This window comes from Diadema antillarum, unplaced genomic scaffold (genome assembly GCF_040938485.1).
Source record: "Diadema antillarum isolate AM-2024a unplaced genomic scaffold, OU_Dant_1.0 seq00001184_RagTag, whole genome shotgun sequence".
Taxonomy (NCBI): domain Eukaryota; kingdom Metazoa; phylum Echinodermata; class Echinoidea; order Diadematoida; family Diadematidae; genus Diadema; species Diadema antillarum.
In genome coordinates this window covers 390794-462882 of record NW_027271984.1, presented here as the reverse complement: position 1 = coordinate 462882, position 72089 = coordinate 390794, and the positions used below count along the sequence as shown (strand labels likewise).

Genomic DNA, 72089 nt, shown 5'->3' with positions numbered 1-72089 from the left:
TACGGATTCTTTCTTCTTCTTTCTTTCTTTATTTCTCCGCAAAAGTTGTGCAGAGGTTAGCTCAGAAAGTCCGCTGCCTATCAATTTCAAAATTATACCATGTATGCATCATGTCCCAAAGACGACAAATCTAATGTATCATTGTGATCAGTGGACCGTGACGTCACTATGACGTCATTATATGAAAACACATTCTCAATCATATCTCATTAATGGAATGAAATTTTTCAATGAAATTTACGTCACATATATTTCAAATTATGCGCATTCTACTCATGTTCTCAAAATTCATATTTTCTCTTAAAACGTGCGCGTACGCGCGCGTTGAAATATTTGTATGCTCCAATCGAGCTCAAAATTTTTTTGCACACGTTTCAGACCATTTGGAGCATTTTTTGAAAAATTGAAAAAATCGGACGGACGCGTACGCGCGCGCGCATATACGCACGCACAGCTCATGTGCAATTGAAATTTCCAGTTTTTTCACTTTGATCGGATGTCTGAAATGTTAAGGAATATTTATACCAAGTTTCAAGTCAATCCGACTCAATATGACGTCATACGGGCCCGTCAAAGTTGAAATTCCGCGCGCGCGTCAATGGCGATATACAGTGCAACTATGCCAAAAAACTGCCAATTTTAAATCCGATTTTACTCGTCAGGATGGACGGTGACCCCCCATTTTCTGTACATATTTTGAAAGCTGATGAGTTGTACATGTCATTTCATGGGGTGGCAATGCTGACAAAATGATTAAAAGATATCAAATTTCTTAATAAAGTAAAAAAAGTAAATTTTCAAAATGACGTCATCAAATTTTAAGTTCATTCGAGCATATCTCACTAGTCCTTTGTCAATTTTCACCCAGATTTCAGTATGATGTAGCTTATTTCATGTTCTTTCAAACATAAAATTACAATATTTTGATTGGATAACGGTATCACCTCGTAAAAATGGATTGAAAGTAATCTTGTCAAATTTGACCAGTTTACGTGTTATCTCTATGGGAGTGCAGTTTTTCTGGAAATGAAAATTGACATGACTATCTTTATCGAGCACTAGCTCACTTAAGCTTCGGTAAATTTCTCCCAGATTTTAATATGTTGTAGCTGAGACTTTACGCTACCGTAAGTGTGCCCTTTGTTTTTTCATACGATGTCAGAATCACGTCAAAAAATTGGGTTGAAATTCAGGCTTATCTTCGATGTATTGAGATATTTCTTTCTTTCTGCAACTTTCTTTGCAATAACTCAAGAAAAACGGCCTCTATCACTTCTATATTTTGCACATGTTTAGTTCATGTCACGTGAATTATTTCATAAAAAAACAATTACTTGATCGGACACCATCTTGGGTATGTAAATTAGGGTCAAAGGTCATAAGTGTTTCACCCTGTATCTTAGTGAATACATGTCCTATCTTTCCCATATTTTGCATACGCAAAGACCATGTTACAAGAATCATTTCACAAAATAACCACTTTTTACTCAGATGCCATCTTGTCTGTACAAATTGAGGTCAAAGGTCATATGTACTTCTTTTTGTATCTTCGTTATGACGTGTTATCTCTATGGGAGGGAATTTTCTTTAATGTGAAAATTGACATGATTGTCTTTATCGAGCACTAGCTCACTTACCCTTCGGTGAATTTCTCCCAGATTTTAATATGTTGTAGCTGAGACTTTGCGCTATCGTTTAGTTTCCTTTGTTTTTTCATACGATGTCGGGATGACGATAAAAAATTGGTTGAAATTAAAGCTTATCTTCTATGTATTGAGATATTTCTTTCTTTCTGCAACTTTCTTTGCAATAACTCAAGAAAAACACGCCCTATCACCCCCATATTTTGCACATGTTTAGTTCATGTCTCGTACATTATTTCATAAAATAACAACTACTAGATCGGACATCTTGGGAATGTAAATTAGGGTCAAAGGTCATAAATGTTTCATCTTGTATCTTAGTGAATACCTGTCCTATCTTTCCCATATTTTTCACACGTATAGACGATGTCGCGAGAATCATTTCACAAAATAACCACTATTTCATCAGATGCAATCTTGGGAGTGCAAAGGTGGGTCAAAGGTCATATGTATTCATTGCTGTATCTTCGTTATTCAGTGTATACAGAATTTGGTACCAAAGATGGCAGATATGACTCCCTTTTCTAAATGAGAATGCAAACATCACACGGCCAATGTCTCTAAACAGAGATGGAACTTGTATGGTCATGCCTATTGCGATCAGGACTCGAATCATTGATAAAAAAAATCGGATCACCTTAATTTGTCAGTGATGACAAATTACAATCTCTAGTTAGGTGATCCGAGTATCCTCTCGGATCACCTTCTGTATCTGTACGGATTCTTTGTTAGGTGATCCGAGTATCCTCTCGGATCACCTATTGTATCTGTACGGATTCTTTCTTCTTCTTCTTCTTCTTCTTTATTTCTTTCTCCTCAAATCTTGTGCAGCGGTTAACTCAAAAAGTCCCCAACCTATCACTTTCAAACTTATACCATGTATGTATCATGTCCTAAGGACGACAGATCTAGTGTATCAATGTGATCAGTTGACCGTGACGTCATTATGACGTCATTATCTGAAATCACGTTTACATCAATATCTCATTAATGGAACGGAATTTTTGAATGAAATTAAGATATCATATGGTTCAAGTCAAGGTCTATTGATATATTTCATAAAATTTGGTCACGTTCATAGTAAACGAGCGCGTACGCGCGCGTTGAAATTTAAACATGCTCTAATCAACCTCAAAATTGTTTTGCACACGTTTCAGGTCATTTACAGCATTTCAAAAAAAATCGACGGACGCGTACGCGCGCGCGCATATACGCACGCACAGCTCATATGCAATAGAAATTTCCCGTCTTATCGCACGGATCGAATGTCTGAAATGTCAAGGAATATTTCTACCAAGTTTCAAGTCGATCCGACTCAATATGACGTCATACGGGCCAATCAAAGTTTAAATTCCGCGCGCGCGTCAATGGCGATATACAGTGCAACTATGCCAAAAAACCGCCAATTTTAAATCCAATTTTACTCGTCAGGATGGACGGTGACCCCCCATTTTCTTTACATATTTTGAAAGCTGATGAGTTGTACATGTCATTTCATGGGGTGGTAATGCTGACAAAATGATCAAAAGATATCAAATTTCTTAATAAAGTAAAAAAAGTGAATTTTCAAAATGACGTCATCAAATTTCAAGTTTATTCGAGCATATCTCACTAGTCTTTTGTCAATTTTCACCCAGATTTCAGTATATTGTAGCTTATTTAATGTTCTTACAAACACAAAATTACAAAGTTTTGATTGGATAACGGTATCACCTCGTAAAAATGGATTGAAAGTAATCTTGTCAAATTTGACCAGTTTACGTGTTATCTCTACGGGAGTGCAGTTTTTCTGGAAATGAAAATTGACATGACTATTTTTATCGAGCACTAGCTCACTTACCCTTCGGTAAATTTCTCCCAGATTTTAATATGTTGTAGCTGAGACTTAACGCTACCGTAAGTGTGCCCTTCATTTTTTCATACGCTGTCGAGATCACGTCAAAGATTTTGGTTGAAATTCAAGCTTATCTTCGATGTATTGAGATATTTCTTTCTTTCTGCAACTTTCTTTGCAATAACTCAAGAAAAACGGCCTCTATCACTTCCATATTTTGCACATGTTAAGTTCATGTCACGTAAATTATTTCATAAAATAACAACTACTTGATCAGACACCATCTTGGGTATGTAAATTAGGGTCAAAGGTCATAAGTGTTTCATCCTGTATCTTAGTGAATACCTGTACTATCTTTCCCATATTTTGCACACGCAAAGACCATGTTACAAGGATCATTTCACAAAATAACTACTTTTTACTCAGATGCCATCTTGTCTGTGCAAATTGAGGTCAAAGGTCATACGTACTTCTTTTTGTATCTTCGTTATGACGTGTTATCTCTATGGGAGGGAATTTTTTTAAATGTGAAAATTGACATGATTGTCTTTATCGAGCACTAGCTCACACGGCCAATGTCTCTAAACACAGATGGAACTTGTATGGTCATGCCTATTGCAATCAGGACTCTAATCATTGATAAAAAAAATCGGATCACCTTAATTTGTCAGTGATGACAAATTACAATCTCTAGTTCTTCTTTTTCTTCTTCTTCTTTATTTCTCCTCAAAAGTTGTGCAGAGGTTAGCTCAGAAAGTGCATTGCCTCTCAATGTCAGACTTATACCATATATGTATCATGTCGCAAAGACGACAGCGCAAGTAAAATCATAGTGATCAGTCGACCGTGACGTCACTATGACGTCATTATATGAAAACACATTTTCATGCATATCTCATTAATGGAATGGAATATTTCAATGAAATTTACGTCACATATATTTCAAGTCAAGTGGATTCTACTCATATTCTCAAAATTCATTTTTATCTCAAAACGCGCGCGTACGCGCGCGTTGAAATATTTGTATGCTCAAATCCAGCTCAAACTTTTTTTGCACACGTTTCAGACCATTTGGAGCATTTTTTGAAAAATTGAAAAAATTGGACGGACGCGTACGCGCGCGCACATATACGCACGCACAGCTAATATGAAATAGAAATTTTCAATTTTTTCACACGGATCGGATGTCCGAAATTTCAAGGAATATTTCTACCAAGTTTCAAGTCGATCCGACTCAATATGACGTCATACGGGCCCGTCAAATTCAAAATTCCGTGCGTGCGTCAATGGGGATACACAGTGCAACTATGCCAAAAAACCGCCAATTTTAAATCGGATTTTACTCGTCAGGATGGACGGTGACCCCCCAGTTTCTTTACATATTCTGAAAGGTGATGAGTTGTACATGTCATTTCATGGGGTGGCTATGCTGATAAAATGATTAAAAAATATCAAATTTCTTAATAAAGTAAAAAAAGTAAATTTTCAAAATGACGTCATCAAATTTCAAGTTTACTCGAGCGTATCTCACTAATCCTTTGCCAATTTTCACCCAAATTTCAATATGTTGTAGCTTATGAAATGCTCTTTCATAAATGTAATAAAACAATTTTGATTTGATGACGACATCACCTCGAAAAAATGGATTGAAGGTGACCTTGTCAAATTTGACCAGTTTACGTGTAATCTCTATGGGAGTGCAATTTTTATGGAAATGAAAATTGACATGACTATCTTTATCGAGCACTAGCTCACTTATGCTTCGGTGAATTTGTCTAAGATTTTAATATGTTGTAGCTGAGATGTAGGGCTATCGTAAGTGTGCCCTTCGTTCTTTCATACGTTGTCGGGATCACGTGGAAAAACTTGGTTGAAATTAAAGTTTATCTTCGATGTATTGAAATATTTCTTTCTTTTTGCAACTTTCTTTGCAATAACTCAAGAAAAAAAGCCCCTATCACCTTCATATTTTGCACATGTTTAGTTCATGTCACGAAAATTATTTCATAAAATTACAACTACTTGATCAGACGCCATCTTGGGTATGTAAATTAGGGTCAAAGGTCATAGATGTTTCATCCTGTGTCTTGGTGAATACATGTCCTATCTTTCCCATATTTTGCACACGTAAAGACCATGTTACAGGAATCATTTCATAAAATAACCACTTTTTGCTCAGATGCCATCTTGTCTGTGCAAAGTGGGGTCAAAGGTCATATGTACTTCTTTTTCTATCTTTGCTATGACGTGTTATCTCTATGGGAGGGAATTTTTTAGATGTGAAAATTGACATGACTCTCTTTATCGAGATCTATCTTACTTATGCTTCGGTGAATTTCTCTCAGATTTTAATATGTTGTAGCTGAGACTTTGCAGTATCAGGACTCGAATCATTGATTAAAAAAAAGATCGGATCACCTTAATTTGTCAGTGATGACAAATTACAATCTCTAGTGTTAAACTTCCCGTTGTCACAAAAAAGTTCTTTCTCCTCAAATGTTGTGTAGAGGTTAGCTCAGAAAGTCCTCATCCTATCAATGTCAAAATTATACCATATATGTATCATGTCCCAAAGACGACAGATCTAATAAAATCATAGTGATCAGTCGAAAGTGACGTCACCATGACGTCATTATATGAAAACACATTCTCATTCATATCTCATTAATGGAATGGAATTTTTCTATGAAATTTACCTCACATATAGTTCGAATCAAGTTGATTCTACTCATGTTCTCAAAATTCATCTGTACTCTTCAAACGTGCGCGTACGCGCGCGTTGAAATATTTTAATGCTCCAATCGAGCTCAAAATTTTTTTGGACACGTTTCAGACCATTTGGAGCATTTTTTGAAAAATTGAAAAAATCGGACGGACGCGTACGCGTGCGCGCATATACGCACGCACAGCTAATATGCAATAGAAATTTCCCGTTTTTTCACTCAGATCGGATATCTGAAATGTCAAGGAATATTTCGACAAAGTTTCAAATCAATCCAACTCAATATGACGTCATGCGGGCCCGTCAAAGTTGAAATTCCGCGCGCGCGTCAATGGCGATATACAGTGCAACTATGCCAAAAAACCGCCAATTTTAAACCCGATTTTACTCGTCAGGATGGACGGTGACCCCCTATTTTCTTTAAATATTTCGAAAGCTGATGAGATGTACATGTCATTTCATGGGGTGGCAATGCTGAAAAAATGATTAAAAGATATCAAATTTCTTAATGAAATAAAAAGAGTAAATTTTCAAAATGACGTCATCAAATTTCAAGGTCACTCGAGCGTATCTCACTTATCCTTTGCCGATTTTGGTCCAGATTTCAGTATGTTGTAGCTTATTAAATAGTCTTTCATTAACGTACTAATACAATTAAGCTTGGATGACGTTATCACCTCTTAAAAATGGATTGAACGTAACCTTGTCAAATTTGGCCAGTTTACGTGTTATCTCTATGGGAGTGCAGTTTTTCTGGAAATGAAAATTGACATGACTATCTTTATCAATCACTAGCTCACTTATGCTTCGGTGAATTTCTCCTAGATTTTATTATGTTGTAGCTGAGACTTTGGGCTATCGGTAATGATCCTTCGTTTTTTCATACGATGTCGGGATCACGTCAAAAAACTTGGTTGAAATTAAAGCTTATCTTCGATGCATTAAAATATTTCTTTCTTTCTGCAACTTTCTTTGCAAAAACTCAGGAAAAAGATACCCTATCACCACCATATTTTGCACATATTTAGTTCATGTCACGTACATTATTTCATAAAATAACAACTACTTGATCAGACGCCATCTTGGGAATGTAAATTAGGGTCAAAGGTCATAAATGTTTCATGATGTATCTTGGTGAATACATGTCCTATCTTTCCCATATTTTGCACACGCAAAGACCATATTGTGAGAATCATTTCACAAAATAACCACTTTTTCTTCAGATGCCATCTTGGGAGTGTAAAGGTGGGTCAAAGGTCATATGTATTTGTTGCTGTATCTTCGTTATCTAGTGTATACAGAATTAGTACCAAAGATGGCAGACATGACTCCCTTTTCTAAATGAGAATCCAAACATGACACGGCCAATGTCTCTAAACACATGCAGATGAAACCTGTATGGTCTTACCTATTGCGATCATGATTCGAATCATTGATTAAAAAAAAATCGGATCACCTTAATTTGTCAGTAATGACAAATTACAATCTCTAGTTACATTTAGAAGAGAACAAAAAAATCGGCATGTCGCAGAACCCCGTCCCTGGCCTGCTGCAGGTAAGCATGCACACTCACCGTACCGCTCTGCACGCATGTCGAATACATACACATGTATACTAGTACATGTTTACACACAGCACATCGATCCATATACCCGGTACTTTATCCATACACACAGCACATCCATACTTTATCCATGTCAAGCCAGAACTCCTTGGTCAACCAATCGCTGCTTTAATATTTTAGTGACAGGCCAAGTGGGCGGAGCTTGTTTGTGCGTGCCTGGCTGGCTGTATAGTTTTGTTCAATGGAGGTGGGATGGGCCTGGGAGAGTGTTTGTCTCAGGGTAGGGTGACAGAGATCAGGGAGGTGAGACAAACCTCCCTGCAGAGATGTTGCACCATAGACATAGCACATCGGCACATTGCCACATTACAGCGCAGACATTCTCAGAACTACGTTTAACTACTAGTATTGATACAAATTCCATGTTCAATTTAGAACAAAAAAAAAAAAACATTATCTTCAAGAACAGACAAATTTGAATGCAAACACACATACGCACGCACACACACACACACACACACACACACATATGCATGCAAATGTACTATAATACATGTACATAACTGTGAGTCGAAAAAAAATCGACTCTCGCGAGAGTCGAATTTCACTTAAGTCGACGCATTTTCGTCAGTCCCGAGAGCTTCGACTCATGCGAGGTTTACTGTACAACCAACATAGAATACACAATCACAAACATACTCATAAGAACAAGAAAAACTATGTACCAGGGAAAGACTTGTTTTTGTGCAGTTTACAACTTAATGCATTTAATGCAATCAAGAAAAATACAAAGCACAATTCAAAAAGAAAAAATCAGAGATCATTGCATTAATATTGTTTACATTGTACAATATTTGTTTTGTTCAACAGCTAGGTAATCATCTTTAACTAATACCTGAAATGCTACTTTTGTCACTTTGAGCACTTTTGGTAATCTGTCAATCTTTTACTTTCATATCTCTTAGGACCAACAAAAGAGCGTTCAATCACGTACATGCAATACAACAGCATTTGACTTTTTGTTGATACACATAGTTGGAAACATGGGAGTTTAATAATGTATGCACATTTCTTGAACACCCTGTGAGTGAATGTTTTTTCCCTAGTTATCAAAAAGCTCACTACCTAGCAACAACCAACAATCACAAATGGGATTTGACTCGGGTTTACAATTGTCACCAAAGATTCACAAATAACGTATTACTTAGATTTGCAGGGCCCTCTGGTAGCGCGGTGGCAACATTGAAGAGGTTACCATGGATAAAAAAGACCTTGTTTTCATTATTGATCACTTAAAGAAGCATCCATAAGTTCCAGGAACTTGAATACCGATACATTTCAAGACTTCCCTATTTCATTTGAAGCATGGTAAGAATTCCAAGGAGCTTTCACCCCGGCCAGCTGGTCAAACTGGTAGTGGAGAAGTTGACCTATGCCAGAATGGATACACTTGAACAATACGTATACAAAATTCCCATAATAGCTGAAATTCTTGTTGAATATTTATGTTTCTCCTGCATAGCCAGGTACATACACACAAAATTAGACCCCATTTACAGTGCAGGGCCGAGCTGAGGCCGAGCCCAGCCTCAATTGCAGTACTGTACTCTGCCCCGCAATTTTGTCTGTTTACAGTGGAGGGCTCGGCCCGGGCTTTTAATTCAAACCTTTCAATATTTTGTCATAGTGGCTCTCTGCTTGTAAACAAACGACTATTATTGGGAGGTCGCCGGTCGCAATTTGGTACATTTGGCCCAGTCTGCGTTTACAGTAAGAAAAGGCCAGGCTCGGCCAGAGACTACCTCCAGAGCTAGGCCAAATGCGCAGTCGATTTTGGTACAGCATTTGGCCTTTTGCGCGTTTACAGTGAAATGAAAGCCGCGGCCTTTTCACTCACTGTAAGCGGGGTCTTAGATTAATGCACATAAAGGGGTCCATTTCAGAATTGTTATTAACGTCTAACACACAATAAATGCAGAATGTTTGGGAACATGGGGAATATTACCCAAAGTCCAACATGTAGATTGTGATTGGTGTGAATGTAACTGAATACGAATATGTTTGTTAATTTCATTTTTAACACTTATTTATTTAACTTTGCTACATTCAGATATTTCTCTGTAAATGGCTTGTTGTATGTTTTCATGCCATTGGTGTTTGCATGTATACATAACTACAATTGAACAAGGTACATGTCGCTCAGTCTAAAATTCAGTGGCAATCAGCAACCAAACATCTTTAGATGTGTGATCCCTAAATCATGAACATGTACTCCTATGCATCACTGAAACCAAATGGGTATCAATGCTATACTCACGCATTCTGCGTGAGACTCAAGCATTTAGGGTCTGTCTCACGATCTCACGCATGGCACCCATTTTTCTCACGCATCGGGTGAAGTCTGCAACTTGGGTCAAGAATAAGGAGCATAGCTCAAAGGATTCAAGTGATAGTTGCAATTGAAGGTGTGTTTCCCTTTTGTCTTTCAAAATAAGTAAATAATAGTCACTAAGTATGCACCCGATCGCATCATTAAGAACTAATGATTAAAAAAAGCTCCCTACCATGGGAGGGGGGACACTCCCTCGTTTGCGCGCGCATGCCGAGAGGCCGAGTCATGAAAATCTCACTCATAAAAATTTCTTGAACTTGGCATCTCTGTATACTTAGCAGAAATGTGGGGGTGTAATGTGAAGAAAATGACTACATGTATCTGATGGCTAAATAAGATGATGCAATTATTGCCCTAAAACACAAACAAAGCATTCAACAGAAGTTGGAAGAGTATGCATCCCTTATAATGCAGCAGGACATTGGACACTTTTAGACATGATTTATTTGTACAGTCTTGTTGAAAGTTTCATTCGATGATATATCTTTTTGGCATATTAACTTGTAAAAGACTACAAGCAAGATATCTTCTTGAGGTACATGTTTAATGAATATGCAAGAAGAACATTACACAGTTGTTAGAGGAGCCCCCATACAGCTGTTACTGTCAAGCATTGATATATGGATGACATTTGGCTTTCACATGAAAATTTGTGCATTTTATTTCTATGATAACAAAGGATTAACAATTTATTCCAATTTAATTTCATTCTTTTATAGGTGACAAAGTTACTCCTCTATGTACATCTAATCATGCATTCAACAGACTTTTACATTGATCTTTTTATTTCAGTGTAAAACACAAATGCAATTTTGCTGTTCGTTAAAAGTACCCTGCCTTAGTTGTATTCTCAGACAATCTTATCAACAACCCCCCCCCCCCAAAAAAAAATAAATAAAAAGAGAAAAAGATGATGTATTCTGTCTAGAAACAAACAGGAGTTCATAGATATCAAACATGTGAATGCCTCGCCTGCAACATTGAAACCCACAAGCAGCTGAAAGACACATGCTCTACAATTTACCCATTACACATCATTCATTAACCCATTGAAGATGAGTCCCCAGTATACTTAGGCAGGTGTCTTTGGGAAATGCCTGTTGTAGCAATATCAGCCCATCCTCAACAGGTTAAAGGGGAAAATCCAGCGCAAATATAAGTTGGTCTGAGAAGAAAGAGTAAAATATTACGAGTTCAACTGTATGAATTTGATCGAAATCAGATGAAAAATGAGGAAGTTACGACATTTTGAAATTTTGCTTTTTGGGGGAAAAAGTTTCCTGAACAGTCAATATGAATATGCAAATGGCAAAGTGAGTATGTCATTCCCTCAAAACTTACCATATGTGACAGTGCACCTCAAAACGAACATAAAGTCGCACACACTGATTTTGCGTGAGGACTGAAAATAAGTGAAATGGGTCAACCTAGCCGAACTTGACTTTTTCATATTTTCTGAAAGAGCGGGTCTTCTTTTATATTATGCTAAAATTTGGTATCATAAAACGGGCAGGAAAGTGTGTTTTTTAGCAGTTTATCTCGAACATTTTTGGTAGAATAGTGTGATTAGATGTGTCTTTAGAATCCCTTTTTCATTTCTGAAAAACCTTGTCCACACTCTTCACTTTCAACTCTAATAACTTTTGAAAGGATAGCGCTACTGCTTTGAAAGTTGGCATTAATTATGGACAGAATGTGTTACTGAGGCATGCCTAATTTCAATTTAATCTGATAATCCCTTCATTGTTGTTACTCTGGTGGTTTACTTCCTGTTTTTTGTCCCATTCATCGCACAGCCAGCACGGTTTGGTAAAGATTAAGCGCTTGAATAGACACTGTACTTCAGAGCCTCTTTTCTCAGTTCACACTTTTCCTGAGTTTGTGCTTTCTTTCCAATATTTAGATAGGTTAGGAGAGTCCATTTGATTTGAGTTATACATCATTTTAAAGCTTAAAGTCTGCTCTTTCAAAATATGGTCTTAACTAAAAATTCATGTCTGGCGACTTTTTGTTTGTTTTGAGGTGCAGGGTCACATATAGTTTGTACCTAAAATGTTGAAATTTTCAATTTTTCATTCAAACGCAATTATGCCCGAGGCTCAAATCCTCATATACAATGTATCTAACTGATCACTATTCTGAAGTTATTCAACCTGGAATAACGTCATGTTTCATGACAGAAATATCAAATTTTCGTCACTTTTTTGTACACTATCAATGGAAAATTGTGAGGGTATGACATGGTTAGCTCACTCATTTGCATATTCATACCCACTGCACAAGAACTGGAGAAATTATCAAAACTTTAAATTTCATCCGATTTCAGTCAAATCTTTACCGTTGAACTCGTAAAGTTTTACTCTTTTTTTTATCAGACTAACTTACATTTGGACTGGATTTCCTCTTTAACACTAGTTTAGAAGCATCTAGCTTGAAACAATCAGGTTTGTAGTTTATTGAGTTTGGTTTGTGTCAGACTCCATGACCCGACCTCCCCCCCCCCCCCCCTCCCCCAGGCACACACACATACATTTTTTTCTCTCTGTATGCCTATTTTTACCTACACTGTACCATGATCAACCTTTTATCACAAATTTACTATTACTCATTCATGACAAGGTTTTAGAAGTTTTTTCAATAGAACAAAACATCTGTTAGTGATGGATGAAAAGATGACACTGTTGCACATATGACATTCTTTGCACTAGTGACCTTCTTGCACAGATAGACATACAGTGTACATGTACACTTCTTCTACTGAAGAATGGGTTACAAAGGCAATCTTTGAAGAAAATTGTATGTCCAGCCCCAGCATCTACCTAGAAAGGGGGGGGGGGGGGGGTGTCACTTTATGAACCTCTTGGATCTCCTCTGGGGTACGATGTCAAGGCAGCATTTTCTGTGCTTTTTATGTGATTATCTACAGAGGTGGATCTCAGCCTGTCAGAAGCAGAAGGAAGCTAATGACATTAGCGCGTATCTACACAGGTGATTCTCAGTGTGTGAAAAGCAGAAGGACGCTAATGACATCAGCGCTGCCTGATACTCATCTTCTCCTGCTCTTTACGCGATGCTAGAATGGCACTCATTTGTCGTGCGAACCTGAATGCCTCCACGCTGCAATCTACGACTCTCTATAGAATCATGCATTGTATAGGAAAGGGGAGAGGTTGGTCTAACATTATAACATTACAAAAGAGCGCCACGCAGTGCTGGATGTGGAATAGATATCTGTCCACAGACCAGTAAGGCAGCTCAGCACAAGAATGTCTGTTCTTTGCATAAATCTGACCCCATTGGGGCACAACAGAAAGTATCTCAAAACATTGGACGACATCAACAATGGAACGTTAAATCCTCTTGTAGACATAGAGGTAGCCAAGGTCCCTAGGCGGATTCTCAGACTGTGCCACTTTCTCATCGTTGAAAATCACCCACCTGCATGAATGATATGAAAATGATAGGATAGCACACTAATGAAGACAACTGCACTAACTCCTGGCATTACACAGATAGTGAACCGCCACAACAAAAGGATCCTAAAGTCGCTGATGGCTGAGCCGAGAAAACCAAGTTTTAAGGGCGTGGACAGTTCTGGTCGAGGTGAGGATTTAGCTTTTAACATTTTGCGAGATATTCAGAAACCACTCTATGAGATGTCTAACAGTATGCAATTCTAAGGGGGAATCAAAAGTTTATTTGATGGAAATTGGTATTGAAATGACTGAGATATCCCAAAACAAGGTGAAACAAAGATATCCTAATAAAGTTGTGGCCTGTCGCCTTTTATTATTATCATTTTTTTTTGATATCTCAGCCATTTGAAAACCAATTTTCATCAAATAAACGTTGAATCCTTCTTAGAATTACATGCTCTTTCACATTTCATAAGAGGTTTCTCATTATCTCACTTTTTTTAGAATGTTCAAAACATGAATCCCCACCTCAGCCAGTACTGTACAGTCCCTTTAAAGTTATATCATCAAAATCAGTCAAAACAATTGGATTTCTGTTTTGGGCATCACTTTGTAGTCTAATGTATCGTCTATCATCTGCTGTATTTCTCAGATAAATGATCAAAGGAAAGGCAAAAAATCAGCGTTTTTCTGGGCCATGATTTTCCGACTTTCAATGGAACAGAAATGTGTCTCAAGATTTGGATTTAGCACTGCAGCTAGACTCTGCCCCTAGCAAGGAGGGAGTGATCGTATTGGTCAGTGTGTGGTATCCTGTTTACTGATTGGTCATGCATAGACCGCTAGTGCTAAGCTTGAATGAATGTTGCTCGGAACATACCTCCTATTGTCAAGAGGTGGAAACTGTCTCGAAGGAAAACACTGAAGGCGGTTTTCTCGAAATGCTGATTTCCTACACCACTCGACATGTGTTAATAAAATCATCGATATCTCTGCAACCGAATACTTTTGAAAGAGTGAAAGAGTAAGGGAATAATATCATGACATTTTTAGAAAATTGTACTCCCCTGACTTTTGGATCCTTTTGTTGTAGCGGGTCACATTTTCATCTCTTAACAGTAAGTCCATCATCTGTCCTAGAAGTCATTTGACAAAGCACCTAAAATATCTCTTTCAGATCTAAATAATCTATAGTTGCCAACTTTAGAAAACTCTGTAAATATTTCAGATGTGTAATAATTCAAACATAATCATTTTCAGCGTTCCTTGATGTTTTGTGAGTTTTCCCATCATATAAGGGTTATGATGAGTGATACAATTGTAGTAGGATCAAACATAAATTTCAGTGAAAAGGCTTTTTTCCAAGATGCTCCATAATATGTTTTATTTTTTTCTTTCTCTCTCTCTCTCTCTCTCTTAAAAGAGAAAGAAAAAGTACCAGAAAATGTCATACTGTAAAAAGTACAGAATGACTCACCTTCCATCCTTTTTGATATGGCACACATAGTGACCACATGATGTGGATGTTCCCATGTGGCTGATGAACCCGTACAGCTCATACTCTGTAAAAACAAAAATAAAAGAAACAGAATAATGAGATAAAGTTCCACATCATCACAGTGATGCAAGATCCAAGGATACGCACTGCAAATCAGAAATTCACAGAGAGTCACTAGGGAACCGACCAGTACACGGCAATTTTGAATTTTCTTAATCGGCTTGAACGATAAACCTCAAAAAACCTTAACCACATTTTTCTGGTGCCATCCATTAGAGAAGATGGGTGGATAGCCCATATTCAGCTGCAATAGCGGGTCTTCCATGGGGTCCAGTTGGATGTAAGGGGGGACTACTTCACCGGGTTAAAAACCCTGCTCTTTGCGATGAATAAATGAAGAAGGATCTTTTATGTGCATGAGTTGTGACTCTCTCACACACGGGACCTCCATTTTATGTCCTATCCGAGGGACAGAGTGTTTTGACTCTTACTAGAGGGGATGGTATGATTACACACAACATTGCTCAGTGGGACCCAGGAATCGAATCGGGGTCCTTTGGATTGTGAGGCAGACACGCTACCAACTGAGCTAACTCATGGTCCTGGAGACATATACCGTACACTCTTGATTTGTCTGCTCATGGCATCTTGGGTTCCTGTACTCTATACTCTAGTAATCGTCTCCACATCAACCCAAGTATAGTTTGTTAAAAAAATGGAACATGAAACTAATTCTGTATAAGACGAACAGGTCCAGCCATCACATCAGCGTAATTTGTTGGCTTACTTCCACAGCCGTCACGGCATTTTGGCTCTCCCGTCTGAGCTCCATCCCCTGGCCCCGTATCCATGGGGGATTCCAGCTCCTCTGGATGGCTGAATAACCACTCTGCTGCCCTCTCTAGATTAGAGTTCTGTCAAGCAAAGATTGACGAGGACAAAAACACTAGTAACACACAAGGCAAGTGCCAAAATGTGTCTCACCCATTGGCGTAGAAGAAATTAATGTTTATCTAACTCCCAGAAGTTCATTGGCCCTGCCTATGATCTTTGACCTTGTGGTGACCTTCAACTCCCCAGGGGACATTTACCATCCAATTTTGGTCACAAACGGACATAGGGATCAAAAGTTACGAGCCATAATCGAAACGCGCCGTAAAAACTTTAACATTGGGCCCTAAAAATTTGTCGACCCGTCTGTGACCTTTAAATTTGTAATGACCTTCAACTCCCCAAGGGACATCTACCATCCAAGTTTGGTCACAAACAGATATATACATCAAAAGTTACGAGCCATAATCAAAATGTGCCATAAAAACTGAACATTGAGCCCTCAAGTTCATTGACCCCTGTCTGTGACCTTTGACCTTGAGGTGACCTTCATGTTTGATAAAATGTGTAACTTTGTATAGATACTCTTCCCTCCACGTTTGACTAAATTGAAATCCTCAGTAGAGAGTTATTCAAGTTTTTGTAGCGTTACGGACAGACAGACGGACGACGGACAGACAGACGCCACAGGCGATCCCTTAGTCTCCCCTCACCTCCAGTGGGCTCGACAAAAATTGACATCGAGATTGGATTAATACACAAATATTATTATACCAAGTATTATCAGAAATATCATTATTGCTAAAATTATCAATACTATTGATATCATAGATATCATTTTTATCATTATCATTATCTTTATAATCATTACTACCATCATCACAAATACTATTATCTTTACTCGATTCTCTACCAGTGCCATCATTTTAATTTTCTTTATATTGATGTTGATATTGATCTTTAGCTAAACCCTAAGGAAGACACAAATTGTCATTCATGTACAATCAATTACAGGCACACCAATTGTCTCAGCGACGCTCTGAAATAATCATTACTGTGGAAACAAGATATCTCCTACACAGTAGAGCAACATGTGACCGCCTAAACCTACACCTAGCTAAAACTGACAGCCATCCACCACCCTCGTCTTTCATGGCAGAGATGTTCATAGCTACTGCCAAAGAAAATATAAAACAACTGCAGGCATGGTCACACTAGCCTTCACACCGGTAAAAGATCAAAAAGTTTGGTGGGGTGGGGGAAATATCCCTGGGTTGAGCGGGAACTTTGCAGTCACACTGGCAAAAGATCGTGATCTTAGATACTTCTGTATCATATTTCTCCATTGTTTGCTGCAAATATTTTTCTGTATCAACGCCTTAGAGCTCCTTGATATAAACACTGCAAATATTTTTCTGTATATGCAAATATTTTTCTGTATCAACGCCTTAGAGCTCCTTGATATAAACACTGTATATATATATTTTTTTCTTCTTCTTCTTTCTTTCGAAACAATGATACAGTTATAGTAATTTTATCTATTTTGTAAAAAACATATCATTGTGTGTGTGCTCTATTTAAATACTGTACATTATTTTGGGTTGAACCATGATATGGGTGTGTCTGTGCGTGGTTGGAGGTGTGTGTATGTGGTTGAGTGTGTGCACGTGGATGAGTTAGTGTGCGGTACACGCGCGCGTGTATTGTGTAGTTATTTGAGTTTGTCTGAAGAATATGAGGTATTCATCAATATCATATGAGCTCCCTCGTGGAGACGTAATGAGCTCCTTTATGGAGACAATATGAGCTCCCTCGTGGAGACTTTATGAGCTCCTTTGTGGAGACAATATGAGCTCCCTCGTGGAGACGATATGAGCTCCCTCGAGGAGACTTGGTATGCATGTAATATTCTTGTTTATATCTCTTTAAGATCTATAATGTTTGTTTTATGTTATAAGTGCTGTCTGGGGCAAATTGTTTGTATAGGGCCCCATTTCTCTCTCTCTCTCTTCTTTCGATCTTTAAAATAACAACAACAACTTAGAACTTCTTGATCTTTTGCCAGTGTGACCACGGCTAATGACTTTAATACTAGATATGAATTTGTAGCAGCTGCGACTGGTAAGGTCCAATGCCAGCCCTCAACCTACCGTTTCCCTGAGTGCACGAAGGGCCTGGTCCCTGGTGAATCCCATCGCTGTGATCATGGCGACACTCTCCTCGTTCACCGGCTGGTCTGCCTTCTGCTTCTGGCCAAACTGGAGTGGCGCGGCAAAGTCTGTTTCACCAAGCAGATAAAGATTTCACAGGAACTCAACATTACTAAACGTACAAGCTTGTAAGATGAACTGGATTTAAATGGTAATGGTATTTTTATTCAGAGATGTTCTTCTGAGTAAAATACAAATTTTTAACTCTAACGGGGGGGGGGGGGGGGGGGGGAAGAGGGGGAGGTAATACAGGGTGACTCTGAATGCACTGACAGGAGGCTTACATATCGAAGAGTGAATCATGCTCATGTGGAACTTTGGACAGGCTAATTGTACATTGCACTCCATTACACAATATTTCCAATCGTATCAGGGCAATTACCCCGGGAGGACAAGTATCCCCCGGCTAAATACTGGTTTAATGATAAGATTAGAGTTAAGGTTAGGGTTTGGTTTAGGGTTAGAGTTGGGGTTAGGGTTAGGATTAGGTTCAGGATTAGGATAAGGGTTAGGGTCAGGGGAAGAGTCTGGGGTAATTGCCCAGGGGGTAATCACCCTAGACCCTTTCCAACTCATAAATTTGGACATATTCCCGCAGGTGTCCTTACCGGGATCGTTAGAATGTTCAAAGATCCAGTTCATGGCAGCTTCTGCCCCCGAGTTGTTGGTCTTGTAGACTGCTCTCCTGCACGCCTCCAGGGGAAAACCCATGTCAAGGAGCATGCTCACTATTTGTTCATCTATGAAAGGCTCTGTTGAAGTAAAGAGAGACATTTGACAGAATGATAGATACGTAGATAAATAACATGTGACAGTGCATCACAAAACGAAGTCCTACACAATGATTTTGTGTGAGGACTGAAAAGAGGTGAAATGGGTCAACCTAGCTAATCTTAACTTTTTCATATTTTCTGAAAGAGCAAGTCTTCTTCCACATTATCCTAAAATTTGGGATCATAAAACGAACAGGAAAGTGTGTTTTTTAGCAGTTTATCATGAACCCTTTTTTAAAAATAGTGTGATTAGGTGTGTCTTAGAGTCCCCTTTTCATTTCTGAAAAACCCGGTACACACTCTTCACTTTCAACTCTAATAACTTTTGAAAGGATGATGCTCACTGCTTTGAAAGTTGGCATTAATCATGGACAGAATGTGGAGATAAAGCATGTTCAATTTCAGCTTAATCTGATAATCCCTTCATTGTTGTTACTCCAGAGGTTTATATCCTGTTTTTGTCCAATTCAACGCACAGCTAGCACGGCTTGGTAAAGATTAAGCGCTTGAATAGACCCTGTGCTTCAGAGCCTCTTTTCTCAGTTCACACTTTTCCTGAGTGTGTACTTTCTTTCCAATATTTAGATAGGTTAGGAGAGTCCAGTTTATTTGAGTTATACATCATTTTAAAGCTTAGAGTCTGCTCTTAACTAAAAATCCATGTCCGTTGACTTTTTGTTGGTTTTGTGATGCAGGGTCACATATAGACAGATGGATGGACAGATGGACAGATGGACAAACAGATTGAAAGAGAGACAGTTAAATCAATTGGATTTGAAATGAGTTCTAGCAGCCTGTTACTAAACATCAGTAGAATTTTAGAATTATTTGTCAGGAAATATATAACATTCACTCATGACAAAACTTGTACATGGTACTTAATAATTTTGTTCTTTGATTTTGTTTCTAATCACCTGAATCTCATATATATGTATTGTGATCTTGTTTGATTTCCCAAGAAAAACACACAAACTTGCAAGGATATTATTGTTCACTTGCTAGGAACATTGTCAGAAATAAAAGTTGTTCCTTTTCTTTTCTTTATTTCTTTTCATTTTTGTGTGTGTCACAATGCCAATGGTATAAAAAGACAAAGCCAAGGCAAACAAATAATGTGTCCTCTTATCTAATGGAATAAATAAAAAGCATCAAAAAGTATACAATAACCCCCCTTCCCAAAAACAGCAACTCAAACATCTTCATTCAACATCAGGTGGACATATCAGAGGATGATTCATCGGGAGCTAGAAGTTGAGTCAGATAGATGAAGGTAATGTTCCATGACTAAAATGTCTCCACTTCCCACTGGTCTGGGTACACCCCATTAGCACTAACATTCAAAAGTATTGCTACTTTTTCTGTTTTAGACATAATCATCTCATTTTTTTTCTCTGAGAAGTACCTGGTTCTGAAGCGGCTGCTTCCTCCGGTAGTTCTTTCTCGTTGGGTTGCAGTCCTGACCCCCGGTACCCTGTCAGATCTAGTACGTCAGGCATGTCAACCGATACATCTACACAACCCGGAAGCAGGGGTCAACAGACAATAACACATGATGCCAATCAATGTCATACAGGCAGTAATGACTGAACTAAGACAGAACGCCAACAAGATCTTGGAAGAAATACACTATTAAATTTGATTTTAAAAATTTGATTGATAATTTGATTTAAAGAATTAATTGAAATTATTTCACAATTCTTTCCTTTGGTTGCATACACCACTTAGGAGACACAAAAGGTGCACTTTAGCAGAAGCTCACAGACAGTTGGAATGAACTTGATTATGATATTATAAAAGAAATTTACACAATATCATGAATATCACAATAAAAGCTACATGCAGTACACAATTATAAAGTAGGGTTCCTTTTTCTTTTTAAACTCTGGGTGAGAAAACAGTTCTCAAGCAAATGCTCTGATTTCATGACAACAATTCTATGTTTGAGATCAACCAAACTTAGTTTGCATCTTACCTAATTTCTTAGGCACCCAGTCATCCCCGAGCATGAATTTCTTGAGTTGAATAATGAGAAAGTCTGGAAATGAGGCTAATTTGGTTGACCTGTCAGAAGGAAAAGGAGACAGATTCAAAAGGTGGTGAGGAAATTGCTATGGTAGTTTTTCAGATCCATCAGGTTGGTATCAAGGACGGGAAGGGGAGTAGGTTGGCAGATGGGTTTAACCTATTCCCTGCAAATCTCTCAAATAACCCATAGGCTTTGTATAGGAACCATCTGGATTCACAGAATACAGTTTTGACAGATTGTGAAGAGGCATTTTTTTTTTTTTGCACGACAGGATGAAAGCTAAGGTCAAAGGTTACCATAAATAACGTACAGTACAACATACAATTTCCTTTCTCTTTTGTGCTGTGGTGACGTGATGTACAAGTTAAGGCACATTTGTATAGTACATAATACGGCAATCTAAAAATTATGTCTCAAATGAGGTGAAGGAGGGTTTTTTTTAATTTTTATTTTGAGATCATGATTTCAACACGATTATGCAGTCCTGGGCAATTCAGTTTAATACTTGGAATTGTGATGTAATCTGAAAATGTCCAAACAAAATACACCCAGAGGTTTGTCTACATATCTCTCTTTCTTTCTCTCTTTCTATCTATCCACCTTTCTGTGACTCTATCTACCTCTTTCTGCTTACCTGCTTATCTATCACTCTACCTGTCTTATCTATCTATCCATCCATCCATCCATCCATCCATCCATCCATCCATTCATCCATCCATCCATCCATCCATCCATCCATCCATCCATTCATCCATCCATCCATCCATCCATCCATCCATCCATTCATTCATTCATCCATCCATCCATCCATCCATCCATCCATTCATCCATCCATCCATCCATCCATCCATCCATCCATCCATCCATCCATTCATTCATTCATCCATCCATCCATCTATCCATCCATTCATCCATCCATCCATCCATCCATCCATCCATCCATCCATCCACCCACCCATCCATCCATCCATCCATCCATCCATCCATCCACCCACCCATCCATCCATCCATCCATCCATCCATCCATCCATCCATCCATCCATCCATCCATCCATCCATCCATCCATCCATCCATCCATCTATCTATCTATCTATCTATCTATCTAGCTCTATCCAGCTATCTAGCTACACATATCTCACACACACCCATAACCACATACAAATTGTGCAAGACAAACTTATGACAAATGATGGGAATGTCTGGCTACGCCTTAACTGACCGTCTCTTAATCTTGGAGACAGGCAACCCAAATGTAGCCATGAGACCAGCGGGCGTGTGCCCACCAGTCTACTGTTTCTCTCTGTCTCATCCTGTATCACGGAGGCTCACTGCTATGGAGTCTGTGACATGAGGACCGACAGGCTGACACACAATCTCAGATGATGAAAAGACAATCTTATCTCCGAAAGCATGCTACGCAAAGATTAATTAGACTTTTTGAGGAATGGGTATAATCTTAATCTTGATAAAAATCTTTCTATGTACGTCTACATAACAGAATACTCTGTCTACAGTTAGCATAAAGATTCTACCACAGACCACAGCACTATGCATGTATGTATAAAATACAACTTGAGACAGAAATTGCTCGAACATACACAACTGAAAGAAAATGTTATATATGGGTAAGACATGCAAGGTTAGTTTTTAAATTTCAAAATACCAGCTTTGCATTTCTTGTTAAGGTTTGACAATCAAAAGATTAAACACATCAAACCTCAACATTCTATACCAAGTCTGATTTCATCGGGACTTTCTACTGTTCTGTTGGTATGATTGTGTGTCTATCATATCTATGTAGCTATGTTATACGTGTGCTTTGTGTGTGTATGTATCGATGTAACTTGTATGCATGCAAACAAAACAAATTTCCAGAAACGGACAATAAAATCGAATTGAATTGAATTGAATTGAATTAAATTGAATGATTGAACTCTTGTATGATTGTACTCTTGTAAGATTGAACTCTTGTCAGTACAGTCAAATAAAGCATGGTTTGGAGTTGTTCCTTGAGGTGACTGATCCCACACCACACCCTCACCTGAGTGCAGTAGTCTTGGCCTTGATGGCCGAGCTGTAGAAGTCTTCCACTCGCTCCTCGGCCGTGAAGTTCTCTAGACACGACTGAAGACTGATGATGGGACGAACGATCTCCTTGGGGTCCACCCTCTCCTTCTTCGCCTCCTTCTCGGCCTTCTTGGCTTCGTATGCCGTCACCTCGGCTGAAAGGAGAGGGGAGTCAGTGAGGGCGGGCTACAGTTATCGATCCCAGTGAGTATAAAGAGAGTCTGGCCAACCCGCTTTTCGGCTCATGAGTTTTGAAGCCTGTGATTGGTCAAAACGGGTCCCGTGATCTTTGCGGAGCCATGTCGTTACCAATGTGCGCTCATACGCAGTGCCCATGGTTCACTACCCCTCATTTGGTGGGTTTTTATCATTACGTGTGAGCGTACACGCTAACCTTTAACGCGTAATACGCTGGGCAACGACATGGCGTTCAATTTAGTAGTTGGCCAGACTCTCTTTATATACGGCACTGATCGATCCTAGTGCCATCTATACATAGAGTTTGGCCAACTCAGTTTCAGTTGGTCACAGCATGGCATGCATTTCTTCGTTACATGTTTGCCTGACAAAGCATTATGCTACCATGGTGCTAAACACCGCAGCAGAGTTGGCCACACTCTTTGTATAGACGGCACTGATCAATCCCAATTTCAGAAAGCTACTATCACAAAAAAGTTCTAATTCCTAATTTCTAAGAAGAATATCAACAACAATGAAAATAACTTGTAAATGAACAAAAACCAAAGGAAAACAGTAATGCCTGTTTTAATATCATGCGGGACAAAAAAGATTATTAGGATAAAAAACATACAAACAACAAAGACAATATTACACCCAATACATAATGTCAATCAAAATCTTATGAAATCATATGCATTTATATCTTTGTCATAATTTTGTGTGCAACTGTTTCAGCCTTTCTTTTGTGTTTACCGGTAGTCAATGAAAGACAATATTCTCTGTGACCCATACTCAATAGTAATCCTAATCATATTGTGTTGCTACATGCTTGTGTACTGACTTGTTTAAACTTACAATCTGAGCAGTCAAATTCACTTTCTGCACACTTTGCGACTTCACTTTATACACATTCCGATGATGTATGTCATAAGCAGCTTACTTTAATACTTTGTTAATTGTCCAGGGCCCCGTTATATAAAAAGATATAATCTATTATAAATTCCCTTACCACACATCAGGCTGCCATAGACTTACAATAGAAATCAACTATATAATCAATTATAACCCTTCATAAAACAGGGCCCAGAGATAATAGAGATTATGCAATGTTAATTTTTTACAGGCAAATTTGATGTCATCATAATATACAAGATACTCTATGCATTAGTAGCCATATCTATGAAAATTGTATTCATAATATTGAAAAGCATACCACTTCTCATGCACGAACATGGGAAATTTGGTGTGATGGGGTCACTTTCTAAACCCACCTAGATTCGTGGCAGCCTCCAGGGGGACGGGTAGAGCCAGGAGGTAATCCTTTCTCTTCTTGTAGGAGACCTGACCGGACTGCGAACACTGGACGCGCTCCTCCATTTCAAACTGAACACTGTCGCAAGGGTTCTCCTGCCCTCTACTGTTTCTCTTGAGAGAGGAAAACCAGGAGATCCCATTCAGAATCAAAACACAAACCAAATTTTCCTCCCTCCCCCTCCCAGTTTTGTTTGCCAGGTGATGCGAGGAGATTTTTCTTCCACTGTTTCCGGTGGTTAAAGTGAGGTAATGCGAGGAACAATTTGCGGTAGAAACAGAGAGAGTAACAGAATTTGTGATATGCTGGAAGTCTCAAATTCTTACCAGAAGATTCAGCACTTTCTTAAATTGATAATTATTTAATTGATCCTAGTTCATTGCATTTTGCAAGTTCCCTTGCTCTACCCTCCATTACTGTGTATTTCATTGCACAGTAGAAACAGTTCAGGTAGTGGTAAAATACAATGTATGAGGTGAGGCAGCCTATGCTGGTGTCAAGGTTACAATAAGGGTCCAATAAAAATACAATGTACACTCCATGTTGATAAGCCGTAACAGATATGTATCCTTTGAAATGGTGGGCTCCAAGTTGGATTTTGCACAGACAGCATAGATCTTCCTTACCTCAATTATGCTGAAGAGATGTAGTAGAAACTCCTGAGCGTCCTGTTGTCTGTTGGTGGCGAACTCTGGGTGACCCCTTCCCACGAGGCTCTTGAACATCCTGGGGGCAATGCCCTTTTGACCCTAGGTCAACACAATCACAAACACTAGCACCCAGAGGAACTCAATGATAGAAGTTAAACACAACTTATCCTTAGTATTGACATCAGGATGTTTTTAACCCTATCAAAGTTACAAGCCACATTTATCATGCATTACAGCATTAGCATTTTTTGAGAAATTGATCATGAGAGAATTAACCCTAAACAGGTCGGGCATTTTTGGCTACGCCAAATCGGGGGGGGGGGGGGGGGGTTGATTCCACCCCCCCCCCATCTTGACCATCAGTGGTGCGATCGCGATGAAATTTGGCACACGCGACACCCATGTTGTAATCTACAAGATCATGTCTTAAAACTTTTTTGATTATCAATTTCTAAGTGTGAAATGGGTCTCACCTTGGGCACTGTCTGGTCCCCACCCTCTTCAGTCTTTGGCTCTCTTGAGTATTCCCCTGATATCAAGGCAAAGCCAAGCTTGGCCCTGAAGGCAATTCACACAAGAAAACAAAGTTCACTAGAGAATGCATTAAAACACCAGATTATCAAAAGACAACAGAAACATATAATTTCTGTAAAAATAAACCATACTGCATCTCCTGTGCCTAAATGGCCTTGAAATCAGTGCATGCAAAAGTAAATGTACTAATTTATAGAAAAAGGCAGACTTATACCCCTGTACATACAACTTGTCAAACATAAGGACACAGCATATTCATACAGCATAAAATGCTACATGGCTTCTTAAAAATGTGATAGTGTGGGGAGACATGGGTGGCCTGATTAAATCATAATTCGCTGCCCACCAAGGTACATTTCAAAACCACAAATAGTGCCAATCAGCAAATATGTGCATTGAAGCGTGTGTTCATTGCCAACAATCAACTCCAGTTGAGATTCTTTGGCTGTGTGTGTACAATACTTACAAAGAGATCAGGGATAACACACCCCGTGTTCACATTGGCCCCGCGACGTGGGGAAAGTCCTGAGCTGTAAGACTTTCTCGTCCAAAACCATAATGTGAACGCTCGCTGGGACTTGTCCCCTCGTCCCCGCCAAGCAAGTCGGGTACGGGGACAAGATTTGGAGGGGAGAGTGACCTTGGGGCGAAATTGATAGCATCCAGCTGTTGTCATCAAATGTGCGCATGCGCTATGCCTGGTTTCAAGTGGCAGAGCTCGCCCCAAGCCCCAATTGCCCCTACAGCTCGGGGACAGATGAGATAGCAGTGTGGACGGTCAGTCGTTAAAAAGATAAGATCTCTTGTGGCTGTCCCCGTGTTGCGGGGACTAATGTGAACGCGGGGACACTGTACACAATTCTTTACAGGGATTCTCAAATACATCCGAGCCCAATCTGCTTTCCCACTCCATGGAATCAAAATCACCACACTACCCGGGGGGGCATTTCATGAAGGAACTTGTCGGATAAAATGTCCGACAAGTCAATTATATCCGACAAGTTCAGAGAAATCAGCCAATCAGACTAAAGAATTTCTCAAAACTTGTTGGATAAAAGAGACTTGTCAGATATTTTATCCGACAAGTTCCTTCATGAAATGCCCAACATGTCTTCAAAAGATTTCAGAACATAATGCCTCCGGCGACACTTCGGTGGCGGAGGCATAAAAAGAAGAAGAAGAAAAAAAAAAGAAGAAGATATTAAGTATCTAGGTTGTCGAGACAGAGAGCTTGGACGGATATTGCTGCTTCGAACAGAGATTTCACAACTTGTCGCAGGTAAAAAAAGACGAACCTAATTCACGTTTAACTTACATTTGTGTGTTGAAGTCACCGGTTGGATCTCTGGTAGAAGCTCCCGATGCAAATATTTGTTCTGATGCTGCTGCGTACCTGGAAGGAGCAAGATATCCAAAACACTGAGTATTTCAAGCGACTTGTCTAAGTTTTCAGGAATCAGGACTTCCTGATAATTCCTAGGTGGTTAAATTCATGATCGTGGAGTAGTTACTGAATGGAGAAATGCATGCATGCACTTCACATTCATGTTGGGATCAGAGTCACTTTTTTGCCTGTCTTTAAAGGACAAGTTCACCTTTACAGACATGTGGATTGAGTGAATGCAGCAATATTAGTAGAACACATCATTGAGAGTTTGAGGAAAATCCGACAATCCGTTCAAAAATTACGAATTTTTGAAGTTTCTGCTCACTCCAGGCTGGATGAGAAGACTACTATAGCTTGTGATGTCACATGAGTACTACGATATAAAGAAAGAATAAAGAAAATTCAACATATTTCCATTTTTCTCGCATAACAAAAGAACACTCGACTTCTCTCTTTCAGAAGGCAGGGGGAATAATACTACCCTCATCATACGTCAGTAACAAGTCGAAGAAATGTGCACTTTATTCAAAAAGTAAATTTTTGTGAAACTCTCTTTTTATTTTCCTTATATTGTTGTACGCATGTGACATAACACACTGGAGTAGTCTACTCATCCAGCAGTGACTGCACAGATACTTCAAAAATTCATAACTTTTTTACGGATTGTCTGATTTCACTCAAACTTTCACTGATGTGTTCTTCTAACATTGTTGCCTTCACTCAATCCACATGTATATGAAGGCGGACTTGTCCTTTAATGTTGTGAATAGCACCTGACTCGCAAAATACGCAAAAATTAAAACCTTGTGAAAAATCTGGCATATGTAGTACCTCATAGGGTTACCTTTTGTTTGCAAGCAATAAAAAAGATCTAATTCTTTTGCTAAACATGATGTGCCTGGATAACTATGGTGACTTTAGCAAGACAAGGCAGAACCAAATGAATCAATTTTCTCATACAGTGCATGAAATTTATGATACCAAGGTTATGTAGGGCCTACTCCATAGATTAAGCAATGATACATATGTACCAGCAAAGAGTGGCATCTTTCAAATTGATATTTTTAGTATCTTTCAAAATCCATTGAGGTAGAGGATGAGGATTAATGATGTATATCAACATTAGCATATCAGCTTGTTAGATGCAGCACATGTTTACCACTCCAGAAATGGTGCATTTTGTAATAAATTTACGGCATGCCAGAAGACAAATTGAGGCGCTTTTCACCTTTGAAACAACCCAAATCTGACAGGACTCACTGTTACAGGAATACACCAATAATGAAAAGTAAATGCACATGAAGAAGTCATGATTATCTTACCTACTGATGAAGTCTGGAACACTGAAAAGGACTTGCATCACAGAATTTAAGTAGCAGCTGCCAAAAAAAAAAAAATGAAAAGAAAATTGAGAGATGTAAATATACCATTTATGATGTGCCTGCAGAATACACATACAAATAATGATTACATCAAAGAGATGTAAATACATGTATATCTTTTATGATGTGCTTGCAGAATACACATACAAATAATGATTACATCACACAACATGTACAAAATCTATCAAGGCTGGAGAAAATGCAATGGAGATCATATCTAGCAATATATCACTGCAACTAATAGGAAGGCAACAGGGCAGAATCTCACAGTGGATCAATGCAGACTTCACAGCAAAGAGTACTGCATATGCCACTAAATTCGCATATATAATGTTTTGCCAATGGAAACTTGTCAGACAAATTCACAGGTAGTTAAAATTCGCGATCAAGAATGATGGAATGAGAGATAAACATTGTTTTAAATATCTATCCTTTTGAAGAGAAAAATTTGTGATTTCCCACCTAAGAGAGGTACCACTCATTTGTGTAATGAAAGGCAATGTTTTGGCAAGTTGATAATTTTGCATATACCTGTCGACTCACAAAATTTGCAAAAAAAAAAACAAAAAACAAACTAACAAACAAACACACAGCAAAATATTCTGTGCATGTACATAAAATATGATGGAGCAGAAGAGTACGACATGCAGGAATTTTTTCATCTGTCTGCAATTATTAGATTCTCTGTTTCTTGCGATCTAAACTAGAAATATCACTGAAGGTGATTAATACCCCCGCCCCGTGACGACAGTCTTACCCAAGGAATGATCTTTCCTTGATCTTCTGCCATTTATATGCCGTTACCATGGCAACGCAGCTTCCGACACGTCCGAAAAATATGTCTTGCACATCTTCCCACCAAGACTATTGTGTGTGCCACATTTCATAAGCTTTTGTCAAAAACTGAGGAAGTAGTTCAATCCACAAGATCTTTCCTTGATCTTCCGCCATTAATATGCCGTTACCATGGCAACGCAGCTTCCGACACGTCCAAAAAATATGTCTTGCACATCTTCCCAGAAAGACCAATGTGTGTGCCACATTTCATGAGCTTCAGTCGAATACAGAGGAAGTAGTTCAATCCGCAAGATCTTTCCTTGATCTTCTGCCATTTATATGCCGTTACCATGGCAACGCAGCTTCCGACACGTCCGAAAAATATGTCTTCCACATCTTCCCACCAAAATCAAGGTGTGTGCCACATTTCATAAGCTTTGGTCAAAAAACTGAGGAAGTAGTTAAATCCGCAAGATCTTTCCTTGATCTTCTGCCATTAATATGCCGTTACCATGGCAACGTACTTTCGGGTACTGTCAAAAAATGCGTCTTGCACATCTACAACCAAAGGCACACATCTGTACCAAGTTTCATGGAAACTGGGCAAAAACTGAGGAAGTAGTTTGCAACACAAAATTTTCCATCATTTTGGCTCATAATATGTGAGCTGTTACCATGGCAACATACTTTTTGTCACTGTCAAGAAACGTGTCATGCTGACCTATATCCTAAGACAAACATTCAATATGAATTCCATGAGAATTGGAAGAACACTGATGAAGCAGTTTTGCCATGAAGCATTTTGCCCTATATATTACCAATAACATGCCGTTACCATGGCAACGCACTTTTTGCCACTGCGGAAATATGTGTCTTGCACATTAACATATTCAGATGAACATCTGTACCTAATTTCATAAAAATTGATCAAAAACTGTGGGAGGAGTTCGCGACGCAAGATTTGTACCCATTTTTGCCCATAATATGCCGTTACCATGGCAACGTACTTTTGGGTACTGTCAAAAAATACGTCTTGCACATCTACAACCCAAGGCACACATCTGTGCCAAGTTTTATGGGAATCGGTTGAAAACTGAGGAAGTAGTTCGCGACGCAAGATTTGCAACGGACCGACCGCCCGACCGCCCGACCGCCCGACCGCCCGACCGTCCGCTGATTCCTATATACCCCCTTCAAACTTCGTTTGGCGGGGGTATGAATATTAATGCACTGTTCAGAAGCACAAGAAAGAGTCTCCTCTATAGGAACTGACATGATAAGCTGTCTTTGCTCTCTTTCAATACTCTTTTTGATTTAACCCATTAACCCTATTTTAACTGGGATATTTGAGACCAAGTTTTTACTGGGGGGGTCAATTTGACCCCCCCCCCCCCCTTCAGATCTCGACCACCAATCGCGCAATCGCCGCAAAATCTTGCCTGAAGATAGAGCCGGATGTCAACTACAAGATTACATGGTCATACAAAAGAAAAATATTGGCTTTCTATTTTTAGTAAATTAATCATGCAAATTTACGCATGAAATCATATTTTCATCTATAATTCCATTAAAATGACTGAAGGATCCCTAAATTTTTGTGTCAGAGTTCCTCAAGACAAATCAAACAATTTTCTTGTAAAAAAATAGCGAAATCAAATTCAATTTCTTTTGATTTTTATTGTTTTGTTTATTTCTTATGTATTTTCTTGTTTTTTCGACCTTTTGTTTTCTGTTGTTTTTTTTGCCAAAATTTGTTGCAGGCACTTTTTCAAGCTTATCTACATTAGAATTAGTTAATTTCGATGGTTTAAAGTTGACATAATCTAATTTATATCAATTTAACAAAAAAACACAATTTGCACAAGATATCATGAATTTGAGCCATTTTTGGGTTGACATGCATATCCAAAACATTACGTAACTTCAGAACAGTGTACCCGGACGTCGCAAATTTGGTCTCAAAATATGTGGGAGACTTCAATGAAAAAAGTCATGAAACGACGCGGCAAAATATTTGCGCGTTGCAGAATCGTGGCGCGAAGTGCCGAGGGGGGGTCAATTTGACCCCCCCCCCCCAGTTGGAATAGGGTTAAGGACAGACTGATTTTGCTACAACACACATTTCCCATAGACACCTGCCCGAGTATACTTGGGACTCGTCCTCAACAGGTTCATTAAATAAATTGTGCGCCAACCAAGACAGGTGTTCAAGATGTCAATTTAAGTTGTTTAACTATAAATGCGACCGATTGACTCAATGACTACTTGTTTAGTTACATCGATGAAGGGCACTTTGTCAATCGTTTGCAAGATTGGTGTTGCCGCAGTCAATGCCACTCACCTGTTGCCGAGGTTCTTGAGACCAGTTAGTCCAGGTCCAAAGAGAGGCTTGAGCTGAGAGCCAGACTCCTGGATGGTGTCCCACTCTGCAACCCTCATGTTCAGGTCTATCTCCAGTTCTGTCATGGTCTTGTCAGTCTGGGGTCCATCGGAAAAGGAAAAAATGAAATATGGAAATAAATAGGCAGGATTTCATTATAACACCATCCTATAGCAGCATCATTGTGCACCATCATCGACACTCTGGACTCTGTTTGGAGGGAGGGGGGAAAGGGGAGAGGGGTCTTGCCAGATAAATGAACTGCTTGCCGAGATAAGGGTACAGGGTAAAAGGTTACTGTAAAAGTGGATATTTTCGTGTGACTAATTTTTTGCACTTGGCTGGGTGAGAAGAGTTTTGCGTGTTTTTAATTCCGCAGAATCAAGACACCAAGTACACGAACATACAGCGTAAAAATATTCACATGCTTTTATTTTCATGCTGGTTTCTTGTTGCGTGAAATGCATGAAAATTTCAACACTGTGAAAATTTCCACTTTTACAGTGGATGAAACACTTAGGGAGTGCCAGTACCTTTTCCATCATCATCATGTTGATGCCAAAGTGTGCAAGGTGCTTCGCCAAGAAAGGGTCCTCTACCATGTCGTCTTCATCGTATGAGTACACATCTGCAAAAACAAACAATCAAAAAAAAAACCACATACACACAATTAACTTTGTCAGTACCGTGGATGACATATTTTATATAATTCCAATGACATTTTGAGCTTGTGGGGCTGAAAGGGTTAAAAGGGGAATGTCAAAATATACTTCAGGTTGAACAGTGTACTTCTCGGAATAGATGCAGCACACACTTGTAAATACTGAAGTTATGTAATTGGTCCTTTGTAGATGATATATTAGAAAGAAAAGCTACTAGCAGCTTCCTATGATGCAGAATAAATCACCGAAAAAAAAAAAATGGAGTATGGGCTACGACCTCTGTCTGAATGCATAAGGCAGAAATAGGCCTACAGGCCCAGTTAATACATAGTGTTATAAATGGTAATATGGACCCTAATAGAACGGTTGACTGAGAGGTATCAATATCCTCGATCTTTCATTTTGCCTATAGGCCAAACTTTACTTTTCAATGGGCATTAGTATACTATTGACAGGTTTAACTCGTCTGTAGTTGCATTGCCTGCATATTACAAATTGTTTGCATGAGTAGTTCAGTTAGCTTGGAGCTGGCGCTGGCATGAGAATCTTGCAAAAAAGGCTGCCATGGAATCTAAATCACGTCAACATTTTATCAAACAAATGATGCACATTACTTGGCCATGATTAAGACAAATTATCAACCTTCTAGCTGCAACTTTTTATCAATCCAAAACACATTCAGCTTCACCTTGTGAGTTTCCGACAGTTCCAAAGTTACAATCGGGTGGCTAATTCTACTAACGGCTTGTATAATTTGTTTTATTAGTAAATCATCACACAGAGTTGATTGCTGTTGAACATCAACAACTCCTATTAAACAGAGAAAAGCATGAAATTGTCTGCCGCTTATTACCAGCTCCGTTTGCCGTGATTGTCCCCAGCTTGACTGCGAGGGGGTACTTGGTCTTTTCGTAGTGCTCGACCGCGTGGTTGTTGCCGCCGGTGCCATCAAAGTAGCGACGACCGCAGAGGATCATTCCGTCAGTCAAGTTCATCCAAAGGTTGTCTCGGAGGTCGCACATGCAGCACTTCCAGCCCTTAGGGGGCACCTTCACCCCATTGTCCAACTGGAGCAAGTTGGCTGCGTGCCTGGAGTGAACAGTCCATGGCAAAGATATCTTGATCTATATCATAATTTCTTTACAACCTGATTACAGTTTGGATTAAATTAGCTTTGGTTTGCTTATGTGGCTGATTACAATGGCAAGCTATAGCTTAGTTTGTATGGTTTGTAAACTTATCTCCTTTACGACCACTCCGATTTTAAAGACCAGCTACATTTTGTAGGCTGTCCGAAAATGACATCTGCATCACATTGTACGTCCCTGCAACTGGAAATAGATACATTTTTTGTAATTACCAAAGTGGTATCAATCTGATACATATTGTACCATGTGAAGAAGAAGAAAAAGTGCTGCTTTTTGTTGTTCCTTTCTTTTCATATGATTGATGTTTTATCTCTCACCACAGAGGTCTGTCTCATTTTAAGCATGGAGCTACTGTAGCTCCATGTTTACTTGGGCACTGCAGTAGGGTACCATGTACTCAAATAACTTAACTGACCATGTAAAAGATCTAAATAGCTGCACTGAAGAATCAAACTGACATCAGCTGTGAGCCAATAGTTGGGTAAAAATGGCTGAAAAGTTTGCCAAACAAAATGACCTTTGGTATTTCCCAGTGAGACTCCTACACTCTATTGGCGCACAAACAGTGAATTGTAATTTCTGATAATGTCTTTACACCGGAGACTTGCTAGTGCGCTTCTACCCCTTGCACATGTGGACAAATCACTGTCTAGTATGTGAGCCCAGAGAATTACGGCTTTTGCAGATCCAAATCTGGTTATCTCATCATGCTACCACGCTCTCAAAATGTTGTTCTATTTTTAGCCAATGATGTGAAAGACATATGACTTACATTTTTCATCAAATGAGTGTGTGTATGTATGTATGTATGTGTGTGTGTGTGTGCACTCTTCCAGTCCTACCCTATGGCTAATCTCGGCGCTGAATCTGATTAGGAAACATTCAAATTGTGGCTTCTTACCCGCAATACTATAAAACCAAAAATTTTGTGTGTGCATGAAACTTTCGCGAAATTGGGCGAGGAGCCAAGCAAGATTTGCGAAAAGTAAAATGCACACAAAAGGTTTTGTCAACACCTTGCATTGAATGCCTTGTGGCAATTGGGAAAAATCTTCCGCTGTGAAGAAGGCCATCAGTTCCAATTCGAGAAAGTCTCATGTCGCAAATGTTTCTGGTCCTGCTTCTAAAAAGCTATGCCCCCCCCCCAAAAAAAAAAGAAGAAGAAGAAAATGATAACTGCCATGCATGTGGTTTTTTTTTTCTTTATCTCATTACGATCTGTAACAATATGATGGCAAGTGATTTGACCATTTTAATTTGCTGTATTCTTACAGAAGAACAGATGGCAAAGTTTAAATGATGGACCTAATGTTGACTTCCACCAACATGAATTCATACCTTCAAATGAGCACTAAATTGAGCATAATATTTTGTTTGGTGAAAATCTCAAATGAGCTTTCCATACCAAATTTGTGACATCCGGGTACACCGTTCTGAAGTTACGTAATGTTTTGTGTACGCGTGTCAACCCCAAAACAGCTCAAATTCATTACATCGTGTGCAAATCCAAAGCAAATTGTGTTTTGGGGTTAAATTGATATAAATTAGATTATTTCAACTTTTAACTATTGAAATTAATCAATTCTAACATAGATAAGCTTGAAAAAGTGCCTGCAACAAATTTTGGCCAAAAAAAACAACAACAAAAGGTTAAAAAAACCAATGAATTAACAAAACAATAAAAAACAAAAGAAACCGATTTCGATTGTGCTGTTTTTTTTACAATAAAATTGTTTGATGTGTCTTGAGGAACTCTGACACAAAAATTTAGGAATCCTTCTTTAATGGAGTTACAGGTGAAAATATGATTTCATTCGTAAATTTGAATAATCAATTTACTAAAAACAGAAAATCAAAATTTGTCTATTGTATGACCATGTAATCTTGTAGTTGATACCTGGCTCTATGTTCAGGCAAAATTTTGTTGCGATTGCGTGATCGGCGGCCGAGATCTGAAGGGGGGGGTCAAATTGACCCCCCCCAAGTAAAAACTTGGTCTCAAATAGCCCAGGTAAAATAGGGTTAAAGCTATCACTCTCGGCTTAAAAATACAATGTAGATGGCCGCTCGCTGCCAAATCTGACCTTTGACCCTTCTTACACTGAGATGACCTTTGACCCCACTTACTTTGAGATGACCTTTGCATCCCCCTCCCAGGCCTTGATCTGTTCTGTCTTGGAGGCTGAGTTTGCTGCCAGGATTCCTGCGACTGAAAGTTGCACCTGGAGAACAGAATCAATTGATCAGTAAAATTGCAATTCCACTGCATGTTGAAGTTGAATTCAAAAATGGAGTATAATAAAGCATAAAGTTTCATCCCGTCTGGACTTGAAAGAAGAGAGATGCAAAATTTCAGACCTCCTCCTGCACCACCACATAGTGGTAACAGTTGTAACCACACTTGTACATTAGCTGAGGGAATAATGTTATCAATTATCAAATAAATCTCTTATTGGGTTGCCCTAAAAAATATCATGAATATAATCATTTTGGTTTCCAATAAAGCAACTGTAACTCTTACCTCTTTAAAGTAATAATTGTTAGGTTATTACAACACAACCACACTTTGATGTGGTGGATATGGAATTGTCCTTTTTGTTCTCATGTCCATATAAGGAAATCAGTGAAGATCTGCATGTGGGTCAATGGGAAGTTTTGTGAGGCTGTGACATCATCGCCTCAACTAATTTGCATATATGTGACTGCCACTGATATCACTGTTTTAGGAAAGAAAAAAGTAGAAACTTAAAATTCCATACTTTTCATATTTTAGGTTCAAAATGAAATCTCTGCCACTCTGTATGAATTTACTCTTTTCATTAATCACTATTTGTGTGTTTTCAGTGCTTACTGACACAGAAAACCCAATAGCATTGTACGCACTGTCCAACATCTCTGGCACAGAAAGGGATAAAGCAACTTGACCATGGTGTGGCATAGCACTTTAGAACCTTTAAAACCATGAAGACAGATTTAAAGGGGCACAACAGGAGTAACCTGCAACCTGTTGCAATCTATGCCGGGTTTTTTTCCCCCAGCCTTTAACCACTCTCACCTAATTATGTATATACTTGAATGTATATGATTTTGAGATAATTTAAGACCTACGGAGATCCACTTCCTAAGTGTGCCCCGCAGATTGGCAATCAAAAATTGAAACAAATCATCTTCTTTGGTATTCTTCCGATACTGTAAGAACCTCCTTGGAGTACATTTATACTAGCACAATTGATGTGCAGTACTACTGTAAGTGTTTTCAGCTCAAAATCATTTTTAGTATGAATAGACTTAACTTATGATGTATGAATTTTCGTTCAAGTTGTCTGCCCTCTGCACAAATGAAATATGTAAGATCGCAACTGCTGACAAATTTTTAAAAATAACAATGTCAGAATTCAGAAGCTTGAGTATTTGTGGTAGTGTCGCTGCCAAGAAAGCAGTAGATGACAGGCTCAATTCCCGCTGGTTCCCTCTTTCCGACATGTGTGTTAGAAAATTTAGATCAGCAGTTGTGACCTTACAATTTCATTTGTACAGAGGACAGACAACTTGGAGAAAAACTCATACATCATACACAGAGACTCCAACCCCAATGACCTTCTGATCTGGAGATTCTCCCGCCCGAAACCCCCAGCAAACGGGAGACTCCAAGTTGATGCGTGCGAAGCGCGAAGTTCCTAGGGTTCTAGATGTTCTTTGGTGCTGTCTAAGGCTTATTTTTTCAAGGTACGATAGCAATAAGTAAGAAATCCTTTCCACCGGGAGACACAGAGCCAGGGCGGGAGAAATCAAATCTCAAACGGGAGAACAGGAGATTTTGCAAAACTGGGCTTTCGGCGGGAGATCTCCCGTCGAAAACGGGAGAGTTGGAGTCTCTGCATACACCTTAATCTTACCCCTCTGCTTGATAATCTCCTCTGCTTTCACTTAAGACTAAACTGATCGCTCGATTTGAAACTTGTAGTGTTCTAGATCTGTCTGTTCTGTCAAGCATTCAGGAAAACTGCATTGTTTCATGGCGTGAGTCATGAGTGTGTAACTTGTTAGACAGTGTCGTGTAACTGGGTCAGGCTGGAAAGTTAGGTTTTAATTACTTTTGTCTTCCGGTATGTGGAAAATTCAGGTGACACTGTGGCTTTTTGATCACGTTCACATGCTCCTCAAATTTGCCCCATGGCAGGAGAGGTGGATTTTAGATCATAACGGCATTGCATATTAGATATCCGCTCTGTGAGGTCAATCCACTGTCACCCAGCGAGCCAAGGCGGAAATCCAGGCAGGATACGGGCGCAGCGTCACATCCTGTTTGGACCAGCAACTCACAGCATGACCAGCCACAGAGCCTTAGTTTGCAGAGGTGGTGTTGGTGGGTGGTGCTGGTGTTGAGGGGAGGGGGGGGGGGGATATATTCTCTACTTGCAAGCCTATGTTAGCAACAAGTATCATATTTGTATCAGCCCAGCATGACTAACTTTCTTCAGTGGACCAAAATGCCTGCCTCCATGCTAAATGCACTGTGGCAAGGTGCCAACATTGTACTAACATACACTGAGTGGCAACAGGCAGGACGAGACAGAGGATAAATACTGACGGTGTACCATGATAGGTGAAATATTGTAACAACATTTATTATAGCACACTGCAGTAGTCAGTGTTTGGCTATGAGCTAACGCTGACTAATGGTTAGCTTAGGAATGCCAAACAGGTCTGTTCATGAGAAAACATTTGCAGCTGCCCCTACACCTGATACATTTCAGTTTGAATGACATTGCAGATTTGGAGGGTAATGGGCCTATCTATGAAATTGGAGGAGATGTTGCCACGACTAGTGCGACTCAAGACCAATGGCTTGTGCTCTCACCAAGAAGGTAACTGCAGGGTGCTATCTGAGATGTCTCCAAAATGGGTCAAAACATATTCAACCTTGGGTCGCAGGTCACCGCTGGTCTCCACAAGGTCACAGAAATATTCCGGAAACTTCGCAGACAAAATTGTGACCCGCCACGACGAAAGGATCTGTAAGTCGCTGATGGCTGAGGCGAGAAAATCGAGTCTAAAGTCAGATCATCAAAATCGGTCAAAACCATCGAATTTCTGTTTTTGGCATAATGTTGTAGTCCAATGATTTCGTCTATTATCTGCTGAAATTTCAAAAGCTAAATGATCAAAGGAAAGCAAGAAAATAGCATTTTTCTGGGCCATGATTTTCCAACTTTTCAACGGAACAGAAACTTGTCTAAGATTTGGATTTAGCGCCACAGATAGACTCTGCCACCAGCAAAAAGGAGTGATCTTATTGGTCAGTGCGTGGCATCCTGGTTACCAGAGACTCCAACTCTCCCGTTTTCGACGGGAGATCTCCCGCCGAAAGCCCATTTTTGCAAAATCTCCCCTTCTCCCGCTTGAGATTTGATTTCTCCCGCCCTGGCTCTGTGTCTCCTGGTGGAAAGGATTTCTAATATTGCTATCGTATGTTGAAAAATAAGCCTTAGATAGCACCAGAGAACATCTAGAACCCTAGGAACTTTGCGCTTCGCACACATCAACTTGGAGTCTCCCGTTTGCTAGGGGTTTCAGGCGGGAGAATCTCCAGATCAGAAGGTGCTTGGGGTTGGAGTCTCTGGGTTACTGATTGGTCATGCGTAGACCGCTGGCGCTTTGCTTGAATGAACATCACGGAGGTTGCTATGAGCAGACCTTCTATTGTCAAGAGGTGAAAATTGTCTTACCTCCCCTTGATCACGATTGCGTCAGAAAGAAAACTTTGAAGGTGGTTTTCTTGAAACACTCATTTCCCAGACCACTCGACATGGTCTCATAAAATCATTAATATCTCTGCAACTGAGTACTTTTATGATTCGTGTTATACATGACATTAAAGCGGAAAAGTAAGGAAATAATGTCATGCCATTTTCAAAAAATCGACCTTCCTCGACTTTCGGATCCTTTTGTGGTAGCAGGTCACAATCAATCTCCACAACATGGCCATGTTAAAGGAGACATAGACGTCACAGAAATGTCTCTGAAACCATCTGCAGACTGGAAAAAGTCTCAAAAAATATTGAACACGTTCAATTCTCTCGTGACTCCCCGGAGACACGATAGTCTCCAGGAGATGTGGAGACATTTTTGTGATGAGCAAGACTTGAGTTGCCACCAGGTCACCACCTAGTCTCCGCGCTATGAGATATCTAAATAAGACCTGCATTCCCTCATGTACGATGTACATTTGAACATGTTCCAACAGCCGTGTGTATTCTGGCAAGGTTTGTGATTGTCTTTGATACAAAAACAAACCCCCAAAACGAGTTAAAATAATGTTTTGTGCAGGTTTTTTTGTTGCTGTTGTCTTACTCTTGTGTGCAAGTAGAGCAACCATAATGAAATTCAATCAGCAGGTGTTACGACAAAGTGCAGCATGTGTACCTGGAGAGGGAGCTCTGCGTTTGGCAGTGGGAACGTGGTGAACTCGGGGAGGATGACAACCGAGTTATGCTCCTCATACTCGTACTGATTCTCATCTTCCACATCAAAGCCTCCCGCGACACCTTCAAGAAAAGGCAGAAAAGAAGATATCAAGAAAATGGCAGACAAGTTCTACTCCATGCAATTAAGTACACATTTTACATTCATGGCATGGTATATGATAGCATCCCTTACTACAATCTCTCTATAATCATTGAACCCTGACTTTCAAGGAGTTTGCTTGACAGTGAAATTTCATAGGCTGATGGGGCCTCAGCATATCAAAGGGCTGTTTTACACAATGGAATGAATTCCCCAAACAAGTCAAAATACAACATTATGTATCTTATCTGTAAAATATTCCAAGGTCCATCTTGGAGGTATAATCAGTCACTGTCAATTTTTCATACATTCATGTTTTCTCTAGTTGTCTATTTTTTTTCTTGAACTGTATGCAGATAGTATATTCCTGTGCTTTCAATTTTTTTGTACTATAGGTAGAGTTGGTACGTTATAAATTCCAAGATTTCTACTACTACTACTTCTACTACTACTACTACTACTACTAATCATCGTCATCATCATCATCATCATTATCCTCTTTATAAAGATAATAGTAATGATAATAAAAATTATGATGATAACAATATGATAATAAAGATAAAAATAATCTTTATGTGACTACTAGTATGATTTATGACAATAATATCAATTACAGGTACATGTAGCCCCTTCTTGAGGCCAATAATATTCAAGTCTTATACCTTTATAAACAATGGTGGTTCCTGCCAAAAGTAACAAATAATGCACACAAACTTGGGTCTAAGCTCCGACATGAATGCATAGTAAAGGGATGGGAAAGTCTGTTCATCACCAAAACAAACACAAAAACATATATCAGTAAACCTGAATACATTTAGGAAACTTGATCCTACTCCTCATGGATGATCTGCATAATGTAATCTCAACTGGCAAAAAAAAGTTACCAATATATTCCCTTGCATACAGTGAATAAACAAATTGAGATCCTATCCCCCCTAGGGATGCTACCTACCAAGTTTGATGAAAATCAGACATGATTGGGGATATCAAAGTGAAGATAAAAATGTACAATTTAGGCCCCATTAGGACCCCTCCCCACCCCCGTCCCCTGGGTCCCAAGGGGGCATCCCTAATTCCCCCATGAACAAACTTAAAACTACAGCCATCAATGTACTAACTCATAGTATTAACTAAGCTCTATCACTTCTGGTGCTAGAGAAGAAGATTTTTAAAGATTCCTTAATTTTAGGGTGTTTGGGCCCCCCTGTCCCCCCCCCCCCCCCCCCCCCCCCCAGGTGGGCCATGGTGCCCATTTGAACAAATTGAGATCCTATCCCCCTAGGGATGCTACCTGCAAAGTTTGGTGAAAATCGGTCATGGGGTTCTCAAGAAGAAGATGAAAATGTAAAAAGTTTAAATGGACAACGGACAACGGACGACGGACGCCGGACGCCGGACGAAGAGCGATCGCAATAGCTCACTTGAGCCTTCGGCTCAGGTGAGCTAAAAATAGAGTTTATTGGAAGCTATCAAGCAAGCATTTGACATACAATGTAATTTGGTGCCTAATGTATGAAAATGCATAATCATGCCTTTTATGTGACTTCATTTTGTCTTACCAATGGCAAGTCTTGTTGGTTTCTCTTTTTCCTTTTCTTCCTCAGTCTTAGGTTTCTACAAAATTCAAGAACAAATGCAAAAAGATAAAGAACAATAAAACAGCAAAACAACAACACATTACATACAGATTAAGCCCTCATTATTGTTACACTGTAGTCTAAAAGGACCATCTGGTAGTAACAAGCACATCCTAACTAAATATATTTATGAATGTCCTTACTGAATATTAATACTAGAAATGAAGTTATGTGTTTCTTTAGTTTCCATGTACATGTATACCACATCGCAGAAAAAGATCTGCAACCACTATCATAATCATGAATTTTCTATGCTTGCGTAAACAATTAGGGCACTTATGTGGTACTTCATCAAATTTTAGTGTTAACACTGCTGTAGATACAGTACGTCTCATTACAATGATCATGAGTATCATTCCCCATTTCTTACTATGTGAAACTTGGGTTTGATGGTCCGTGTTCTGCTGAGATCATGCCTTGACCCTCTCCAAAATTCCAAACAGGCAAAACTGATCTTACTCTGCCAAGCGCTAAAAAGAAAGTTAAGCACCTTGAAATTTAAATCTTGATGGTACCTAAAGATTACAGGTACAAATGTAGACAACAAAGAAAAAAAAAATTCACTCCAGCGACAATCATACTACGGAGAGGCTCAAATAATTTTTTGAATAATGGAAAACAGGGCTGCACACAAACCCTATCTCTTTCTTCTTCTTCTGGTTTGACCTGTCCCTGTAAGACCAGTTTATATACATGTACCCAGTTTTCCACTTTTACTGTTCTGAACCTAAAATTTACTGGCCCTTCAAATTCATGAAATTTTAAGTGTTGAGTTGATGAACACTGATTAATTTGGTGCTTATCTAGATTGATGTATAGGGCAATTTGTCAATCCATTGCAATAAAAAAATTCACCTGATTTTTTTTTTTTTCTGACTGGCCCAGACAATGTCATTTTTTTTTCATGTTAGACCAGAAAATTTCGCAATTCCTGAAAAGTTACTGGCCCAAAAGTGATTTTTACCCATCTGGGACTGTCAGACTATTGCCAGTGTTACACAGTACATGTTGTGGAAAAGAAAAAAAAAACACAATTAAAAAAAAAAGACAGGAGACAGGATCTGTCCTACCTTTTTCTTGATTGTCTTCAGATGTAGGAAAACACGGTTTTTGCTGTGTTCATAGTATCTGTAAACGTAGTCCTTCCCAAAGCCAAGAAAAGTATTCATGCACACATACAAGCCTGTCTCACACTCCTGAAATAAACAGACAGACAAACACACAGAGAATTACAGTCAGATTAAACATAAAAGAATAGATGGCAAGATACATTTCACAAGACCAGGGCAAGGATGATGTCATACACAAGAAAAAAATAAAAACATACAATGGTACATTGTTAACCTAAGTCATATTTCATTATTCTCCCAATGTATTCCTTTTTCAACGTCACACAATTCTGCATGGTTGAAGAATCTTCCAACATCTTACTTGAAATCTTACAGTATTTACACCTCAAAGTGTTTATAAAAGAAATGAAGAACTACAACGTGTGTGTAGCCCCATGTTACTCATACACCCCCTTTGCACTGAAAAAGACAGCTACAAAATGTACAGTAGAAGTCTTTTTTTAATTCAAAATTAATTCACAACAAATAATACAAATCTGGAATGTACAAGCTCTGTCCCCCCCCCCCCCCCACACACACACACACATCATAAAGAAGTTTCCAGTTTTATTCTTCTGAGGAAAGGTCTGAATTTCTAGACTCTAACTCTACATATGTACATGTACAATATACCAGCTTATGAAAAGAATTCAATTTTCATGGTTGAAATGAGACGGACACAAACTCTATATGGGAGGCAAAGCAGGGAGCTAACATACATGTACTGTTCATTATAAACTTCTTTTCTGCTCAGTTGGGCAAACAGATTTTCAAATTGCAGAGCACTTGCCCAAAAATGATTTTTTTTTTCTTGCCTGAAAAGAAAGGGCAAAAAATACAAACATAAATGAAAGAAAGATCTCATTAGCCAAGGAAAGCAAAAAAGAATGCATATTGAAAATTAAAAAAAAAGAAGACATGAGCTTGTATAATAACACAACACTGGATGAAAGGAAATATGAATAGGAAGGAAAGAAAGAGATTGATAGGCTGAAAAGAGATAAAAAGCAAAAAAAAAAATAATGTCAGAAGGAAACATCAGAAAAAGATATTGGAGAGGAAAGAAAAGAAAGAGAAAAGGTAAATGGAGGGAAAGATAACCAGACGGAAACAAAGAACAGATGGCAGAAAATTAAATTGGATAGGAAATTGAGCAAAGTTAAACAAGAGGAAACCTGGACAGGAAAAGTTAGGAATACCTTAAAATGACAGGAAGGAAAGTTCTTAAGGAAAAATAAACAAAGAAAGAGATGACATTGTATGGGGATGCACACACACATGTTCAGCCGCTGTGTATACAACTGCTACAATGTACCACAAGACTTGGCTGAAGAAAAGGGGAAAATAAATTTTAGCTTTTCAAAGATACCAAAGAAAAAAATGCTGTGATTGCTAAAGATATTCAGATCAAACAATTAACCATTGGCATTAAAACTTACTGCATGCACTGAACGTACACTATTTGTAAGGTACCGACTGCTTAATAAGCTTGTATGCAGAGCTACACAGAGCAGCATTTCAAGCGATCAAGATTTTCTGTCACTTGTTAAAGTGTTAAAACGTAATTTCTATCTGACTTTGGACCTGCTGGAGACTCAGATGTATGTTTCAGGTTTCATACTGTCTGAGTGAATAAACTATCATATGTAGAGTCCACATCTAGAACTCTGGATGTAGGGTCCTCTAGGCTCTAGCTACTGTAGGTAAGACGAGTTTGTGAAGTTGAGAAATCATTTGATTTGACAAAGGTGGTGCAAAACTAAGTTCATACACTAGCGCCAATATCAACACTTTTCCCTACAAATACAATTGATTTTCTGACTTATGTTTGATTGCATCTGCTTATGCAACAGAGCCCTGGTTCTATTAGTATTATAATCTAGTGTAGTAAACAATACCACGGTCTCCATTTTACATTGACCGAAAGATCGGTCTGTATCTGTCCGTCGGGGAATGTTTCGCGGAGACTGCATCTGGCTTCACGGATTCCCTCCTATACAGACCGAAGTCAATGATTGCGGCTCCTGTGTGGAGCAGTAGCGCACAGATCAAACGTTACGATAAACCAACTTTCAGACAGCTTTTTTACATTCAAACAAGTTTGACATGAAATGACACATTATGCAGCAATATTTGGGATAAATTTCTCACATTGTGCAATCGAAATACTCACATAAATTCGGTTATAACGCAGAAATTTTATCGATATCCCAACATCGCCGTTCGCGAGCAGTAAGTCGCCATTTTGAATCTGTAAGCCAATCACATGCGAGGTACGTGTTTTAGTAAAACAAACACGTAGAAACTACCTCGCATGTGATTGGCTAATAGATTCATAGTGTATGTTTCTGCAGTTTGAATGTGACGACGCGACAGGCTGTGTTTTACGTTGAAAATTCTACTAAAATGTTGGATTATTCATTATTAATCTGGTGAGTGTAATGTATTCTTAAAAATCTAATTTCATCATACAAGCTTAAATTTGCCGACCTAGGGCCTTGAATTAGACGCAATCGAGAAGGGTGAGGTACCTCACCCAATTTTCCATACAGACAATGGTTAAGAACATCCACACAGCAATGCCAATGGGTACTGATACCTTCTGTCTGCGTCTGTCTACGGAGGACAGCGTCAATGGCAAAATATAAAAGAGTCCTCCGGACAGACGGATCTTTCTGTCTACATTTTACATTGCAGACCCACATGAACTGTACGTAAAGATTGTAAAAAAACTGTGAATAGTGTGATGTGTATGCAGATGTGTGTGTTGACCGAAAGATCGGTCTGTATATCTGTCCGTCGGGGAATGTTCCGCGGAGACTGCGTCTGGCTTCACGGATCCCCTCCGTATACAGACCGAAGTCAATGATGCCAGCTCCTGTGTGGCAGTAGCGCACAGATCAAACGTTACGATAAACCAAATTTCAGACAGCTTTTTTGTATTCAAACAAGTTTGACATGACATGACACATTATGCAGCAATATTTGGGGTTAATTTCTCACATTTTGCAATCGAAATACTCACAGTAACGCGGTTATAATGCAGAAATTTTATCCATATCGCAACATCGCCGTTCGCTAGCTGTAGGTCGCCATTTTGAATCTGTTAACCAATCACATGCGAGGTACTTTATTAAGTAAAAAAAACACGTAGAAACTACCTCGCATGTGATTGGCTAATAGATTCATACTGTTTGTTTCTGCAGTTTGAACGTGACGACGCGACGGGCTGGTTGATGTGTGTTTTGCGTTGAAAATTCGACCGAAATATTGGATTATTCATTAATCTTGTGAGTGTAGTCTATTCTTGAATAGTTGATTTAACTATTCAAGCTTAAATTTGCCGACCTAGGGCCGTGAATTAGACGCAATCGAGAAGGGTGAGGTACCTCACCCAATTTTCCATAGAGACAGTGGTTAAGAACATCCACACAGCAATGGGTACTACAACCTTCCGTCTGTCTACGGAGGACGGCGTTTATGGCAAAATACGAAAGAGTCCTCCGGACAGACGGATCTTTCTGTCTAATGTGTGTGCAGCTGCAGCTGGCCGGTAGTGGTACAGTAGCTGTGTGGATGTAGTGCGTGGTCTACTGAGTATACTGTACCAGTACACATGTAGCTAGAATCTATTGGTGTTACATGTGCGTACAGCGGCGATCGGAGCTACATGAAATTACTACACAATAACGACAGTTTCTACTTTTGAGATGTTAACAAATTTAATCTAACATGCATATCCAGAGATAACTCACCGGATTGTCGAAGCAGTATGCACATTCGTCTTTGTATACCTTCTCCCCACCCTGGGGTATGCGGATTCGATCAGTGAGCCCGTGGAACTTGGAGGCTGCCATCTTGATTCTCTGATCTCGTATGAGCTGGTCTGAAATCTCGCAACACGCGTTAATGTCACCACAACGTTGTTCTCTGATGACGTTTACTCATTTAATATTCATTTTTCACTTTACTGCTCTTTGATTGGATAAAATACTTTTGAACGGTAATATGCAAATTTTCTCTTTCTGTGTCTTGAGTTGACGTACAGTAGTACGCTGGTGTTCTCCACTGCACCAAAACAGAGAAAAAGACACATTCCCTGGAATCATCAGCAAGTCGGTTGATTGACTGGCATGCCGGTTAATTCATGAAGCTGAGGAGATCATCAAGTTCCAATCCAGACATCGCTTCTTTTCGTCTTCATTTCGGTTGAGTGAGTAAAACCACCTAACGAATAGAACGAACGTCGAAAAACCTGTGTTGTGTTTGTTAGTGTTGGCGTGTAGAGCATACAAAATTGTGTGTACTGTGCGCGCGTAATGCAATGACTCACAACTTGATTATGTTCTCCCTACCCACTGTTGACTGTTGGTATACAGGTGCGGTAAAATGTTTCTAGAATTACGCCTACTGCGTGACAAAGACGACCTTGTTCATCTAGACGAGTGAGTAATACTATATTCTCTTATGAATGAATGGTATGAGGGTCACCTCACATTCTGGCTGCGGTAGCTCTACTGGACAAGAGCCCTCCGTTTCTTTCTTTTCTCCACTCACCGCACTGCGCAATTAGATTTCTCCTCCTATTGCATGAAGCTGGTGGTTCGTGTTTGGTTTTTGCGGCCTTCCATGCATTGATTGCTTTGTCTGCCCAGAAGTTTAGGCGTAGCTGCTCAGCAGAAGCATAGGGGTGCGCCGCGAGCTGCCTTTCATGCTCTGACCCCTGACTGGTTTCTGTGCTCATGTGGACACGTTGACCGTCGTTGAGTGAACGTCCACGTTCCATTGCTCTTTATACTCATAAAGTTTTCTTTAACGTTAAATATTCTCTTTCACACTCGAGTCGATTTGATGAGACGCAATGCCTAACCTAGGATTCACAAAGGTAATTAAAGACGAAAATACAGCCACAGGCTATCCCTCTATGTGTATTTTTAATTTTTTTTATTACATTTTTTTTTTTTTTGCTATTACAAACAGAAGTTTGGTTTCAACAAGGCAAATGCCAGATGAGATGGCAGAATGGTTATGCTTTTTTTTTTGTTTTGTGTGTGTGTGTCAATGTGTGTTCAAGTGTGAATATCGGAATGATATTTTCTGATATTTTGTTCTGTTTGTCATGCCCCAACTCAACTGCCCAAGTTGTGTCAGTCTTGAAATACACAACGTCACAAGTTGAATGAAAGATCTGCATTGCATATAATCTATTTGATTTTGTATGCAAAGTTCTCACTTCCGACATTTTTTCGATTTTAACACCTCTTTTTACCCATTTATTAATATCCAAAGCAATATATTTATGTATGTGCAAGTGTATCAGTGATAGTTCGAGCCACTAAAGCTTGGTTTATTTATTGATTTATTCAGTCAAAGGCAAGTGTTGCTGTTTGTATTAGAATTGTATTAATTTGCTGGAATAACCGATTTAGGTATATTAACTGGCTATATACAAGAATTACAATGTACATGCAGTGTAATGTAGAATGTAGCAAATTTTTTTCCAACTTCATAAAAGATGTGCATGTGTCTGTGATGTAGGGCCGGCCTCCCGTCAATGAAAATGTCAGTACTCTGTCTCTGTTACGGTACTTTATCCCATTTTCCATGAAACTCTACAGATAAAGCGCCCAAATCTGCGCCTCACAATGGGACTGTCAGGCTCAAAATCAGCAGCGAACGGCGACAGACCAGAAGAAGGGGAGGACGAGTTTCATACCCCAGTGACAAACCGGCGGGTGCAGAAGCTCATTGACCCGCGGTCTCCAACAGACGACATCAATCGTACACCGCTCCAAAGGGAGACTGTGGATTTTGAAGACCCGCGGTCTCCGACCACCAAAATAGCCAGGACACCCATTCCTGACGATTCTGATCCAAGGTCTCCATCTGCTGGAAGAGAAGTTGGACCCTTTGTCTTCCCGAACGCCTCAGAAGATCCGCGTTCACCGTCTCACATCATCGCAAGGACGCCGCTCACCAAAGATGCGCCAAAAAGTGAGCAAGTTTATTTTGTATTCATTTCGTTGGCAGACACCAGCTTTAAAGTGACATAATCTTTTTTAGGGGGGGGGGGGATTTGCTGATGAAAGATGCATTCATTCAGAAAGTGAGGTACATTGTAGTTCTCCTTGTAGTTCTCCTTGTACATGTAGTCTGTAATCTAATCCTAATTACCATTTAATATGTTGTATGGGAAGAGTAAGCTAGATATTCTTCGGATTTCTTGCAGTAGCAAAGACAGACAAAGTTACGTATTTTTGTTGATATTACTTCGTGAAAGGATATTTTTTCTCTAACTTTAAATTTGCATTCAGGGCAGCAATTGCGCTGTATAACGTAAAGTTGTATTGTATTTTGTTTCTCTCTTCAGATGTGAGTGTTGAAGAGGTTCAAGTACATCAGCCCGAGGGTGGTGACAGCGCAGAAAACGCCAGCAATAACAACGACTCGCAGGAATGCCCAGCTGGGGATCATTCCCCTTCGCAGGAAGCGGATTCGGAAGTATTCAAGGTTGAAACGGACAGTGTCAAATTGGTGGCAGATGATGAAGACAATGAAATCGAGAAGTGTGCCAGTGAGGCAGAGGGACAAGAGGGACTAAATCAAGCAAATACCCCAGAATATGAAATGGAACTGTCCGACATGGTGAAGAAGCAAACGATAGCCAATGAGGAGGATGGAGACCGGGACCATGCCACTTTGGTTCTGTCCGACAGGGGTAAGGAGACATCCTCGTGATGTGATACATTAGCAGGTATCTATCAAGACATCATACAATTTTTGTTTCATTTCCACTGCATGATGTCACAGACAATATTTATATAACCGATTTAATTGGATTAATTGTATTGTACATATTGGGGGAGGGGGGTGAAGAAAAATAGTTACAAATGATAAATGAGAGGAATTTCAAACAGGCGAGTTACTGCTCAAAGCACAAAATACAAAAATGTAACTTTGTGAATGAGTTATGTGATGTGTGCTATAAGAGTCAACTGACTTGGATGCATGTGAGTATGTGAGATCATCATTTGGATATGAGTAGTAGAGGCTATTATAGCAAAAACACAAAAACAAACAAACAAAACCACACAAACCGGATTTGGTGATCCTCATGGTGTTCTTTAAAGGACAAGTTCACCTTCATAAACATAAGGATTGAGAGAATGTAGCAATATTAGTAGAACACATCATTGAAAGTTTGAGGAAAATCGGACAATCCGTTCAAAAGTTATGAATTTTTGAAGTTTTTGTGCAGTAACCGCTGGATGAGAAGACTACTGCAGTGTGTGAATAACTTAGATGTCACATGCGTACAACAATATAAGGAAAATATAAAGAGAATTTCACAAAATTTCATCTTATGAAAAAAGTTCACATTCCCCCGACTCGTTACCGACAAATGTTATGGGTAATATTATTCCCCCTGCCTTTAGAAAGAGCCAAGTCAAGTGCTCTTTTATTATGTGAAAAAAGTGAAAATATGTTGAATTTTCTTTATATTTTCTTTATACTGTTGTACGCATATGACTCACAAGCTGTAGTAGTCTCCTCATCCAGCGGTTGCAACACAAAAATTTTAAAAATTCATAACTTTTGCATCGATTGTCCAATTTTCCTCAAACTTTCACTGATCTGTTCGACTAACATTGTTGCATTCTCTCAATCCTTATGTTTATGAAGGTGAACTTGTCCTTTAAAGAGTGAAACCTGATGTTTCCTTTAAAAAAGATATACCATATACAGCTGTATGAAAATAAAATATACTATAGGCAGCTAGTTTATAACAAGATGGAGCTGTTGCCATTAATTATTTCAGTGATTTGTCTTTCAGACATCCTAGTGAATGTTATTGATTAATTTAGTTTTGATGAAGCCCTTTTAATACAAGTATAGTACATAGTAGGAAACCAGATTAAAGAATCATGTCCAGGGTCAAGAGTAATGATGGGGGGGGGGGGGGAGAGACATTATGGGAAAATTAACATACTTCCATTGCATTGGAAAGAAGAGGAAATACAAAGTAGAGAATTACTTTCAAGCTCTCCTAAGTAAAAAATTAAAAAAAAAGATTTAAAAAAATAATTATATGGCTGCAAGGGATAATGCTTTATGCACAAGTACAATTGTACACAAAGACCCGAGACTGAAATGACATTGTTTGAGAGCATCTATGTTTGTGAAATATGAATTTTACAGCTGTACTGTGTACATTTGTAGCTTGTTAGTCAAAACAGTTACATTGTAATACTGTATGAACATTGTAGTTCACAAGAATATGGGATGAGGCTTTACACTTCTATGATGAACAGCATTGAGACAAACATATCCTGGAACATTGTATGATCAAGTCACATTCCTTGGACTGAGAAAGGTTGTCATCAGCGATCATGCTTCCCTTCCGCTGAAGTCGCCTACCCCCAAGATTCCCCACATCCATATAAATCCAATTATGCCGGCTTACGCACGATTCCTCAAATCCAGCGTGATGCATCAGTGGAGATGGTTCCCAGTGTTGTGACTGCTCGGGTTTCATAAGACCGCCTTGATCCGGACGTAAGGCTTCTCATCCGAAGGCCTCAGCTGGTTGAATGAGAGTTTGATTGATTTGATTTGTTTTCTCAGACGGGAGGGCAGTGGAAGCTGAATGCCACGGCTGATGACATAATGCGTGGCGAGGATTCATTCTTGAGCTAGAGTGAAAGTGATAGATACGATATTGCAATTCCTTGAGTAATCTGATGTATTGATTTTGACTAATCATTTGATATTGTATACACACAAGTACAGTTCCAAGCATTGAGTTTATTACACAGACTGTTCAAATTTCTTCTATTATACTAAGTTTATAATTCAGACATCATGCTGCACTTGTAGTTCTTTCTTATTAAAGGCAATCTGTCTGTCTTTATATTACAGGGCTTTATCACAAATGGTTCGAGTGAAAAATATTTTAATGGTGTCCTTCCCTTTTAATCAGTACACTTCTACAGTGTAAGTACATTTCTTACTTTTTTTTTCTTCTTCTTTTGGTCTTTAAACCCCAACTGAAACATGTTTTTCTTCTAGCCTGCAGAAATACAGGTTAAAGTAGGTTTTTGTTGTTTTGTCTGTATATACTTGAAGAATGAGGAGAACAAACAAACAAAAAAAGAGAAAGAAACCTGTTGACTACAGTGTACCCTACAGCATGTCTCTACAGGAAGTGGCTCAGGAAATAGATGGAAGAAGACCTTCCGCATTGATGGCCACTTTTATACCCATCCACTCTCTTCTTGCCCGGTTCAGCCACGGGAGACAAATACTTGAGAGAAAGAAAGATTGAGACGGAAACATGGTGGAAGGAGATGGGGGGGGGGGGGGGGGGGTGAAAGGAAGAGAGTGATAATACCGTAGAAGCGTCTAGTGGGTTGATGACTATCACCAGTTTTCTTCCGGTATCGTCCATAAATAGCACGGATGGCAAAGAGCAAGAATTTGCCCCTGATGGTGCCAATGGATGCAGTGCAATATTATGTACAAGTTTACTACAATGCCACATTACCTCATGTGACCTTCCTCACAAATGGATGCATAATTGGATAATCAAGCTCCAAGCCCCAAGCTTCAAAATGTACATTTTGTGATGATGCACAGTGCAAGTCCACTGTGCCTCGCTGTGCCAAAATTGTTATAGTGTGCAGGAACAATGTTCACGTGTCCAGAATGCAGACTTGTAGATACAGTGTACATTTGTAATAGAAATAGTCATTCTATTGATGCCTTTGAAGCGCAGGAACTGGAAGCTCAAATTATTTGAATCTAATATTCTTTTTTTTTTATAGATTGAATAGTAATCTGTGCAACACCATTTGGCCATGGATGGTCCCATTGCTACAGAAAGTACGCCTTCTGCAGTCATTTAATATCAAACTTGCATGGTGTACTTGAACTGCGTGTACACTGTACTGTACTTTTTTAATTAAAATGCTTGGAATAATTTTCCAACTCAAATTTGATCAGCAATTTCAGCTGATGAACAATATTTCAAATGGTATCCTAAATCCTGTACACTACTATCGAAGAAAACTGCTACACAAAAGTTAGTACATGTATTAAGTGTCAGGTTTTCCCTTATAAATTCCATTGTACTGTGATCTCTACAAACTACATGTAGCCCGGATCTATGCAATGTTGGGTAGTTTTACATTTCTGTGAAGACGTGTGAATTTTACTGCTGTACAGATGCAAGGTTGATCATCAATTCTTCAGAAACACCTTCAGCCCGTAATCAATTCAATACAGGGCACTGACTCCCGCACAGTTAAATTTATACACGTGTACTACTGTACACTGTATACAATGTGACTACTGAAGGAAAACATGTGTTCATGTGATATTCCAATGTCTCTATCTCAAAAGAAATTGAAACTGGTCAGGGGCATGGCCTTGCTGCTGTGATACAGTAGTAATATAATTTAAGAGGGTCCCTGCAAAATGTTCCAGGGATGCGAATCAAAGGGTAAATTCAATCTGCCGCCTCTCTGGACACCTCATTGTACCAGCAAGTTAAACATGACATTTTGCAACATAGTATTGAGATTTCACTTTCCCCAAGGCTTTGAAGCTCATATTCACAGCTGGGAAATTTGTGGGGATTTTCAGATTCTTACATTCCTCGCTGCATGATATACTCCCTGTCTTCTGCTCTGTGCAGTATACACGTACATGCCATCAACATTCATGGACACATTGAGCTTTGCGATTTAAGATTGAATGCGAAAGGTACATTCTCACACAAGAGTGAATAAATAACTTCCTGTACCGGTATCCCAATGCAAAATTTAATTTAATTTGCTTCCGTTGTACTGTAAACATACTGGCAAACAAACAAACAATGTTCATTGAGATTGAAACAGAGACTCTGACTGAACTTTTTTTTTTTTAATGTAAAAAGGATTTTTGATATTAAAAAGCATCTAAAAGGACTTGGTTAAATGCAATAGCTATTGGAACACAAAAATGCATGCCCTGTCTACGGTTGTATTAGCTACACACCACACATGTACAAGTTGTATGGTGGCCACTGAGTCAGTGGAAAATGGCTCTGTTGTACACATTAAAGGGATGGTACAGTATTGGTGGAGATGAGAATTGGGCTTATAACTTTTTGCAAGATACCAAGAAAACATTACTGATATAGTACAGAGCATACAGTGTACCATCTTAAGAGGAATTCAAAGATTATTTGATGAAAATCAGGTTTGGAATGACTGAAACATCCAAAAACAACTTTGTAAAACAAAGCCATTGTGGGCAAGTCCAAGATAAGGTCCCCTCAGAAGGCAAAATTTCATCTTTGTTCAATATTGACATGTTTGGTATCATTTTGAAGCTTATGAGTTGAAGTTTTGATTTCCATGGAGGAAAAAATTATATTACGTAAATTTATGCAAATTTCAAGGGATTCATTTGCATAAATGCGAAACACAGCGTTATGTATGGGACATTTATAAAAATTCATATTAATTCAAAGGAAAGCAAATGATATTTGATTAATATGTGGACATAAGAAGTTCATCAAATAGTTTAACTTGGTATGAAAATTTAGGGATTATGCAAATGATTATGCAAATTAGCTCGTGTCCTATCATGAGATGTCCCATACGTAACAAATTGAGGTCATTTTTTTAGGTTTTTTCTGAAATTGCTAAGGTTATATTAATGCCCTTTTGGAAAGTTCTAATTTATTGTTTAGAGAAATTAAATACCATAGAAAAAAGAAAAAACAGTAAAAGGAATATTTTTCATTAGGCATTGAAATAATGTTACGTATGGGACAAATGCGTTACGTATGGGACATCCTCATACATAATGCATGTGAATGCATGTAGCTAGCTGGGAAGGTCTCTCAGTACACAAATGGTCAATCATCCTGAAGAAAGCATCCCAACATTGTAGCTACTTTTTGAGTTATAGACACTTTAAACAATACATGTACTTGACTGAACAATTTTCAGAAAGGGGGAGGGGAAAATGGCAAAATACACAATGAAAAATCAGCATTAAAGGGATGGTATAGTTTTTTGTAGAAATGGGGATTCAGTTTTCAACATTTAATGAGATGATTGGAAACCAATTATATGAATTACTAAAGAGCATACAATCCTAAGACTAGAGGAATTCAAAGTTTAGTGATGGAGATCCAATTTGAAATGGTTGTGATATAAATATTTAAAAAAAATAAAGTAAAATGATTTTTTTTTATCATTGCAAGTAATACACAAATTGTCCTTATTCAGGTTTCAATAATAGCCACGACAAAATTCATGGGTATACATACTGAGGTGTGACTCGAATCAATGACCTGACTGCTAGACAGACATCATATATCTGCTCGATCACTAAGGTTCCACGCAGCAGGTATTGCTTATTTATAAAAATTAATATTTCTTGTGTCAAGTTGTTTTTTATTGAAACGAAATGGCAAACTGCCCTTCATCAATGGAAGTAAACACTTTAAACTATTCAATTTTTCAGTAGTAACTATCCTGATAAAAATAGGGCATACACTTGTACATACTCAGGTTGGTCATAGAAATATAGAATATGATTAAATATGATTATGATGGTAAATATTTGGGGAATATTGTTCCCTTGTCAATCTGGATCAATATTTTAGTAGTTTCAACTGATTCCATTTCAATAATTATGCAAGAATTTGTTTATGGGTATTTTGCAAAATTATTTTGCAAAATACCAATAAACATGTCTCTCCACACACTAAACGAATGGGGGACAAGGGCATGCATACTCAGGTTGGTCATAAAAATATAAAAATATGATTGAATATGATTAGGATGGTGAATATTTGGGGAATATTGTTTCCTTGACAATCTGGATCAGTATTTGAGTAGTTTTAACTGATTTTACTTCAATAATTATGCAAAATACCCATAAACATGGTTCTTCACACACTAAATGAATGGGGGACAAACTGTCCCATACGTAACTGTCCCATACGTAACACGTCATGTCTGTCTTTAATTAGAACCTGTAATTAGAGCTTTTTGCCTAATGACACGAAACTTACCTGTGATAATCTTGAGTGTTGTGACTCTCATCACAGAGAGTTACAAGTTGTAGAATGAAATACTTTCAGAGAGTTTTGAGGTTGAAAAAAATGTTCAAAAAAACAAAATTTTTCTGGTCCCATACGTAACAGCACATATTTTCTCTTCTAGAATATAATTGTGAAGGTCATTTTTCTCCATTTTTTGCATGTTTATACTTCTCCTAGATATCAATCACCATGATAAAGTTTAATATGATCAAAAGCCATTAACACTATTTTTCAGGTCATAAAAGTCTCTGAATGTCCCATACGTAACGCGCGTGTTATCTTGGACTTGCCCTTGTAATAAAGTGTGGGTCCCACACTTTATTAGAATCGCTCTTTTTTTGGATATCTCAGCCATTTCAAAGCCAATTTTCATCAAATAAACGTTGAATTCCTCGTCTAAAGAATTACTGGCTCTTTCATATTTCATATTAAGGTTTCTCATCTCACCAAAAAATGTTAGAAACCTAAAATTAGGTGTCAACCAAAACTGTATGATCCCTTTTAACACTCAGTACAGTAGAGAATTGCAAATGAAGAGACTGCAATGCATACAGTGTTCTCTTCCTACCTCCCCCTGGTGTTCTGTTCACTTGCCTACAGGAGCTTGCAGATGTGTGCAATGCACGTGTGTGTGCATACAGTGTAATGTATACATTGTCCACCAGAGTGGGGCCTCAGTCATTCACTGAAAGGTTCTCATTGTAATTGAATACAAAGCGAAAGAATTTTAGACATGAGTTCCCTTCTTTCTGTCCTTTCCACTCTGTCTGTCTCCTGTCTGTACAGTGTACTGTATCTATTAAATCTTCATTGCATCTCTACACTACAAAATATCTCTTTCTCTCTCTCTATCTACCCACACAATTTTGTACAAATATCCATTGTTGTATCATACTCGCTCTCTCTAGCAATCACCTTGTCTCAAAATATCCCTTTGTTATCAGTTGAAAGCACTTTGGAACTTGTAGGTGACACAGTTCAGATTTTTGCAAATTACAGTCTGTAATTACTGTATGGTTAAACAATATTAGTTATTTCCAAATTCATTGTGACACTACTGTGTAGTACAATTGTAGCTATTCAGCAGGTGTACACTGTACAATTCGTATGAGACACTTTGTACAACATTACAATTTACAAGCAACTTGTATTATCTGAAGATATCGCTTGCTACAAAGTTTGTACACTGTAAGCGTACGAATCTCCAGATTGATTTTGAAATCTAAAAGCAGAATTAAGCAAACTAATCTACAATGCCACATGTACAAATGTACATACATTGTACTTGGACAGTGATAATAGAGAGTGGAAATTACAATTTATTGTTGGATGAAATTCAAAGCAACTTGTCTCATCTTCTAATCTGCATGCAACAGAAATACAAGTTTGTATTTCCAACATCAGAAGTTCAGAAATTATTCATTCATGGACTTACACTGTATTATGAACTGAATCCATGAACTGTACAGTGTTTCATCAAGTCTTGTTGGGACTAATCAAGTCACATGATTAAGAATAGCACACTGTCCGCCTTTGTGCAGATTATGTTGACGTCATTAATTTTGTAGCTAGCCGCATGCTTGACATCAAATTAATTGACTTAATCATGGTCTGTAATATTGAACGTTAGTCATGAAGGCTATGTAATGAGGTGAATACCCTATAGATACAAACTGCCATGTGTATCAAGGCTTTTCGAGATAAAACTCTTTATGAAGTAGTCTAGCATGCAGTTACAAAGTGTATCTGATCACATCAAACAGAGATCATTGTTTGTAGATTCACTTTTGGTTGAGAACTTTCAAAGCAAGCAGTCAACAAAGTTTTGAAATTAGTTTTAATCGTGATGTGCTTCAGTTCCGGTGCTATATGTATGTACAAGTGTTGAAGTGTAGCCATGTGATCAGCTCTGTCTATTATACAATGTACATTGTACACGTACATGTAGTATAAAAATCAACTTACAGTTTGTATAGTTGCTTGCGTGGATTGTCCCCAATGTTTACAATACTTCTGTCTGATGTGTTGTCTCACTGCTGTTGGGGCTGTACAGAATTTACAAAAGTGTTGATTTACAATTTGTAAAGATGCTACACTGTATGTATACAGTAATTGTACAATGTACATGTAGTATCCATCTCAAAAAAAAAAAAAAAATATTCTTTGTCTACTGCATTTATATAGTATTCTGAAAATTTGCAGCATACCAAGACATTTTCTTTGTTACAAACTCCTATATTACACTTTATTTGTGCAGAATTTTCTTTGTTAAAAACAGATATTTTCATTGTTTTGAGGATAATAATATTGAGCCAAATTGATGTTTTAACCCGCTGTCAAGTAACAAGCTGAATGAATGCAAGTGACTGAAGTCTTTAATATCAAAGTTGGAAATTGGCTAGTCATTCAACACTGTGAGCATGGCTTGAGTGTGTCACAGGCACCAAATATCTAAAATGTTCCACAATGGTTCCAATTACAAATTGTGATGTAGAGTATTATTCATTCAAGCAGTTTACAAACCTGTCTCTTGAACAGCTGCATTGTACATTGTAGTTACCAGGCTCTGTACAAGTCATTGTTCAAGGAAACAGGCTCATGAAAGAAAAACGGAATTGCACTCCCGTGTGTGTGTGTGTGTGTGCGTGTGTGTGTCACTGTGTGTGTTGTTTCACTTTGTTACATTTCTTTCCTTGAATACCATCAATTCATCAGATGACTGTACTCTACACAGTGTATTCAGAGAGCTCAGTAACCACAGCATAGCCTACTCACTCGTTTGGTATTGATTGACGTTGTGTATGTACAGTACAAGCAATCAGTGTATGTGGGATGCATTTTCAATGCAAATCATACTGTATGTCAACATACCATCTATTCCATTTCACAAAGGACATTAAAAATCTGTCAGTGCACAGTTATGATACTATTCCTCATCACCAGATAGTGTACTCAAGCACTTCCTCATATCTCTAAAATTACAAAAATTGTAAAAAGTTGACTCATCAATGACACACATGGGGCATCCCAAAGTTACAGTCCAAGAGTGTGCCTTAGTACAAGTTACAAGTTTGGAGCTGAATTTTACACACACATATTTAGCGTGGGAGTGACATCAATTATGAGTTTCTTTCACTTTCATTTTCTTTTGTAGGGAAATGCTGAGTGAAACCACGATGATAACGATTAAAAACAAAAAGATATGCTGTGCACTGTGGTCATTATAACAGCAAAGAGTTATTTTAGGATACAATGTACATGTGACATGCAAGCACAATCACGTGTGTATTAAATTGAATAACACAGTAGAGAGCCTACAAGATTCATCATCTCATACGGCTTTGTGTGAATATGGGACGAATACAGGTAGCCGTTGATTTCTCTGGTGCCGCCCCACAGTAGGCTTACAATCTTGTAGTATCGAAAAGTAGTTACTGGCTTGTTATGGGGCAAGCATTAGTACATTGTTGCTTTTTATGTTTCATAGAATTTTCATGTTCTGTATTCATGGTGAAAATTTTACTTTTTTCAGACAAAAGCAGATGTTGTGTTTATTTATCAGGCATTGATACATTGTACAGTGTAGCAACTGTGAGTAAACATGCAAACCATTCATAATAGCGGACAGTTTGCTCACGTGTGCAAACTTTCACTTCTCGGTTCTAATTGTAAACGTGTTTAATATACAGTGTACATTGTGCCATTGTACCAGTATGAAAGTTAGATATAGACAGTGTACACGTAGTGTGGGTGAAAATATGGCTTAAAAGTGACTCTGTTTCTGAGTGAAGTCTTTCCATGCCATTCTGTTGGTCGTGTATTGGAAGGATATGCTTCTGGGAGATGAGTGCTGTGTGTGCGTCCAGGGCCCCATTTCATGAATGATGTTAGGATGGCAACTCTTGCTGGAATGGCAACTTCCAGTTGTAACAGCCAATCAGGAAGCTGGATTCTTGTCGTTACTATGACAATTGCCATTCCAGCAAGAGTTGCTATCATATCAACTTTTTATGAAATGGGGCCCAGATCATTCCTCTATAAAACATTATAACTGTACATGCATCTCCCCCCCCCCCCCCCCCCAACACCTGCAGCAACGATTTCTAAAATCTTGAATCCATTTCTTTGTATTAACTTGAAGGTTGGTCCCGGCATTCAAGGATTATTAGAACCAGAGAAACTGCATCAGGGGAAGAAAATGAAAACAGCAGAAATAAAAGAAAAACAACAACTCTCAAGCTGTAAACAAAAACAAAGAATCCGCTTTCTACTGTCAAGCTTTCCTGGTATCGCACACAAAGCCTTTGCATGACAATAGTGGGCTTTTGCAGACGGTTTCACTCTTCCGAGGAACCTTGATTCAGTGGGCAGGTTGCGACATTCCCATCATTGTTGAATCAGTTCCATGCGTGATTAATCCTCCACTGCCGCGCTTGGGGAGTTCTCAAGCTCTTTACAGTCCCTGGCAAATGATAATCTACAACACAATTGTTAAATGTTGACGCCTTCTTCTGTTTTCAAATTATGACAACCTATCTCGATACAATTCACACTTGTGCAGACTACAGAATGTGAAATATACCTTTTTTATTTTCCACTCTTTTCTTCCTTGTGTGTGTTGGTTTTTTTTTTTAAATGAATAGCTCTAGATCTGTTCTGTAGCACTGAAATTCATCGTCTCATATGGAAATGACGGCAACTAGAGTGAACGATAGAAGAGTCTGAGAAGATTATTGTACATCCAGGGAAAGTGTACGGCATAAAAAGTATGCTTGATGTCAATGCAAAACTTTACAACCCACTTGACGTGATGGATGGAAACAGTCATAAATTAGGGGATATTTCTGTACATTGTATACTGTACATTACTGTATACACTATACTGTATAATGTGCACCTACTTCTTGGACAAAGGATGTGTTTAAAGCTTGGATGCAAACTCAGAAAAGAATACTTGTACATGCTGTAGCTTGTTTGAATCATTGTTAGAGGCAAATGTGGAGGACATCGTGCGTTCAGTTGATGCTAGAGCTGTCGTTATTGATGGTGTTTGACTTTAAAGTGGTCAGTGGTACACTGTAATGTTCTGATTGCGGAAATACAGTGTACATGTACTGTACTGATGTTCAAATCATACAGTAAGTACAGCACTTTACGTCAATGTCGTTATCTGATAGATTTTTCATCACCATGTCATCATATTCAGTGATGTTCTGCATGATTATTACACAAAAGTTTTTAGATATGCAGTCTGATTTCACTGTATTTCACCACAATGTTCTCTTGATTGGTCATGAGTGTCCACTTTTGGAATATTCTTATTATGTACAAGTTGTACATGTACATTGTACAGTACGTACTGTTCTATGAATTTGTGTCTTTGGATAAAAACGAGATTTGTTGGGGGAAAAAATTGAACAATCTTGGAAATTCAAAGTGTTTTTTTTTTTTTCTTAATGCTCCTGTATGACCTTTGGCTTTGGGAATCAAGAAATATAGGGGATTTTGTTTGAAATTCTTTTTTGATTCCAGTGTTATATTTTGCTGTAACTGAATTCATTCCCAAGAGCACTCAAGGGGATGCTGGGGAATGCCTGTACTCACTCACATGGACAAGACTCTTGAGATACTCGTGGCTTGTTACCCGTGGCCTTTTCATTAAATCCACTTCAACTGCACTTGTAGGTGTTTATGCCGCTGCCCAGTGAAGCATTGAATCCTTGATGAGTTTCAGTCAGACTTGACTGACCCTTATTTGTAGAGGGAATACAGTGTATCAGTGTTGAATAGCATCTTATGTTTGCTGTTTGGGGTATAGAGCAAAGCCTAGCAAAAAGCAGGCTTTGTGGCATTATCATGAGGTACATTTGTACTGTAGCTGTGAATTATTGGGAGACTATAGATTTTGAGATGGCAGCCTTGCCTTTGTACACCAGATCAATCTCTGGTGATTGGAAAGATTGTTATTAATGCAGAAACAAGGGCTAGTGAGCGAGGGCTAAGTATGGTTGTAGTTGTAGTGTACTGGTACAGTTGTACATTTGTATGCAATGTTGCAGATTTACATTGTACATTGTACCATGTGCAGAATCACACAATGTATTGATGAATCTATGCGAGCTTTCTTAACTCCGGTATTGCATGTTGGTTCTTGCAGAGATGGTCTTCCTGACAGAACTTCCGCCCTCTCCCGTCTCCAGTAAGGCCAAGAAATCCGGCTTCCGTCGCTCCCTCAAGGAGAAATTCCAGTCTTCGTCCTCCTCCCACCAGCGCTCCCCGCTCGCCACCAGAAATCTCATCCAGGATTCGCCGGACCCCACCGAGAGGACGACCGCTGTCCAGAAACGGGAGGGGACAACTTCTCGCAAAGTAGGTGTGGCCTTCCAGAGGCCAGGGGCGGGACACCTGTCAAAGGCAGACAGGCCGCGGTCACATCCTGTCCGAGTGGTGGGGAGATACCAGCCAGTACTGGACAAAGAAAACTGTTGATTTCTGAGTGGAATTCCAGAGACTCCGTCATTTTGGCAGCTAATATCTATAGAGACAGAGACAGAGACTAGACAACTGGACAGCTTCATCCAAAATGGCTGCCAGAGGCGTTGTCTAGATGTTCCCATCATGATTCTCTGGATACAACTGTACTTATAAATGATTTGCATATAATCCAAAAAAAGTGTGAATGTGACACTTTGAACATCATCCACAAGAACACGACACTTCACTGTATAGACTTGTACAGTGTACAAATTCGTTTTTTTTATATATATTTAATAATACAGGATGTGCTGTGTGACGACTGCTGTGTGCAGTCATGAAATATCATCTGAGTAGTGTTGTCGCCATATCAACACAATCACCTGGTATTTGTACCTGTCATCCGATCCATCAATGAGCAGATTGGTTGACTGTGAGACGTGCATTAATTTGTGTGCTGTAGAAAATGACTCTCAGGCTCATTTCATACATTTTGTAGAGCTCAATTTCCATTGGTGTCTGGTTTGGTGAACTGACTTGTGTGCGTCAGAAGTTTTTGTTGCTGATAAGAATCATCTAGATACAATAAATGTGCATAGTGTTCACACTGCTTGTTCTTTTCATACTCTGTACATTTCCAAAGGAGTTGGTAGCAATGTCCCATACAATTTAGTTTACTTACAGTAGGTGAAAATACATGTACATGTATGTCACTGAGGGATGTATTGATGGTATGGGTTGAAACAGAGAAAGTTCACTGTAATTTTGTACACGTTGCAAACAGCAACCAAGTCATGAGAGTGTCTCTCCACTCAAGATATAAATGTGCTATCGAAAGAGTCCCTAAAACTGAAACTATACCTTGTTTGCACTGTTTTTTAAATACTGCTTTGACTCTCATTGATTCAGCAAAACATAAAATGTAGATAATGTCAGTGTCATTTTGAGATGGCTGTCCTCAGAGGGTGGAATTGAAATCCTTCGTGACTAACCTTCATGAAATACTAATAGCTATAGAGTTGATGTAGCATGATTAAAGGCCTTGTAAATTAGATCTACCCACCTCCCTACTATGGTATATTTGTGGATGATCGTGACTTGATGTGACAAGATAATTCAGCATTCAATCTCAGCTAAATCTGGTAAAAGGTTAAAGACTGTTGTGAAGATTGTGAAGTGTCTGCGTACACAGTATTAATCATTTTGATCTTCTGTCATACACCAGACCAAGGACACATGTTCCCGACTGTAAAGCAGGAGTGTACAATTTTATGACACGAAAAATCAGGGCTCAGTATACGGCAGAATCTGGTGATCCAGTGGAATTTAAGCCATGGTCATGTTCACTTTTGATACATTTTCTTTTGGACCCAGATGTCTTCGGAGATTCTGAAATTCTTGTTTTGTTCAAGACTCACCAGGCTCAACGAGCAATGGGTATTGAATACAGTACATTAATACCCCTCTGGAGATTTTGAAGTAGCTTATAGGGTACACAGTAACTTGCTTTTTATGGGATGTTGAGCAGGGAAATAGTGTTGTACAATGCATACAATAATCAAGTATTTTTGGTTTAAAATGTAGAGTTTCCCTTTTCTTGAGAATTACTATTCCTGCTTATATGGATTCAGTCCTTGTAATATACAATGTAATACAGTACAAATTGTTGTACATGTATTGTTTGAGCCAGGAATGTGGCATTATCAGGTGTATGAGTCAGAGAATCGAGTCATGGTGTTGTCATGGGAACGGGTGACTCATTGTAATATCATATCTTGCAGAGTGTGGTTCTTTTGTGGATAATTTTAACTTGGTAGATATATTGTATCACAGTATTCTCTGTGTAATTGTTAATCAGTACATTTGCAGCACATTGTACAAAGTTGTAGATTGCACATCCTCATTGCAAGGTGTATGCATTTCAGGTACCATCTTGTGGAAAAGAAACCATTGGAACTCCAATGTTTGTACTTTCAAATATCTTTATTTGAAGAATATGAATCATAGAAAATGGGCTTCTAATGGAAAGGAAGGAGAGTCTCATTTTATTTCAACCAGAACTCTTTTATGGGAACAGGGCCCAGATCTTGAATGAAGTAGCTGTTTTTTTGGTTTTTTTTTTTGTATTAAAACAAAATTGTAATGTACGTGTAGGTGTGAAATAGTGCCTTGATGATGATGTCACTTTCATTGCATAATATTGGAATAGGGAAATACTTAATAGTGGTGTGTTGTGAAAATTGGAGTGCTTTTGTAGGCAGGCTAAATCCTTCTATAATAGCGTGCACAACTGATACCCCTGCCCACTCTCTTTTTTTTTTTCCACTTTTACAATGTACTTCATATCCTTTGGCCTTATTACAGTCTTTCTTGCAAGCACAATGTCCTCTATTTCGCAAGCATTTTAAAGAGGCATTTCCAAATGCGTTTGTGATGCTAGCAGCTACTTGTAATGTACAGTGTACTGTCTGAAAGTGGATAGTGGACCCCTCAATTAACTTCCTTGTTGAGTGTTGAAGACAGGGAAGGTCATTAAAACACTGATGCTTTTACCACACTTTTTAATACACAGCAAGAAGTAGTTAGTGTGTGCTTCATATCACTGTTGCAGTCTATTAAAAATCCTGTTCACACTCATGACATGAGCAGGCTTCAACTGTTTATATTAAAGCCCTATTCACACCCATATAAATGAGCATACTTTCATATCACTATTGAAGTCTGTTGGCATCCAGTTCGCAGTCATTTGATGTGAGCATGAGCACACTTTCATGTATCACAGTTGAAGTCTAGATCAAAACCCTGTTCACACTCATTTGATGAAAAGATATAAGCACGCTTTCATGTCTCAACTGGAGTCTAGAGATTGAAACCCTGTTCACACTCATTTGAATACTTGTAAGCATATATGGGATCATTAGAGGTAATTGTGTGCGATCCACAGGGTGATACTAGCCTTTTCCTGTCTGATGAGGACGGGTGGAGATAGAAAGTGTTATGCATACATTCAATGCATGTGTGACATTTAATAGAGAGCATTGGGAACTTGTGGCATTGGTCAGTTTACCGCCAGAGAGTCATTAGTGTTGGCCTCGGTTAGGTCATCACACTTTGTTAAAAGAATGATACAGACAGTAGTTCTATTTGGACACAATGTGATGTCATGTCTTATTGTGCAGACAGAGTCATACGTGTATGGTGGCTGTGAGTAGATTTTTATCTGATAACATAATTGAAAATGAATGTGCTTTCACTCTGTATGTATGACTAACAGAGTGACTTACACAGCAACGCTTTTTTGCTGACAGTGTCAAGCAACATTTACTGAGGCAGGCAAGTGTGCTGTGTACATGATTGGAATACTTTCTTAATTCCCGGTACTAGTCGATCTCTACATTTAATTGACATCAAACATTTATTGATACAGTGTATACAGTCTTGTGCTGATAGTGCAAACCTGAATTTGGCACTCTGTATGTTGCAGTTTAATGTTTATGAATATCCTGTCTACTCATGCACACTACACCCATTTGTGCTATAAACTTTGCCATTGTGTGATCATTAGTACAAGTCGATGAGGGATTCCCAGCTCTTTTCATTTTCACCTACAGTATTTAAGCATCATAGTGAAGGAGATATGATGTACACACACACACACACACACACACAAAATAGTCTCTACATCAAGGAATCGATGTATAATATTCATCGACAGTACACTTAAAAAGGAATGTACAGTAATGCATGTGCACATAAATGACAGAAACAGGTGAATCAGACGTGTTCATGCACATGCTAGAGCAGCAAAGTTTGTAGACCTCTCTCTGTTGTACTGTACGCACAGATATAATCAGACGAGTGACCTGAGATTACATGCATAACTGTACAGCACACTTCCTGGTGGTCTGCGAATGATGAAGCTGTGGTCTGCGTATGCACATGTGCCACGCAGTTGGAAGGAAATAAAACAAGTTTGTAACACCTGGATAACATCCTGTTCCTTCAAGCACTTACGGATGTAAAAAATTATGATTTGTTTTAAAGCACCAGTTTAGACTCGGTGTAGTTACTGCTCATGAAAATGTTGGTCCATGAGATAAGATGGATAATTGTCCAAATGGCACAAGCAGGTACAACTGTGGTAAATAACAATCTGGTTCACTTTCCTTTTGAGTGCAGACTTGTAAACTTTGAACAATACAAATGTACCAAACGAATTTCTGAAGACTGTCCACACATTGCCAGCACCAAGACAGACTTTAGAAAATTACGAAGCTATCCAAGTTATTTTGTATGCGTGCTTATTTCTTTCTTTTCTTTTTTTTCTGCACACAAAATTGTAGACTTTATTCCAATGTGTATTGAAAAAATGACATCATCAACATTTTTTATGTCAACCTAAAGTAGCCCAAGTGTCTTTTTGAAACAGTTTACGCACTCGCAGACTGGCAGGTTTAAAACAATTCTTATGTGACTTGTAACTCTGACTTTGAAGGACGTGGTGCCATGCTCACCAGATGTTTAAGACCTACTCCAAGCTGCATATTTTGTTGTTGCTGTTGGTTTGTTTTATTACTATTTTTTTTTTTGTCTGTTTATACGATATCCTTTGCTTACTCCTCTGTTGCTCTACTTGCTGTTCCATCATGTGGGAAATTCGTTGCTATTGGATCGTTTCTCAATAGCCTCCCACGCTTCCCCTGGTTTTCTGACATTGATTGACATCGATTGTACAGTGTATCGCAGACATCAGCACTGGGTACAATCAGAGAGGTACAATTGTAGTACCACGATCCCTGGTACAATCGAGCTAGCTTTGAATGTGGACAGCTGTTCTCATTACGTTTCGTTGCTGTATGCAGTGGTCAAGTTAGCTTTTATTGTGTCATACCTAAATGTAAGCATAAGAAGCACACCATGAGCCTTTTATCTAAAACTTTTTTTTAATTTCTACTTCTTTGATTTTTTTTTTTCAAATTGGACGTTTTCCCCTTGAAAGTGTGCACTTTGTAGTATGCAGATTGATTCTGATTAACCAACACATGTTTTGTGCCTATTAGATATGTAACATTACATTAAAGTACATGTATGCTATCACTTGTAATACACCTAAAGCCCACCTTACACCATGTAATCAGACTGGTCGCCCAAGAGAGGTGAACCGGGTCATCATGACCAGTTGTGCGACTCGACACTGCACACTACTGGCTTCCGGCCATACTGATTTCAGTACATGATACTGTAGCGTAATTGGCTGAAAACCCATGACCAGTTGTAAAAATTTGACATGGTAAATCTCTACAACTGTCTTTAAGACCCAGTCGCACGCCTGGTAACGGGCAAGGCTGGTGACGTCACACTTCCGGTCTTCATAAGGTTGTACGACCAGTGAGTCGTGGCATAGTTGTATAAGTGTGCGGTGGCCTTAATTCACACTTGGCTAAATATGAACACCAAACAAAAATTTGATGCCTAGAGCACAATCATTTTCCTTGATAGCCCTGCTTCTGCAAGATCAGATAATCTGATTAGTGCTTTTCTCACCTTGAATTCAACAAAACAAACATTCCGATCACTCTATTCTCAGAAATTGTCCAGTACTTTTAACAGCTGATGCTTGAAGCTTTCTCCAGAACTGCTAATCACAAATACAATTCAGTTTAAAACTAGCTTCATGAGATTTTTGAAGAAGCGGCACTATATAAATACATGTACTGTAGATATGTTTTGGCAGTCATGAGTGTTTGCATTTGATAGACAAAGGAATTAAAAGGGAGAAACATTATTTTGGAGGAAAGCTGTGGCATTGAATTCACTCTGTATAGGGAAAAGCTGAATAAGACAAGCACATGATGGAAAGGGGGGAAATCAAGGTTTGGAAGGCAGCAGCTGCTTGCAAATTGAGGCTACAAGATATTGTGTAATCCAATTTAATGTCATCCTATTTTTCAGCCCGCATTTCAGTGGGAATCCAAGAAGTTGCCCACAATTCCAGCAAAGCAGGGGGCCGCATTGCAGTCACAATTGTGATAGATAGTGGCCGGAAATGACAGATAATGCGAGTCCAGCATTTGGAGTATTATGATTGGCTAATACCATAGGTGTTTAATGGGACTGATTTTGTTTTTCAGACTGGCCTTCAGATTTGCTCATGTTTTCAGCAATCAAACCCGAAGAAAGTAAATGGTATACAACTGTGCATGTAATTGGCTTCATTCATTATGCTAGAGCATAAAGTATGTACATGTTTCACCCCCATGTTTATTTGTAGAATGTACAGTGTACAATGTATTGCCATGTAGGCCTACTGCATGGTACACTGTATTTCATTTCTTTGCTTATGTTTTAGCCCCATACTTAACTCTATTGCTACTTTTTATATTTGCCTTCTGCTGTTTGTGATATTAATTATACAATGTAGTTGGGTTTGTTTTTGCATTGAGAAGTATATACCTGGATCTCCACTGTATTTTCTTTTTTTTTATACACTATGTTATGTGTAAAACTTGATTGGATATGATTCATAAAAGAGAATAGCACTTCCATAATCATATCAAACACATATGATTTGTTATGTCCCTGATAATGATGTTAATAGTAATACAGTGTTCTAGTACATTGTACTACAATAAGAATTGAAACAGTTTAGTGCCTATGATGGTGTGCTGTATGCAGTGTATGAGGCACTCACTACACAAAAGTGTACCTGTACTGGACTGTGCACATCTACAATAGAATCTCCAGGTCCATATGCGTTAATGTGTACAGAGTTGAATTGTGATATTGCAAAGGATGAGATGAATATAATGAATAGACTCTTGCTTGTACATTGGTACCTTTCTGGTTTTATACAAGGTTGTCATTATTAGTACTGTAGTTGATGTGAGAATGTGTGGTGTATGAAAGATGTGTGTGTGTGTGTGTGTGTGTGTTTGTTTGTTTGTTTGTTTTTTTGAGGGGGGGGGGGTGACAGATGTGGTGAGAGAGACAGAGAATCAAAGATACAAGAGAAGTGTATGTACAGTCAGTATACAGTGAGTGCACCCCTGTTATAACGGACATGGTTATAACGAAATTCCAGTTACAACGAAGCAAAAATTCAGGCCGCAACATTTGTTAAATTTAATCTGTTTGGTTGTAATGAAATTTTGATAGATATAACGAAAGAAAACGGCCAGTCCTGAGGACTTCGTCATAATGATAGTCCACTGTATCACTTGTACAAGAGAACCTCGTTATAATGAGCTGCTTGGGACTATTGAAATTTCCTCATATTAAGGTGCACTCCTGTTGTGAACACGGTTACGACAAAATTCCGGTTATAATGAAGGAAAAATTCAGGCCCCAATGTTATCCGCTCTCTATCTCTTTTTTTTTTTTTTTGGTCTCTATTGTTTGTTTGGTTACAACGAAAATTTGATATAACAAAAGACAACTGCCCGTCCCGAGGACTTCGTTATAACATAAAAACGTATAAAAGAGATTCATCTGGTTGGTAGTACACTGTATAAATAAAGCAAAAATTCCTGTTTTTCCAAATTATTTTTCGTTTTGTAAAAAAAAGAATAAAATCACATTATTCGTTCATAAGAGAGACAGAGAAGGAGAGGGAGAGAGAGAGAGAGAGAGAAGTTTGATGCGCTTGGAAATAGATGCAGCGTGGATAGATGAAATACACTTTTGTATAACGCTTTCAGTCGGTTGGGAGAGAGAGTGGGGGGGGGGGGGCAGGAGGAATGGATCAAACGAGAGAAGTAAAATGTACTGAGACATAGTCGATTGTAAGAGTGATATGAGAAAGGTACCTTTTAAAGAAAGGCAGAGGGGTGATGTCCTATAGGTGAGAAATCAAATTTCAACCGTAAAACGAATGTGGATTTCGGAATTGAAAGACTGATGAGCCGAACAAACTACCGGCGACAAGAAGGTGATTATGTCTAAGCAACCCGGCCGACAGAAGATGAGTGAGATGTTTACGTTTGGACATACACTGTACGAGGATGATGTGGAAAGAGAGAGTAGAATGGCTGGTAATAGGGAACGTGTTTGTCTTGAGGCATCATAATATGATACAATGTGCACCCACGGAAATTATTCTCAACAGTTCTACTTATCAAAATAGCAGTGTTTATTTGGAATGAGACATATTTATGATTGTGGTCAAGTCACATTGCGTAAATGTGTTTACAGAGTGCATAAACAAACGAATACACAGGAAACTTGCAATATTTATTCAGAAAATAAACTATTCTTTTATTCTAAAAAAAAAAAAATAGAACATTTCCCTACACTCTTAATCTGTCTTGCGGCAGTATTACAGTCTTCTCCATAATCACGTTGACTTTCATGAAACTTACAGTCAAACAAAAATGAAAGTGGTTTCTGTTAGTGTTCGTGTGTGTATGTATGTTTGTGCGGTTGAATGCATGTAACCGCATAATTACATAAGCATAATCATGCATTATAGATAACTCAATACAATGTACATGTATATTGATTGAATTGAGAAAACTAAAGAACGACGTATTGCATGAAATATGAGAATGATGATTGGGGCAGACAGGAATTATTAGAAAAAGTACAGCACACACACAGAATACACACACACACACACACACACACACACACACACACACACACACACACACACACACACACACACACACACACACACACAAAATAAAATCAGGAAACCTTTACAATGAAATGTCTTCAGCCGCCATGCCAAAGGCAATAGACCGGCTTACTAACATCAAATTTAGAGATGTATGTTTAGTCCGTTTTGAAGTATTTAGGTCTATGTAACGAGTTACATAACCTTTATATGCACACGTATAGGCCTAATACAGTTGTCACGGTTGTTGCTATACGTCGGGCAAACTACGGGCAAGCTTTCAGATTGTCAAGAAGAACCTTTATCAGAAAGTCATGCATAAAATTTGAATATAATATAAGTAAACAAGTCGATTTCGGGGCAGTTTCTCCACTTGCATTAATTGATCACGGCTTATACTGAAGTAATAAAATACATAATAGGGCCTGTGCTTATACCTTTACAATGGTTGACCATAGTATACCATATAGCGTCAACAAAAGCATGCTAATAACTAGATTCCACCTATTTACAGATGTAACTGCACTCACAGAAACAGGTTCATCACGGTTAATCACGGTACGTCACGTTGCACGGTAGTACATTGTATAAAATATATCCATAAATTTGAATACCTGGCCGACTGACTTTTGGGGTGAAGATGCAAGACGGAACTCCACAGAGACATCCAAGATGAGCTTGTGATTGAAATTATTAAAGGGACTGTGCAAAGCAAATACAAGTGATCGACTCATGATACATGGTCCTTGATAATTATTTATGTTTCCGAAACAATATCTGAATATGTGTCATATATTCTATAATAATCATTCTTCTATTTTTTTTTTCTTTCAGATTACTTATATACCCCCACAAAAAAAAATGCCAGTGACAATCATCTGTAAATCATTGTTAAAGTACAATGATTAACAAAAGACATTGCATGAAAACATTAAAGTTATGCTCACTTTAGGGAAAGGTGCATTCAAGTGTATTTGGTCATTAGTATAGGCCTACTTTACCAGTGGTTGACAAATGAAAATATTTATGAGCTTATCCAAGTAATTTAAAGAAAATAGTAGAAAAAGTATGAAATGTATATCACGTATTTAGATATCCGTTGGGCATTGTAAGTGATGTTGAGGAAATGCATCAACAGAGGTTAACATGCATTTTATTGCATATTTCCTTAATGATCAAAATCACTATGGGATCATG

At 38.7% G+C, this 72089-nt stretch overlaps 2 protein-coding genes across 4 annotated transcripts; one reads left to right on the top strand and one right to left on the bottom strand.

Annotated features, from left to right (window-relative positions):
* Positions 1-13422: 13422 nt before the first annotated feature.
* Positions 13423-46900, bottom strand: LOC139744508 (ubiquitin carboxyl-terminal hydrolase 5-like). Its single transcript, XM_071654942.1, has 21 exons — positions 46458-46900; positions 42664-42789; positions 41516-41570; positions 39816-39937; positions 35517-35611; positions 33095-33330; positions 32113-32207; positions 31541-31677; positions 28363-28419; positions 26969-27046; positions 25593-25677; positions 25096-25218; positions 24429-24582; positions 22952-23132; positions 20856-20944; positions 20286-20393; positions 18719-18862; positions 18051-18178; positions 15857-15983; positions 15049-15133; positions 13423-13593 (listed from the first exon to the last, which is right to left on the bottom strand). The coding sequence occupies exons 1-21, from the start codon at positions 46557-46559 to the stop codon at positions 13506-13508; spliced, it is 2415 nt and encodes an 804-aa protein (XP_071511043.1). The 5' UTR covers positions 46560-46900; the 3' UTR covers positions 13423-13505.
* LOC139744509 (uncharacterized) lies at positions 46773-62074 on the top strand. 3 transcript variants are annotated; one of them, XM_071654945.1, is made up of 4 exons: positions 46773-46915; positions 48321-48696; positions 49073-49456; positions 61962-62072. In XM_071654945.1, exons 2-3 carry the CDS (start codon positions 48348-48350, stop codon positions 49438-49440), a joined length of 717 nt encoding a protein of 238 aa, XP_071511046.1. In that variant the 5' UTR covers positions 46773-46915; positions 48321-48347; the 3' UTR covers positions 49441-49456; positions 61962-62072. The 3 variants fall into 3 exon arrangements, with proteins under 3 accessions (XP_071511046.1, XP_071511045.1, XP_071511044.1); XM_071654944.1 differs by lacking the exon at positions 46773-46915 and adding an exon at positions 47041-47147; XM_071654943.1 differs by lacking the exon at positions 46773-46915 and adding an exon at positions 47529-47587 and having other exon boundaries at positions 61962-62074.
* The last annotated feature ends 10015 nt before the right edge of the window (positions 62075-72089 follow it).

Excerpts from the sequence above, each read along its gene's own strand:
- LOC139744508 (XM_071654942.1), bottom strand. The coding sequence starts at position 46,559 with ATGGCAGCCTCCAAGTTCCACGGGCTCACTGATCGAATCCGCATACCC. Across the intron at positions 41,571-42,663 it reads TGAAGACAATCAAGAAAAAG|AAACCTAAGACTGAGGAAGA; the intron begins GTAGGACAGATC and ends TGAATTTTGTAG. Across the intron at positions 33,331-35,516 it reads GATGCAAAGGTCATCTCAAA|GCACGCAGCCAACTTGCTCC; the intron begins GTAAGTGGGGTC and ends TGTTCACTCCAG.
- LOC139744509 (XM_071654943.1), top strand. The coding sequence starts at position 47,564 with ATGCCTAACCTAGGATTCACAAAG. Across the intron at positions 47,588-48,320 it reads CTAACCTAGGATTCACAAAG|ATAAAGCGCCCAAATCTGCG; the intron begins GTAATTAAAGAC and ends GAAACTCTACAG. Across the intron at positions 48,697-49,072 it reads CACCAAAGATGCGCCAAAAA|ATGTGAGTGTTGAAGAGGTT; the intron begins GTGAGCAAGTTT and ends TTCTCTCTTCAG.